Here is a 72,089-nt window from a genome sequence, read left to right as displayed (position 1 = left end):
GAAAAAATATTCTTTAAAAAATCCACGCCTTGTATAGGTCCTTGAAAAAATATTCTTTACAAAATCCACGCCTTTATAGGTCCTTGAAAAAATATTCTTTACAAAATCCACGCCTTGTATAGGTCCTTGAAAAAATATTCTTTACAAAATCCACGCCTTGTATAGGTCCTTGAAAAAATATTCTTTACAAAATCCACGCCTTGTATAGGTCCTTGAAAAAATATTCTTTAAAAAATCCACGCCTTGTATAGGTCCTTGAAAAAATATTCTTTAAAAAATCCACGCCTTGTATAGGTCCTTGAAAAAATATTCTTTACAAAATCCACGCCTTTATAGGTCCTTGAAAAAATATTCTTTACAAAATCCACGCCTTGTATAGGTCCTTGAAAAAATATTCTTTACAAAATCCACGCCTTTATAGGTCCTTGAAAAAATATTCTTTACAAAATCCACGCCTTGTATAGGTCCTTGAAAAAATATTCTTTACAAAATCCACGCCTTGTATAGGTCCTTGAAAAAATATTCTTTACAAAATCCACGCCTTGTATAGGTCCTTGAAAAAATATTCTTTACAAAATCCACGCCTTGTATAGGTCCTTGAAAAAATATTCTTTACAAAATCCACGCCTTGTATAGGTCCTTGAAAAAATATTCTTTACAAAATCCACGCCTTTATAGGTCCTTGAAAAAATATTCTTTACAAAATCCACGCCTTGTATAGGTCCTTGAAAAAATATTCTTTACAAAATCCACGCCTTTATAGGTCCTTGAAAAAATATTCTTTACAAAATCCACGCCTTGTATAGGTCATTGAAAAAATATTCTTTAAAAAATCCACGCCTTGTATAGGTCATTGAAAAAATATTCTTTAAAAAATCCACGCCTTGTAAAGGTCATTGAAAAAAATATTCTTGTATAGGTCCCTGAAAAAGTATTCCTTAAAAAATTCGCGCCGTGTATAGATCCCTGAAAAATATTCCTTAAAAAATCCACTCCTTGTGTAGGTCCCTGAAAAATATTCCTTTAAAAAATCATGTCTTGTATAGGTCCCTGAAAAAATATTCCTTAAAAAATTCGGGTCCTGTATAGATCCCTGATAAATATTCTTTAACAAATCCACGCCTTGTATAGGTCCCTTTAAAAAAATCCACGTCTAGTACTTTTAAAAAATCGATGCCTTGTATAGATCCCTGAAAAAATGTTTTCCCGTTTTATTCCAACATTCTCTCCCCATGAATTTCTTTTTGTGATTGTTGTTATTTTTCCCATTTTTTTTTTTTAGTTTTCCACAAAATCCATTGAGAATTTGCACATTGTTTATTTTCATGTTTTCTTTGAATTATTTTTTTGCTTTCTTTAACAAAAGGTCGAGTGGTGGTGTAGGTGGGGGTAGTAGAAACACTCACATACACATTCATTTGCTTTGTAACAGTTTTTTCCAAATAGTGGATTCTGTTTTTGGGTCTGTCCAGCCAACAAAAAGTGTCCTTTATTATTCACATGTGTATGAGGTCACACACGCATGTAATTTCATGCATTTCATGCCATTACAATTTAAAATAACAATTCACATCTCCCACCCCCTAACCATCCTTCTCACTACATGATTTCCTTTTGTTCTGCGCTGAAACAGTTCGTTTGTCCCTTTTGTCGTCCAGACATACTCGTGTGTATAACTTTTCAACTTTGTCCCACCCTCCAAACAAAAAACACACACATAATCAAAAAAATTTTAAATTTATGAGTTTTACAGCACATCAGAGAGACATTTATTTTGCAAAATCAAGTTAATCAAAAACTGAAATATTTTTTTTGGGGAAAAAATTGTATTTTTTAAATAAATGAAGGCATATTTTTAATAGAGTTGCAAAACGTATACTTCGTTAAAAAAATAAATGAGAATTTATGTTTATTATTTGTGGGTCACTAGGGGGTTGTGAATTTTGAAATATTGTGAAAGCCATTAACATGGAAAAGAGAAATTTAGTAGTACCTTAAAAAATATTCCTTAAAAATCCAGGCCTTGTGTAGGTCCCTGAAAAAATAGTCCGTAAAAATCCAGGCCTTGTGTAGGTACCTGAAAAAATAGTCCTTAAAAGTCCAGGCCTTGTGTAGGTCCCTGAAAAAGTAATCTTTAAAAATCCACGCTTTCTAAAGGTCCCTGAAAAAATAGTCCTTAAAAATCCACGCCTTGTGTAGGTCCCCGACAAAATCGTCCCTAAAACCACACGCTTTGTATAGGTCCCTGAAAAAATAGTCCTTAAAATCTATGCCTTGTATAGGTCCCTGAAAAACTAATCTTTAAAAATCCACGCCTTGTATAGGTCCCTGAAAAACTAATCTTTAAAAATCCACGCCTTTTAAAGGTCCTTGAAAAAATAGTCCTTAAAAATCCAGGCCTTGTATAGGTCCCCGACAAAATCGTCCTTAAAAACCAACGCTTTGTATTGGTCCCTGAAAGAGTAGTCTTTAAAAATCCACGCCTTTTAAAGGTCCCTGAAAAAATAGTCCTTAAAAATCCACGCCTTGTGTAGGTCATCGACAAAATCGTCCTTAAAAACCCACGCTTTGTATAGGCCCCTGAAAAAGTAGTCCTTAAAATCCACGCCTTGTATAGGTCCCTGAAAAATTAGTCTTTAAAACTCCACGCCTTTTAAAGGTCCTTGAAAAAGTAGTCATTAAAAAATTCACGCTTTGTATGGGTCCTTTAAAAAATAGTCATTAAAAATCCAGCGTCGTAAAGGTCCATGAAAAATAGTCATTAAAAATCCACGCCTAGGATGGCCCTGAAAAAAATATTCTTTAATAAATCCACGCCTAGGATGGCCCTGAAAAAAATATTCTTTAAAAAAAACGCCTTATTCTTTAATAAATCCACGCCTAGGATGGCCCTGAAAAAAATATTCTTTAATAAATCCACGCCTAGGATGGCCCTGAAAAAAATATTCTTTAATAAATCCACGCCTAGGATGGCCCTGAAAAAAATATTCTTTAATAAATCCACGCCTAGGATGGCCCTGAAAAAAATATTCTTTAATAAATCCACGCCTAGGATGGCCCTGAAAAAAATATTCTTTAATAAATCCACGCCTAGGATCGCCCTGAAAAAATATTCTTTAATAAATCCACGCCTAGGATGGCCCTGAAAAAAACATTCTTTAATAAATCCACGCCTAGGATGGCCCTGAAAAAAATATTCTTTAATAAATCCACGCCTAGGATGGCCCTGAAAAAAATATTCTTTAATAAATCCACGCCTAGGATGGCCCTGAAAAAAATATTCTTTAATAAATCCACGCCTAGGATGGCCCTGAAAAAAATATTCTTTAATAAATCCACGCCTAGGATGGCCCTGAAAAAAATATTCTTTAATAAATCCACGCCTAGGATGGCCCTGAAAAAAATATTCTTTAATAAATCCACGCCTAGGATGGCCCTGAAAAAAATATTATTTAAAAAAATCCACGCCTATCGTGGCCCTGAAAAAATATTCTTTAAAAAATCCACGCCTACCATGGCCCTGAAAAAAATATTCTTTAATAAATCCACGCCTATCATGGCCCTGAAAAAATATTCTTTAATAAATCCACGCCTAGGATGGCCCTGAAAAAAATATTCTTTAATAAATCCACGCCTAGGATGGCCCTGAAAAAAATATTCTTTAATAAATCCACGCCTAGGATGGCCCTGAAAAAAATATTCTTTAATAAATCCACGCCTAGGATGGCCCTGAAAAAAATATTCTTTAATAAATCCACGCCTAGGATGGCCCAAAAAAAAATATTCTTTAATAAATCCACGCCTAGGGTGGCCCAAAAAAAAATATTCTTTAATAAATCCACGCCTAGGATGGCCCTGAAAAAAATATTCTTTAATAAATCCACGCCTAGGATGGCTCTGAAAAAATATTCTTTAATAAATTCACGCCTAGAATGGCCCTGGAAAAATATTCATTAATAAATCCACGCCTGGAAAGGCCCTGGAAAAATATTCTTTAACAATTCCACGCCTAGAATGGCCCTGAAAAAATATTCTTTAATAATTCCACGCCTCGTATAGGTCGCTGAAAAATAGTCCTTAAAAATCCACGCCTTGTATAGGTCCCCCAGAAAATAGTCCTTACAAACCCACGCCTTGCATAGGTCCCCGAGAAAATAGTCCTTAAAATCAACTCCTTATATAGGTCCCTAAAAATTCACGCTTTGTATAGGTCTCTGAAAAAATATTCTCTTAAAATCCACCCTCTGAAAAAAAAATATTCTCTAAAAAATTCACTCTTGGTATAGGTCCCTGACAAAATTATTCTTTTATATATCTACGCCTTTTGTATGTCCCTGAAAAAATATTCTTTTTAAAAAAAGCATGCCTTGTAGTTGTCCTTGAAAAAATATCCTTAAACATCCAGCCTTTAGGAATATCCTTTTATGTTCCCATCCTTTATTGCCAATTTGATCAGATAATCCGCTGAAATTCATTCTTAATATTTCCAATTTATATGAATACCAAATGACAATCTATTAATATTCATCGATATTTGGATATTTTTTGTTACTTCGTCATAACCATCAGCATTTGCTCATAAAAACAAACCATTCAAATTTTCCTCCCTTCAATAAAATGTCCTTTTTATGTCGAACATCAAATATTCTCTGATTATAATATTCAAGTACATCACAGTATCGGATATTGACATCCGACAACAGCAACAAAAAAAGGAGTGGTAATAAAAGTCGTAAATTATTCAAACCTATTTCACTGTCGATTCTAACAATAAAGGACGATTGGTTTAGAACAATCACATTGGATCGTAAAAATTTTTTACATATCCAAATGTAACGACACTAGTCGTCCCGACAATGATGATGATGAGGATAACAAGAGCACCATGCCATGAAATTCATATTCATTGTTGCAATTGTCCTGTTTGCAAATGAAAATAAAAAATACAACTTCCACTCAATTGTCCTTGCTGGCCAGGACGCTCTCCCACATATCATGAATTCAATACCCCCCAAAAAAAGAAAAAATTAATGTCCTCATCCTTGATGTCGTCAAACCAATGATGATTATGATGACGATTTCGATGGCACTGCTAAAAATGCTAAACAGCAAGACCAGACGCACACCATGATAATGTCGATGAAGACCACTCAGCCAGCCAGTCACACATTTGTCTATCGAACCAGTAAAAAACGAGCGAAGCAACTAAAATTTATATGACTTCCCTTGGCTTTTTTATGAACGAGGAATCATAAAATATTCTTCTGCTGCTTCTTCTTCCAGTTTTTTTATTCAATCTAATGCAAAATACCAAACCAACATTAGATAGCCCTGCAATCTTGCTATTTTTTATTGCGATTCCTCTCCATTGCTACTCGCTTCGTTTCGGGGTTTTTTTTGTTCCTCTGTCGAATTTTATAGGTTTTATTGATATGGACGTATATTTTATTACACTTTATTCCTAACGTTCGTTCGTTTCGTTTCTATTCTGCTTTGTTTACTTAGCAATTTCAATATATTATCATGAAGGCGCACTCACACAGCCACGCACACACACACGCTCCACATGTATTTATGGTCAAACATCAATACAGCCATACAATTGAATGTCCTTTTTACATATGCACAACAATGAATATTTGCCAGGAAGTAAAAGGATACATTACTGTTCAATAAAACGTTCTTGTTTTTTTTTTATTTCGTACTGGTGTGTGTGTATGTGTACTTGTGTATGTATTGCTTTTTACCATACTAAAAAACGCATAACATCTTAGGTTGTACCATGTACACATGTATTGTATGAATCTGAATTCATTTCCCTTCAAAAGTGAAGTCCAGCGGTATGCACAGTGGGTAGAATGCAATTTTTTTTTTTTTGCATCCACGCCATTCTCGAAAAAAATATTTTTTTAAAAAATCCACCTCTTGTGATGCTCGAAAAAATATATTTACAAAAAAATACTCTCCACGCCTTGTTGTAGGTCCTTAAAAAATATTTACTCAAAATACCAAGTGGTATTGTGCGCATCTCATCCAATTTGAAAGGCCATTTTCCGAGATGTTGTATTCTACTCGATTTTTCCATCGGATTCGCGGCCTTACCCTTCTGCGTGAACCATCCCATGCCTTTTGAGCTGGGCCATCTGCATCCATTGTCACAGCATGCCGAGCAAATGTAGTCACAGCAGCTCGATACGTCCGACTATGTCGATGTCCGAGAATAGATTGTATAGCTGCTGATTTATACGACGGCGGTATTCACCGTCGACGCAGATTGGCACATAGATCTTGCGGAGAATTTTTCTCTCAAACACTCCAACATCTGCCTCATTTGCTTGCTCAAGTACCCATGCTTCAGATCCATACAACAGCACGGGTAATATCAGAGTCTTGTAGAGTGTGAGTTTGGTCTGGCGAGAGGTGACCTTGTGTCTGAATTGCTTACTCGCATCTTACTACTATCTGTTGGTCAACACTATTCTCCTCCGGATTTCAAAGCTGATGTTATTAGTTTTGTTTATTGCGGTACCGAGATATATAACATCGTTCACTACCTCGAAGCTATAGATTTCAAGTTCCACAGTTGGTCCGAGTCTACTGGACGTTTTGTGCGTTGAAACCATCAGCTTGGTTTTTTCCCCATTTACTGCCATTCCCACTTTGGCAGACTCCTTCTCAATTCGTTCAAATGTGGCTGTTACCGATAGCAATATTCGACCCATTATGTCGTTGTCATCGGCGTAGGCGAGTAACATGTGTTATTTGGCACTCTGCATTTCCGTTCACCTTTGCCTCTCGTATGACCTTTTACAGCAGGATGTTAAAAAGATCACACAATAAACTGTCACCTTGTCTGAATCCTCGTTTGGTGTTGAAGGGCTCTGAGAGGCCCTTTAAGATTTTAAATGCTGATATTGTGCCAGTGTCAAGTTATTCTGCATAGTCGAATTAATTTTTCAGGAATGCCAAACGTAGACATGGCTGTAAACACCTCTGAACGGATAGGGCTGCCGAATGCGACTTTATAGTTGATGAATAGGTGGAATGTGTCAATATGTTTTTCGTGGGTATTTTCCAGGATTTGGCGCAAAGTTAAAATCTGCACAATGGTGTATTTGCCAGGCCTGAAGCCGCATTGGTATGGTGCAATAATGTCATTGACCATTGGCTTCGTCCACACAGCACGCTGAATAACACTTTATATGCGATGGGAAAGATACTTATTCATGCTTCCATATCTTATTGTCTCAGTTTTTGTGCACGGGACACAAGATGCTGAAGTTCCAATCATTGGGCATGCATTCTTCTAACCCAGTTGTACTAATCAGGTGGTGCATGCTCCTTACCAGCATCCGACCACCAGTCTTGAATAGTTCGGCTGGTAAACCATCTGCGCCAGCTGCTTTATTGTTCTTCAGCCGATTAATTGGTACTCTGACCACATTTTGGCTAGGTGGTATACACTCTATACCATCTCTTATTGGTTCTGGGGTATCTTCTTCACCATCACTATTTGATACCAGAAGTTTTTCAAAATGCTCCTTCCAGATCCTCAGCACGCTATCTATATCTGTCACCAGGCTTCCTTCTTCATCTCTACAGGAGGATGTGCCTGCACCAAAGCCTTCGGTTTGGCGTTCTACTGGTTGGTAAAATTTCCGGACTTCATGCAAACTCCTGTAAATCTCGATTTCCTCACGCTCACGTTTTCCTTGTTATTTCTTCTTTTTTCTGAAAACACGTTTCTCCTCTCTCCTTTTCTCCCGATAATTCTCCATCACAATACGCGTTGCTACTGTATGCAGGGTTGCCATATACGCTGCGTTTTTCAACTCAGTAGCATTACGACACTCCTGATCGTACCATGGGTTTCTTGATGGTGGTCTTTGGTTCCCAATTGTTGCTTTTGCTGCAGTTTCTAGGGAGTGGGCAATTCTTTGCCATTTTGCTTCTCGAATCTTGTATTGGTCCTTGAAAAAATATTCTTTAAAAAATCCACGCCTTGATTTGGTCCTTGAAAAAATATTCTTAAAAAAATGCACGCCTTGATTTGGTCCTTGAAAAAATATTCTTAAAAACCCCCTCGCCTTGATTTTGTCCTTGAAAAAATATTCTTAAAAAACCCCTCGCCTTGATTTTGTCCTTGAAAAAATATTCTTTAAAAATCCACGCCTTGTTGTAGGTCCTTAGAAAAATATTCTTTAAAAAATCCACGCCTTGTTGTAGGTCCTTAGAAAAATATTCCTTAAAAATCCACGCCTTGTTGTAGGTCCTTAGAAAAATATTCTTTAAAAATCCACGCCTTGGTGTTGGTCCTTGAAAAAATATTCTTTAAAAAATCCACGCTTTCTTGTTGTAGGTCCTTAGAAAAATATTCCTTAAAAATCCACGCCTTGTTGTAGGTCCTTAGAAAAATTTTCTTTACAAAACCCACGCCTGTAATGGTCCTTGAAAAAATATTTAAAATATCCGCGCCTGTAATGTCCCTTAAAAATATGCAGCTACCAAACACTGTGCCTATTTCAATGGACTTCGATGCGTATTGAAATTATGGCTTTCGATAGCATGTTCAGTTTTTTACCATATTGTGTCCCCAAAAAGACAGGCAAATTTATTTGGCATCCACGAATATGATGCTGAGTGATCGTAAATTCAATACCAGCAACGAAATACCAGTAAGCCATCAATACAAGTCACTCATACCGGCATGTATGAATGTATGCACTTCTTTTATGGTCATTACAAATATACAATATTCTTCTAAGGGTGGATGGGTCGAAGACAAGGCAGGAAAATATTTTTTACATGTTTGCATTTTTTCAACCTGATACTGTTGCAAGATTTCGTTTAATATGATTTGAAGCTGACATTTCGATTTGAATATCTTTCCAACCCCCCAAAAAATGGTGGTCTGTCAAGGACTATGTCGACTTTCTTTGTTATATTTTTATTATATTTGGGAAAAAATGTTTTGCATATTTTTTAAGAATGTTTTTAAGGGGCCAAAAACAATGCGAAGATATTTCAAGAAAAAATTTGGGGACCAATATTTAGCGGGACTTTTTATAGAATATTTTTCAGGGACCAATATAAGGTCTGGATTTTTAACGAAAATTTCTTCAAGCTCCTCAAGTTACAGAATTGTAACATAAGGTGTAATAAAATGCCTTTCAAATTATGAGCAGGGTTTTTTTATATTGTATCATGATTTTATTGCCTTATCTGAGCACCAGTACTTTTAGGCAAATTGGCTCCTTAGAAAAACACACTCATACACATATTTCGACACATAAAAATATAATACATAAATATATCACTATCTTCACGAAAATCAGCAATATTGGTACATCTTCATAAAAAACAATAAACAGAGGAAAAAGAGCCTTGCAGGGCCGCCACACTGAAATCATCAGAAACATGCCAAAAAACTAACATTATTTTTATTATTATTACAAGCACCAAACACACGTCCCTCTCACACACACACACACACACACACACACAGAACATCATAACAATTCCTGTAAAAAAAGAATCGCATAAAAAAACTCACAAACACAGTCATGAAAAATAGATGTAAATGGTTGCTGGACGCCGATGTGAGCATTTATTACAACTATACGCTAATAATTCCACATGTACATACAACCATGATGATGAGGCAAATGATGATGCCACCCGCTGCCAAGCACACCCTCAACCACCATCGCACACAATCATCACCCGCCATCGTAATGGAACAGCCAAAATGCTTAGCACTGGATAATGGAATTAGAATGGAATTGATTTTAAATGTTAATTTTATGGAAATCACCGTTAGTGAAATCGGTTGACCAGGGGAGGGCGCAGGAGATGTAATCGAAAAAACGCTAAATTAGAAATTTTTATGGTTTTGTTTGTTTTTTCGTGGTCGGCCATTGGTCCAGCTAGGATTTATGATCGTACGCGGTCAGCAGATTTTTTATGATAATCATTACTTTTTTAGGGTTTAAATGGTAATGACGGCCATTGCTTTAATTGAACATTATTTTGTTGGTTGTTGTTTTTATTTTATTATATCATTGCTGATAAAATTGGAGTCAAGATTCTGAGGATATTCTATCGGTTTCAATAAATTTTATTTTGGAATTTTTTTATCTTCGATATTTTATGGAGGGGTAGGAGATACGTAATTTCATATATGGATTTTTAAAGAAACAAATTACTCCCATCATCATATATGATAAATAATTTAATAAAATAAATAATTAATTGCAAAAAAATATTTCAAACAATCCGCGCCTGTAAAAGTCCTTGAAAAATTAATTTAACAAATCCCCACCTATACTAGACCTTGAAAAAATAATTTTAAAAAATCCGCGCCTGTAAAAGTCCTTGAAAAATTAATTTAACAAATCCCCACCTATACTAGACCTTGAAAAAATAATTTTAAAAAATCCACGCCTTGTTTAGACCTTGAAAAAATAATTTTAAAAAATCCCCGCCTTGTTTAGACCTTGAAAAAAAAATATTTTAAAAATCCACGCCTTGTATAGTCCTTAGCTGGCTTGTGACAGAACTTTCGTTCCATAAGCCGAGATTAGAAAAGATTTCCAGGCGCGTCGGTCTTTTGCGCAATTTTTTTCCATTTTGAAATATCATATTAGGCAATGTTGTCTTCCACTTGATCTTTCCATCTTATTCGTGTCCTTTCCCTTCTGCGTGAGCCATCAGCTGGTTCGCTTTTATATGCCTTCTGGGCTGGGGCATCTTCATCCATTCTCACAACATGACCTAGCCAACGTAGTCGCTGCAGCTCAATACGTCTAACAATGTCGATGTCCGAGAATAGCTGGTACAACTCATGGTTCATTCAACGACGATATTCACCGTCGACGTCAGATCGGCCCATAGATCTTTCGGAGAATTTTTCTCTGAAACACTCCAAGAGCTGCCTCATCTGCTTGCGCAAGTAACCATGCTTCAGATCCATGTAACAGCACGGGTAGTATCAGCGTCTTGTAGACTGTAAGTTTGGTCTGGCGGGAGGTGGCCTTGCTTTTGAGTTGTTTGCTCAGACCATAGTAGCATCGGTTGGCCATCACTATCCTTCTCCGAATTTCAAAACAGATGTTATTCATTTTATTTATGGCGGTACCAGGTATATAAGGTATATAAAATCTTGACTACCTCGAAGCTGTAGTTGTAATGTTCCACAGTTGGTCCGAGTCTACTGGACGTCTTGCCTGTTAATACCATCAGCTTGGTCTTCTCGCCGTTTACTGCCAGACCCACTTCGGTAGACTCCTTCTTGATTTGTTCAAAGCTGACTGTTACCGCTTTCAGTGTTCGACACATTATGTCGGTGTCGTCGGCGTAGACGAGTAAATTGTCTTATTTGATGTACAGAGTGCCATTTCTGTTTACCTTTGCGTCTTGTATGACCTTTGCCAGCAGGATGTTAAAAAGATCACACGACAAACTGTCACCTTATCTGAATCCTCGTGCGGTATTGAAGGGCTCCGATAGGTCCTTTCCAACTTTAACTGCTGACCTTGTCCCACTTAAAGTTATCCTGCATAGCCGTATTAATTTTGCAGGAATGCCAAACGCAGACATGGCTTTATACACCTCTGAACGGATAGGGCTGTCGAATGCGTCTTTATAGACGATGAATAATTGAAATGTGTCGATGTGTTTTTCGTGGGTTTTTTTCCCAGGATTTGGCGCAGAGTCAAAATCTGGTCAATGGTGGCTTTGCCAGGTCTGAAGCCACATTGGCATGGTCCAATAATGTCATTGAACATTGGCTTCAGTCGTTCACACAGTACGCTGGATAGCACCTTATATGCGATGGGAAGAATACTTATTGCTCTATACTTGGCACATATCGTCTTGTCTCCTTTTTTGTGCACGGACACAGGGTGCTGAGGTTCCAATCATTAGGAATGCAGTTTTCTAGCCAAATTGTCTGTCTTGAATAGGTTGGCTTGTAATCCATCGGCACCTGCTGCTTTATTATTCTTCAGCCGATTGATTGATATTCTGACTTCATCTTGGCTTCACTCTATACCGTCATCTATTATTGGTTCTGGGGTATCCTCTTCAACGCTACTATTTAATACCAGAAGTTTTTCTTCTGCTATCTGTTGTGTTTGCAGCTTTTCGACGTCAAAATTCCGTGTTACAGTAGATCACACCTTTGCTGCTACATTGAAACGGGTGCGTACCTTGGCTGCCACAAGGTAATGGTCCGAATCGATCGGACGTCTAAAACACTGGGTGAATGCCTTCCGTCTATCACAACATGATCGATTTGATTTCTCGTTGTTCGATCGGGAGAAATCCAATTGACCTTGTGTATATCGAGATGCTTGAATCTGGTGCTGCTAACTACCATGTTTTTTGCTGCCGCGAAGTCAATCAACCACATGCCGTTGTCTGATATTTCTTCATGGAGGCTGAATTTTACGACGATGGGGCCAAAGATATTTTCCCTTCCAATTTTTGTATTAAAATCTCCTAGCAGAATTTTAATGTCATGGTTACAAATGTTTTTGTGGCAACAAAGCCCACGCACACATACATGCACACTGATAGGCAAAACAGTTAGTAGTCAGTTGTGAATACCCCCTACAGAATCCTTGGGGTATAATTTTCTTCATGGAGGCTGAATTTTACGACGATGGGGCCAAAGATATTTTCCCTTCCAATTTTTGTATTAAAATCTCCTAGCAGAATTTTAATGTCATGGCCAGGGTAACGGTCATATGCTGTTTCTAGGCGCTCGTAAAATATGTCTTTGGTCTGTTTATCTTCGGTCGGAGCATTGGCGCAAATGAGACTGATGTAGAAGAACTTCGCTGTTATACAGATTATAGCAATTCGCTTCTCTACTGGAGTGAATCTTTAGACCAGGTCTTTTATTCTCCTGTTAAACATAAATCTGCTGCCAAATTTATGTCTCGTTTCATGGCAGCTATAATACAGGGCGTAATCATCTGATTTACCTACGCCTGTCCCTTTGCATCGCATTTCCTGTATGGCAATAATATCGGCTTTGTACTTCTTGAGTACATCCGCCAAAGCGAACACTGCGCCTGTTCTGTACAACGTGCGCACATTCCAAGAGCAGATTCGAAGATTGTGGTAATTTCTACGTTTGCCGGGACGTCAACATTAGGGTGTTTGGTTTTCTTTTTCATTGCTTTTTCATGGTAGGTTGGGTTTTCCGAGAGTGGGCAACTAACCCGAAGCCTCAACCCCATTTTTTTTATAGTTCTTATGGGTGAATTCGAGCACATATCAGCTCACAATTTCATCGGGTGATGAAAATAGCTAGCCCAGGAGGCTTCGCGGAGAGTTCAGTGTCCACAATTGAGATGAAAGCCTGGACTTCGCCATGTTAAAGCCAATCCCCTACGCCAGCCCCACGCTTTGTATAGTCCTTGAAAAAATAATTTAAAAAATTATCCCTTGTATAGTTCTTAAGAAAATATTTAAAAAAAAAATCCACGCCTTATGTAGTCCTTGTAAAAAACATTATTTTTAAAACCATATTTCTTCTTCCTTTGTGAAGTTGTGTATCCTTATTCCTGTCCCTTAAGATTACACCACAAATAAATAACCTACACCTCCATTAGCATCCTCAGCACATTACCATGCAAAATAGATTTGCCAAAAAAGAAATAAATATTTATTTTTTTGCTATTCCTTGCGAAATAAATCCCCACGATGACATAAATCATGACCATAAAACATCAACACTAAATCCATAATGGGATATGTCCAAATGCACAGAACAAGTGATACACGGGAAGGGACCACATAGTAACTATCAACAACCTAGCCAAAAACCCATTATATTCCTTAAGAAAATAATCGAAAAAATGTCACATTAAAAAGAAAAATTATGACCATAACACACGGATGAGAACTATCCCTCCTCACACTCCCACTCTCACCCACACACACACCAAGCAACCCCTCAATGTGAAACAGGCCTAACAAAAAAATAATATCTCTGAAATCCAGTCCTGCCACACAAAATTTGTATCTCCTTCCCTTAGCCATGCACTCCAAACCACTTCTCCCTGGCTGTGGATGAAAACGAAATAGAAAATAGATTTAGCATAATAATGGCCAAAATATTACACTTGTGAATAGTCGCTTAGCAGCGGATCATGGTTGGAATGAATATCTACTTCATGCATGCATGCCAACTCGAGTCTCCATAAGGAAGAGGGAAGATATTTCTATCCACTTTTTTATCATTTTAATGTTGGCCAAACGCAACCCCTCCTCCTCCACCCACTCTCGCAGTGGTCATAACAATGGCATCTAAATCTTTTGCGGCCTATGATTTTAATGCGTTACAAATGTTTTTGTGGCAACAAAGCCCACGCACACATACATGCACACTGATAGGCAAAACAGTTAGTAGTCAGTTGTGAATACCCCCTACAGAATCCTTGGGGTATAATTTTAATGGTCAATTGGTATTAGAGTAGTGTTTTTTTTTGTTCTCCATGTTTGTGTGTACCTGTGAGTGTCCGAATAGTTCATATGGAATATTTGGAGTGTGTGCGTATGTGTGTTCTTCGGTTATGTATAGAAATGTTCACCTTTTCTTTTATACATGAATTATGGTTAAGCATAAGAATACCTAAGGACAGTGGGGGATTTTTGGAAACCATTTTTTCAAGGACCAACAATAAGGCGTGGTAATTTAAAGAAGATTTTTGGAAAACATTTTTTCAAGGACCAACACCAAGGCGTGGATTTTTAAAATAATATTTTTTCAAGGACCAACACCAAGGCGTGGATTTTTAAAAGAATATTTTTTCAAGGACCATCACCAAGGCGTGGATTTTTAAAAGAATATTTTTTCAAAAACCAACACCAAGGCGTGGATTTTTAAAAGAATATTTTTTCAAAAACCAACACCAAGGCGTGGATTTTTAAAAGAATATTTTTTCAAGGACATTGGTTTTGGTTGGTTTTTAAAAGAATATTTTTTCAAGGACCAACACTAAGGCGTGGATTTTTAAAAGAATATTTTTTCAAGGACCAACATCAAGGCGTGGATTTTTAAAAGAATATTTCTTCAAGAACCAACATCAAGGTGTGGATTTTTAAAAGAATATTTTTTCAAGGACTAACATCAAGGCGTGGATTTTTAAAAGAATATTCTTTTCAAGGACCAACACCAAGGCGTGTATTTTTAAAAGAATATTTTTTCAAGGACCAACACCAAGGCATGGATTTTTAAAAGAATATTTTTTCAAGGACCAACACCAAGGCGTGGATTTTTAAAAGAATATTTTTTCAAGAACCAACACCAAGGCGTGGATTTTTAAAAGAATATTTTTTCAAGGACCAACACCAAGGCGTGGATTTTTAAAAGAATATTTTTTCAAGGACCAACACCAAGGCGTGGATTTTTTAAAGAATATTTTTTCAAGGACCAACACCAAGGCGTGGATTTTTTAAAGAATATTTTTTCAAGGACCAACACCAAGGCTTTGATTTTAAAAAGAATATTTTTTCAAGGACAAAAATGCAAGGCGTGGATTTTTTAAAGAATATTTTTTCAAGGACCAACACCAAGGCGTGGATTTTTAAAAGAATATTTTTTCAAGGACCACCACCAAGGCGTGGATTTTTAAAAGAATATTTTTTCAAGGACCAACACCAAGGCGTTGATTTTTAAAAGAATATTTTTTCAAGGACAAAAATGCAAGGCGTGGATTTTTTAAAGAATATTTTTTCAAGGACCAACACCAAGGCGTGGATTTTTAAAAGAATATTTTTTCAAGGACCAACACCAAGTCGTGGATTTTTAAAAGAATATTTTTTCAAGGACCAACACCAAGGCGTGGATTTTTAAAAGAATATTTTTTCAAGGACCAACACCAAGGCGTAAATTTTTAAAAGAATATTTTTTCAAGGACCACCACCAAGGCGTGGATTTTTAAAAGAATATTTTTTCAAGGACCAACACCAAGGCGTGGATTTTTAAAAGAATATTTTTTCAAGGACCAACACCAAGGCGTGGATTTTTAAACGAATATTTTTTCAAGGACCAACACCAAGGCGTGGATTTTTAAAAGAATATTTTTTCAAGACCAACACCAAGGCGTGGATTTTTAAAAGAATATTTTTTCAAGGACCAACACCAAGGCGTGGATTTTTAAAAGAATATTTTTTCAAGGACCAACACCAAGGCATGGATTTTTAAAAGAATATTTTTTCAAGGACCAACACCAAGGCGTGGATTTTTTAAAGAATATTTTTTCAAGGACCAACACCAAGGCGTGGATTTTTTAAAGAATATTTTTTCAAGGACCAACCACCAAGGCGTGGATTTTTAAAAGAATATTTTTTCAAGGACCAACCACCAAGGCGTGGATTTTTAAAAGAATATTTTTTCAAGGACCAACCACCAAGGCGTGGATTTTTAAAAGAATATTTTTTCAAGGACCAACCACCAAGGCGTGGATTTTTAAAAGAATATTTTTTCAAGGACCAACACCAAGGCGTGGATTTTTAAAAGAATATTTTTTCAAGGACCAACACCAAGGCGTGGATTTTTAAAAGAATATTTTTTCAAGGACCAACACCAAGGCGTGGATTTTTAAAAGTATATTTTTTCAAGGACCAACACCAAGGCGTGGATTTTTTAAAGAATATTTTTTCAAGGACCAACACCAAGGCGTGGATTTTTTAAAGAATATTTTTTCAAGGAATACTTTTTGAATCCAGAGAATATTCCCCCACTGTTTCCTCCTTGGAAATTCTCCTTTTACACATTGAAAATGTTAATAGCTTTAGAGCCCATTTCACTCGTGTGTTATTCTCTAAAAAAAACAACAACAAAAAGTAGGAAAAACCATTACCATGCTTGTATGTAGATATACGATAGAATTATTTCTGCTAAATTGGATTTCGAGTGTGTCTGTGAGTGTGTGTATTTGATTGTATGCGTTTCATTTTTTCGCACAAAGTGTTGTTATCTTTTTCCAATGTATAACCATAATGATGGCAATGTTCAACCATAGGTCAAACTAAACTGAAAGTGGCCATGGGAGAGGGAGGGCGGTTGAACAACTGTGTCCGAACTGATAAAAAATGAATTTGCAAAAATTGTCCTATTGGGAATTGTTTTCTTTTGTTTGTGTGGTCGTGTGTAGTGGACTATATGGCAATTTCGTTTTCAATGGCATTCATATGCCAAAATAGGATTTCGAAAAAGTAGATTGCTCATTTTTAATGTGTGTGTGTTTTTTTTTTTTTTTTTTTTTTTGACATAGGACATGGGAATAGGAAATAGGGATTGGAAAATAGTGGTAAAAAGTGAAAGAAACTAAAAATGTAAAAAGTGAGTAAAAATATTTTTTAGAGAATTCACGAAGTAAATATTTTTCAAAAAATTTTGACTGAAGCCTGACTTGTTGGTCGAAAAAAAAATTCCATTCCTATGGTTGGTATAGTGATTGAAAATAATATTCTTTTACGTTTCCTCTACCTTTTAAATGTTTTTCGAGCTTCCCCTCTAATCAAATATCGGCACATTGTTTGCATTATGCAATTACAATTTGGTAACTATTTTATTCATTTGAGTTTCTGTTTTGTTTGTTTGATTGCTTCGTATTTTTATTTTAAAGCATTCATTCCCTTTGTCAATGTCCATCAATGCTGCTAAATATTTACCTCTGAGGTATTTTCTAATCAACATTTCATTTCATTGCTAACAAAAAAGCTCATCAAAAAGCAATTCTTTGCTGATTTTTTTATTATTCTAAAGAATTCTACAATTCTATATCAAATGGAAGTAAATAGCCGAAAGACACAATTTTCAGTTCTAATTTGAAAACAAAAAACAACAAATTCACAGGGAGACAGCATATACATATATGTGTGACAGTGGCGCCCAACAGTAAACCAATGGAAGTTATTAAAACCAATTATAGGCCTTTAGAAAAATATTTTTAAACCAGTGAGCGGAGCAGTATAGTCGGACGGGGCCGACCATACGATACCCTACACAACTACCACGGAACTCAAATTTTCTGCGGATGTTTATTCCGAGCCTGGGCAATATTTTGTGATATTTGCATCCTCTTGCCCGATTAGAGGTAAACAGCACCTCTTCCTCACACTGACATATTTTCCGAATATTACGAGTATTCACTACAGCTATTGTCCAGATTCCCTTCACCGTGGGTTGTGTTGTGATGTTCGGCTTTCATTTGTGGTCTATAGATCTACTCGAAAATAACACAAAAAATTAAGTTTTCGGTCCACTTCATTCCAAAATTTTTATCTGATCATCACTGAAAATTATAGGCGTTGTCCTTGACCATAACTGGAACCACATTGAACATTTCAAAGCGATCAGCGCGATAGTTCCGCTCTCCAGAGTGATAATGGGTTACTAAATAATATACGAATACGGAGATACCTGTAAATATTTAGGTGTAACTCCCACATCCGAGCACATACAACAATATAATTGGTCTTAATTTGAAGGTCAACCACTCCTCTTGGATATAATATCAACTTCTCGGCTCTATGTTCATCAGGAGTAAATATATACGCTATAGAATACAAATTTTGTCATTTTTCACACAAAAGTCAGAGTCCATTTGACCCGCTAAATATTGACCGATCTTTATCAAAACTTATTCTTTGGCCCGATCCCCTTCTCCATGCAAAATTTCACAAAATTATTGCGGTCTCTGGAGCGACCAGAAAAACCGACAAAAATTTAATATTTGGTCCATTTCATCCCCTAAATATTAACCGATCTTTCCCAAGTCTTCATTGGCCAGAACCCATCCTACACCCAAAATTTCGTGAAGGTTGGTCCATAACAGTGGCCTGTATCGTGTTTACAAATTATAATGGACAGACGGACGGACACACATGTCTATATCGACTCAGCTAGCAAAATTTCGCGGCGTTACAAATTCTTGGGGCTGCACAAAGCTATAATACCCTGACAAAATAGTTGTGTTGAGTATAAAAATCCACGCCTTGTATAGAACTTTAGAAAACTATTTTTAAACCAGTGAGCGGAGCAGTATAGTCGGACGGGGCCGACCATATGATAAACTACACAACTACCACGAAAAGCACACTTTCGGCGGTTCTATCTTCTGAGCCTGGGCAATATTTCCTGATAATTGCACCCTTTTTACAGTTTATAGATCAACAACTCCTATTTCTAAGTCTTGCATATTTTCCAAAATGTTTTTTTCTTGAAGAGAATTTTTACGCCATACAATAAAAAATTGGTCACTAGGTTTTGCATGATTTGACCCTCGGAATATTGACCGATCATCATCTAAACAGCCGCTCTAAGTATTTGGTCAGATCCCCTTAACCTTGTAAAATATATGATGTTCTGTATATAATAATTGCCTCTAAAGCGACTAGAAAATCTGATAAAATTAAAGTTTTCGGTTTATTGCACCCCCTGAATGAAATCTCAACTTCACCGAAAACTATAAGCGTCGTCCTTGATCATAGTCGGAACTTCATGTACAATTTCAAAGCGATCAGCGCGACATTTCCGTCCTCTAATGGAGTAAAAGTAATAATATGCACATAGTCAGCTTTACATAATTACGTAAAACTCCCGCATCGGAGTACATACAGCCATATAATTGGTATCAATTTGAAGGTCAACAACTCATGTTGGACATACTATCAACATCTCGAGTATATGTCCTTCAGGAGCAAGTATATACGTGCCACAATAAAAATTTTGTAATTTTTCACACAAAAGTCAGGGTCCATTTGACCCGCTAAATATTGACCGATCTTTAACAAAACAGGTATGCTTATTCTTAGTCCCGATCCCCTTCTCCATGTAAAATTTCACGATTTTCAGACCATAACTGCGGCCTCTGGAGCGATCAGAAAAACCGACAAAAATTAAGTATTTGGTCCATTTCATCCCCTAAATATTCACCGATCTTTCCCAAAAGGGGTCTTCATTGGCCCGAACCCATTCTACATGCAAAATTTCGTGAATATTGGTCCATAACTGTGGGCGGTATCGTGTTTACACATTATAATGGACAGACGGACGGACGGACACACATGTCTAAATCGACTCAGCTAGTCGAGATATGACGATCGGTATACTTAAAGGTGGGTCTAGGACCAATATTTCGCGGCGTTACAAACTCTTAGGGGCTGCACAAAGCTATAATACCCTGTCAACATAGTTGTGTTGGGTATAAAAATCCACGCCTTGTATAGAACTTTAGAAAACTATTTTTAAAAAATCCACACCAGTTCAACCCACTGTATCGCTTCATGGCCCACTGCATAAATGTATGACAGAACAGCAAAGGCTGGGTTTGGTTCAAAAGACGAATAAAAGTCAATTCAATTTAATTTTAATTCCTATCAAAAAGTCACACAGACTGACACAGGCATCCAGGCACACACACTCACACCTACACATATGTATGTTGTTGTGTGTGTATGTATGTATATCAAATGTCCAAGAAAATTCGTTTCCATTTGAAATAAATTAAGGTGTGTTTCACGATAGATAAGGCTAATACAAACGCATTTTTTTGCACACCCGACATACATACATCATTTCTTGCAAATATACACACACACGACTGACACACTCAAATCATTTACACACACACCCATTCCTCATCTTATTGACTCAAATATTTGAAATACCAAGGCATTAAGCTTAAAATCGGACGCACACTCACAATACCTCACACCTAAGTTCCTTCCTTTAATTCTCACACACACTCACTGATGTGTCCTGTTAATCCTACATCTACATTCTTGTCTATTGCCACAACCACTTTAAAATTCCTTGTTGGATTCGTTGCCTTTGTTTTGTCCATCAACTCGTGGACACATTCGCCGAAACCCAAAATGTCATTCAAAAGTCCTTAAATAAAATATCCCCTAAAAAACGTAGACATTGTTGTTGGTGTTGTTGTTCTTGTCATAGAAAATGGAGACTGAAAACAAGTTTTCATTTTTTTTAGATTTTACAAAAGTTTATTTTCAACGGAAAAGAGAATGGGGAATGGGAGGGGTTGTGTGTTTGTGATTCGCATAGGCTGGGGTTGTTGTGTGCTTTGCTTTCAATTTTTTTGTTGCTTTAGAGTGAGGGTAGATTTTAGATTTTTTTAAACAAAATGAAAATTTTATTTGACGTGTGTTCGATTCAGGCGTAACATTTCCCCCTCACTCCGCAAAAGTCTTAATATATGTTTTAGGTTTTATTTGTTCAGTTTGAATGTCGATGTCATGTTTATACACACTTCAACATATTTGTGAACAGCAGAGGGCAGACCTGGTATTATTTGGGGTATGAATAATGTAATCGTTAGCATCAGAAATTTATGTAATGGACGGAGAATTTAAAATGAAATCCACGCCTCTGATATACCTTAAGGAAATATTTTTAAAAAATCCTCACCTCTGATAGGCCTTACAAAAATATTTAACCAGTAAGGAAAGTAGTAAAGTCGGACTGGACCAACTATATGATACCCTTTACCACTTTGGGTATATTGTACATATGTATCCTTACAATTGAATATCAATGTGCACTCGAAGGAACATACTCATGCCTTTCTGCTACTTATGCTAAATTTAATTTCATTCGGGCAGATTTAGAGTCGCCTGCGTGCCATGGGAAAATTTATGGAAAACGGTACGTCGCACTGTTAAAATTTAATCTCAATCAGACACCCGTTCGAAATGCATATGGAGGCTATGGCTGCATCTTCACCAATTTCAACAAAACGCAATACGTCATTCAAGTCTCAATTTCATACGTTGTGCAAAATTTCGTGTTAATCGGAGAAACATTAGGAGTTTGGGGCACCATTAATGTAAAATCGGAGCTATATATAAATCTGAACCGATTTTTACGAATTTTAACACTCATCGTTCTAAACTTAATTTGGAACGCTATGCAAACTGTCGTGCAAATCTAAAGAAATATAGGAGCTTTGGCACGCTTTTTAAATTAGATCGGACGAAAATATATATGGGAGCTAAATCTAAACGGATTTTCCCGAAACGTAACACAAAACATTCTAGACGTAATTCAGTACGCTATGCCAAATTTCGTGCAAATCGAAGGATATATAGGGACTTTTGTGCACCATTTACATAAAATCCGACGAAAATATATATGGGAGCTATATCTAAATCTGAACCGATATTCACGAATCTTAACACACATCGTTCTAGACTTAATTCAGTACCTATGCCAAATTTCGTGCAAATCCAAGGATTCAAAAGAACTTTTGTGCACCATTTACATAAAATCGGGCAAAAATATATATGGGAGCTATATCAAAATCTGAACCGATATTCACAAATCTTAGCACACAACATTCTAGACTCATTTCAGTACACTATGCCAAATTTCGTGCAAATCAAAAGATGTATTGGGCCTTTAGTGCACCATTTACATAAAATCGGACGAATATATGTATGGGAGATATATCTAAATCTGAAACGATTTTTCTAACTTTCAATAGGGTTTGTCCTTGAGCCAAATAAGTGTGCTGTGCCAAAGTTCATCCAAATCGGATCATACGCTACAGAATACAAATTTTGTAATTTTTCACACAAAAGTCCCGCTAAATATTGACCGATCTCTCAAAACTGGCATGCTTATTCATTGACCCGATGCCCTTTTCCATGTAAAAATTCGCGATGTTTGGGCCATAATCGAGGGCTCTGGAGCGACCAGAAAAAACGACCAAATTTAAAGTTTTGGTCCATTTCACCCCCTAAATATTAACCGATCTTACCTTTAGGGGTCTTCATTGGCCAGAACACATTCTACATGCAAAATTTCGTGAAGATTGGTCCATAACTGTAGCCTGTATCGTGTTTACAAATTATAATGGATTGACGGACGGACACCCATGTCTAGATCGACTCAGCTAGTAGAGATATGACGATCGGTTTACTTAATGATGGCTCTAGAACCAATATTTCGCGGCGTTACAAACTCTTGGGACTGCACAAAGCTATAATACCCTGATAACATAGTTGTGTAGGGTATAGATACTCACCTCTGATAGGCTTTAAGATTTTTTTTCAATTCACGCCTCTCATAGGCCTTAAAAATTATTTTTAAAAAATCCACACCTGGTATAGTCCAAAATAAAAGCGTTTTTTTTTTAAATCCTCGTTACTGAGAGTCATTGGATGTGTTGGTATGACTCTATGCTTGTGTATTTGTATTGCAGTGTCATAATTTAATGTTAAGACAGCATCATTATTCTTAAAATAAATTAGATTTTTAATACATAAAAAAACGAATAAACTTTCGAAGCGACAAATACAAAAAAATCCTTCAATGGTATTCCTGCAAATGAAATGGTCCTAAGGATTCTCTTTTCAATTCCATGAAATTACCGAATATGACCATAAAAAGGATCTATTAATATGCTGTTAAAATACGATACCTTATGCTTGGCCGTAAATATCCAACAAACATTCATTGGAGTTTTAGGCCTACGAACAAAGCTGGTGCTGGACATTTTCGCAAGGCTTAAAAAGTCACATTTATCAAATTGATGGTCACTTTATTATTGTCACCCCATTATTGGAATCTATCGGCCATCTCCAACACCCCTAGCATTGCAACAAAAATTTTTCGCGTTATTTGAAATACATTTCTATTTCGTGGAGCTAATTCCCCACCGCCCCCCAACATGGCATTTGCGATTGCAGATGCTGTTTTTTATCCTTAACTCGAGCTGAGATAAATCACCATTATAGCAGAAAATTCAGTTTTAGTGGAAATTATGGCTTAGCTCAGGAAATCTTATGGCTCATATGTTATACCAAAAATGACCAAAAACAAAAAAAACGCTAAGGCCATAAAATAAAATTAACTCTTAAACTGAAATAAAACAAAAATTTCGTTTTTCGGGACATGTTTATGCCTATTTCGTAACAGCTTGGTTTTTTTCGTCAGGGTGGAGGTCATATTTTATCATTTTAATCCTTTAAATAGGCAATAATTTCTTTTTGCGTCCATGAGTTGGGGATGTTGTTTATAATCCAAGTATTGGGGACTAGATAGTTGTTGTTGGGGTTCTGGTTGTTGTTGTTTATTTTCTCCAGATGACAACATCATTATCATTAAAATCAAATTTATGACAATAAATCTCAATATATTCAATATGATCATGAAATATTTATCGTTCGTGGATTACAGCAAATGGTTTGTTGTTACATTTTAATGGGCAGCAAAAGTTAGGATATGGCTAAATGGCATACTTTTTAAGCAATGAGCTTAGCAGGCAGGACTTACATTAAATGCTTAGTTTCGATATTACTTGAAAAAGAAAAGAAAAAATCCATGCCTTGTATAATCTTAAAAAAAAATAATTTTTTTAAATCCATATTGTTCTTCAAAAATCCACGCCTTATATAGTCCTTAAGAAAGATGTAGTTTTTGTTAAATCCATATTGTTCCAAATTGTTCTTTAAAAATAGACGCTTTATTAAGTCCTTAAGAAAAATATTTTATACTAGCCTTTGCCCGCTACTTCGTTAGCGAAAGGGGGAAATATTTAAAAATGTATTAATATATTATTTTATTATCCCTGAAAACTGTATATGTCAGAAAAACGAAGCAATCTACACATTATTATCGAACATAAATTAAATTTGAGTACCATTTAGTACCAAATTTCATGATTCAAGCTCAAATGGTTCACCAAAATTCAAATTTTACCAAATTTAGTTTCATTTAGTACACATTATTTGCATAAGTACCCACCTCAACCATCCAACAAAACTTCCTGCATACCCCGATCCTACACGCTCACAATGATTTCATATTCAAGTTTCAGAATTCCAACTCTATCGATTCATCCACAATTCAATTTGTACCAAATTTAGTACACAGTTGTACTTATTTCCAAAACCTCCTTCCTACCCCAATCCTACACCCCCACAGTGACCCTAAATACAAGATTTAAGATTCCAACTCTATCGGTTCACCTACAATTCAAATTGTACCACATTTTGTATACAGTAGTACGAATTTCCAAAACTTCCTACTTAACCCAACCCTACACCTCCACAGTAATCCTAAATCCAAGTTCCAGGATTCCAATTATATCGCTTCACCAACAATTTAAATTGTACCAAATTAAGTACACAGTAGTACCAATTTCCAAAACTTCCTACTTAACCCAACCCTACACCCACACAGTGATCTTAAATCCAAGTTTCAGGATTACAATTCCCCAATCCCATACCCTTACAGTGATCCTGATTCCAAATTTCATTGTTCCCGCTCTATCGGTTCTCACAAATCCAAACTGTGCCGATTATAGTACGATTTAGTACTTTTCATACACATAAATAACAAATGTCCAAAACTACTTTCATATCCCAATCCTACACTCCGACGGTAATTTTAATTTCAAATTCTAGGATTCCAGCTCGATTTGTATCTCCATATTAAATTTTTACCACATATAGTACCATATAGTACTTTTCGTACACATGAGTACACGCTTTCAAAACCTTCTCCTTAAATGGACCCTACTTATCAACCTTAATGCTACAGAATTGTACCAAATGAATTCCAAAAACCCTTTGGTAAATCTATCCAACACTCCATCAACGACCACCAAACCAAATTTCAGAGTTCTAGCTCCACCGGTTCACCAAATACAAATGGTATCACATATAGTACTTTTCGTACCGTTCTAATATGAATTTCCAAAAACCCAGCCTTATATGTGACATTTGAACCAAGATCGACGCTCACCCAAAATTTCAAGATTCTAGGTTCAGCCGTTACGTCTGGGCGTTGTTGAATCGTTAAAAAAGTCAGTCAATGACTTTACTCTTTTATTAGTATAGATGATAAATCCACGCCTTGTATAAGGACTATAAAGAAAAATAAAAATAGTCCTTTATAAATTTTTTTTTTAAATATATTAAAACCAGTGACCCTACACAACTTCCACGAAAATCTAACTTTGCGTTATTTGCATCCTCTTGAAACCCGACTAAAGGTCAACAAATATTACTAATATTCAGTAGACGAGGGTTGTACTTGTCCAGATTCTCTTTACCGTGGGTTATGTTGTGATGTTGGGCTTTCAATTGTGGCCTATAGATCGACTCAAAAAAAAAACATAAATAAATAACACAAAAAGTTAACTTTTCGGTCCACTTCATCCTTGTCCTTGACCATAAGAGGAATCTCATGGAAATTTTCAAAGCGATCAGCGCTATATTTCCGCCCTCTAGTGTGGTTTTGGGTTACTAAATAATATATGAATACGTAAGCACCTGTAAATATTTAAGTGTGACTCCCACATCCGAGTATATAGTACAATATAATTGGTATCAATTTAAAGGTCAACCACTCCTCTTGAACATACTATCAACTTTTTGGGTCTAGGTCCTTCAGGGGCAAATATATACGCCATAGAATACACATTTCGTTATTTTTCACACAAAAGTCAGGGCCCATTTAACCCGATAAATATTGACCGATCTTTATTAAAACAGGCATGCTTATTTTTTGGCTCGATCCCCTTCCCATGCATAAATTCGCGGTGTTTGGGCCATAATTGCGGAGCGACCAGAAAATCAGACAAAAATAAAGTTTTTGGTCCATTTCATCCCCTAAATATTAATCGATCTTTTCCAAAACTAGGGGTCTTCATTGGCCAGAACCCATTCTACATGCAAAATGTCGTGAAGATTGGTCCATAACTGTTTCCTGTATCGTGTTTACAAATTATAATGGACAGACGGACGGACGGACACACATGTCTAGATCGACTCAGCTAGTCGAGATATGACGATCGGTATACTTAAAGGTGGGTCTAGGACCAATATTTCGCGGCGTTACAAACTCTTGGGGCTGCACAAAGCTATAATACCCTGACAACATAGTCGTGTAGGGTATAAACACTTTATAAAAACCCCAAGCCTTTAATAGTCTTTGAAAAAAATATATTTAAATAATCCACGACACTAATAGTCCAGTTTTAAGTTCATATCACTTTAGGTTTTGGTTGATTTGACCCTCGGAATATTGACCGATCATCATGTAAACAGCCGTTCGTTGGTCAGGTTCCCTTCACCGTGTAAAATATGTGATGTTCTGCATATAAGGATGGTCTCTAGAGTGTTTAGAAGTTTTAAGTTAATTGCACCCCTTAAAAATCACTTCAACATCACCGAAAATTGTAGCCGTCGTCCTTGACCATAACCGGAACTTCATGTAATATTTCAAAACGATCACCTCGACATTTTCGTCTCTAGGGGGCAAACGTAATACTCAACAATGTCAGAATACATAGGCACCTTTAGATATTTACTTATAACACCCACAACCGAGTACATACAACAATATAATTGGTAGCAATTCAAAGGTCAACCACTCCTCATGGATATACTATCAACTTCTCAGGTCTCAGAAAACAAATTTTGGCATTTTTCCCAAAAGTCTTGGTCCATTTAACTCGCTAAATATTGATCGATTTTCATCAAAACAGTCATGCTTATTGTATGGTCAGACCCCTTTCTCTGCGTAAAAATTCGTGATGTTCGGGTCATAATTGTGTCCTCTAGAGCGACCAGAAAAACAGACTAAATTAACGTTTTTGGTCCTTTTCATGCCCTGAATATTAACGGATCATTACGGGTTCCCATCCAACATGGACAGACGGACGGACACATATCGGTGGTCTAGGACCAATATTTCGCAGCGTTGGGGCTGTACAAAGCTATAATACCCTGACAACATAGTGGTGTAGGATATAAAAAATCACGCCATTGATAGATCTTGAAAAAAATATATTTTTAAAAATTCACGCTTTTAATAGACCTTGACAAATTATTTTAAAAAATCCTGTGCTTGTCCTTGAAAAAGTATATTTAAAATCCACATTAAAAAAAATAATCTCCTGTGGTAGTACATTAAAAAACCAGTGAGCGGAGCAGTATAGTCGGACGGGGCCGACCATACAATACCCTACACAACTACCACGGAACTCAAATTTTCTGCGGATATTTATTCCGAGTCTGGGCAATATTTCGTGATATTTGCATCCTCTTGCCCGATTAGAGGTAAACATCACCTCTTCCTCACACTGACATATTTTCCGAATATTACGAGTATTCAGTACAGCTATTGTACAGATTCCTTTCGCCGTGGGTTGTGTTATAATGTTCGGCTTTCATTTGTGGTCTATAGGTCGACTCGAAAATAACACAAAAAATTAAGTTTTCGGTCCAATTCATCCCAAAATTATTATCTGATCATCACCGAAATTTAGAGGCGTTGTCCTTGACCATACCCGGAACCTCATGGAACATTTCAAATCGATCAGCGCTATTGTTCCGCTCTCTAGAGTGATAATGGGTTACTAAATAATATACGAATACGGAGATAACTGTAAATATTTAGGTGTAACTCCAACTCCCGAGCACATACAACAATATAATTGGTATTAATTTAAAGATCAACCACTCCTCTGGATATAATATCAACTTCTCGGGTCTATGTCCTTCAGGGGTAAATATATACGCTATAGAATACAAATTTTGTCATTTTTCACACAAAAGTCAGGGTCCATTTGACCCGCTAAATATTGACCGATCTTTATCAAAACAGGCATGCTTATTCTTTGGCCCGATCCCCTTCTCCGTGCAAAATTTCACGATGTTCGGAGCATAATTGCGGCCTCCGGAGCGACCAGAAAAACCGATAAAAATTTAGTATTTGGTCCATTTCATCCCCTAAATATTAACCAATCTTTCCCAAAAACAATAGGGGTCTTCATTGGCCAGAACCCATCCTACATGCAAAATTTCGTGAAAATTGGTCCTTAACTGTGGCCTGTATCGTGTTTACCAGTTAATGGACTGACTGACGGACGGACACACATGTCTAGATCGACTCAGCCAGTCGAGATATGACGATCGGTATACTTAAAGGTGGGTCTAGGACCAATATTTCGCGGCGTTACAAACTCTTGGGGCTGCACAAAACTATAATACCCTGACAACATAGTTGTGTAGGGTATAAATATTTTTATAAATTTATAAAAAAAATATTTTGAACAAATCCATGTTTCTGATCGTCCTTAGTCTTCACTATTTCGAAAAAGCTTTACTCGAATTTCTGTAGACAAAAATCTTCCTATTGTATTAAGATTATGTTTGAAAATCTTCTTGTTTTTCCAATAGACTTTATATTCCGAATAAAATTATTCTTAATGACATCTTAAGTTTCGTTTGTACGCAATAAGGCGATTTTATGCCTCAAGGATTCCAATGGCCATTATCGGCATAAAATAAAACTTGTTCAAAATTCTAAATAATCATTTAGAATGTTTGTTAAAACGTAATTCTAAACTTTAGACACTAAATGTATTTATATCCTTAGGACAGGACAAACAGGATGTGTTACCTCAAGTAACAAAAAAAAGAAAAGAAAAAAATGAAACAAATGAAAAAAAGGCAAGTCAGCTATGTGTGTAAGGGGCTTAAAATCTAAACAATGATGCTGTGGGCTGGCAGAGGTCATACATAAATGTTGGCCCTAACACATAGTTACCCACACCCTTGGCTTAATAAGGTTTAAAATGGTTATTGCTGTTGTTGGTTTTTTTCTTAACATAACGTAATATTATAAAAACATTTACAGTAAAAGTACGTCCTGTGATGGACAAAGGCAAGCAACCCTCGTTTGCAATATTTTTTTTGGCGAACAAAAAAAAACATTTTTTTTGACGAATAATGCTTTACTAATGACAGTGATAAAAAAAAGTAATAGAACACAAACAGTGAGTGCCAGAAGTCTACGAACAAAATATATTGTCTAACAAACCCACGCATGTAGATCCTAAGAAATATTCTTCCAAAAATGCACTGTAATTGGTCTAAAGGCCATTTAACGCTTGTAGATCTGATAGACCTTCAAGGATAAAAATACCATGCCTTTAGGTCTGTTAGACCCTTGAAAACTTTCTTTAAAATATCCACGCTTTAAGGTCTAATAAATCCTTAATAATATTTTCCTAATCCTCTCTTTCACAAATATATTCTTTAAAAAATCCACACCTATTTTTGTAATTTCTTTATCTTAGGCTTGGCTGTACTCATACTTCTTACACCTATTGTATATTTGTCACATATGTATATGTGTGTGATTTTTGTTATTGTAAACAATTTGATACACTTCTACTTCATCAGATTTTGTGTTATTTTTTCTAAAAAAAAAACGAAAAAACTTGACATAAACCCCTCCAAGCAAAATGGAATCAAATCATTTTTCAGAACAATTTAACAATAATTTTCATTCATTTTTCGTATATTTGTTAGTTGCGGTTTGGATTTTTCCCACCCCTCTTGTCATTCGTCATTGTTGGGCTTTTGTTAAAATGTTCGTTGAAATTCAATTTTGTTGAATTTGCCAAAACAAAAAAGCTTTAAAAAATAACTGGGGTGAGCACGCAATTGAATTTCATTCATATTTTCATTTTTGTATTGAACCGTTACTGATGAGGGGAAATGTCAAATGTGTTTTTACTGTTTTTTTTTTACAGTAGATTATTATTGCAATTGTTTGGTATCCCACATCGAAATTATGTTACTATGGAATTTTTGAGGAAATTTTGTGAGAGAACAATTTGTTATGGGGTTCGTCACTAGATTAATTGATTGAAAACTGTATAATTTGATTTGATATTTTTCTTAAGGACTATACAAGGCGTGGATTTTTATACCCTTCACCACACTGTGGTACAGGGTATTATCTCTTTGTACATATGTTTGTTGCAGGCAAAAATAATCGAGATAGACCCATGGTTCCTTTTGAGAATATGCATAGAATCACTTTCTGAGCCGATTTATGCATGTCCGTCCGTCCGTCTGTCCGTCTACCTATCTATCCATGTTAAATTGTAAACAAAGTACAGGTCACAATTGGATGAAATTTGGCACAGCTCATTAATTTGGCCCAAGGACGAACCCTATTGAAATTGATTTGCACGAAATTTGGCACAGCGTCTGAATTAAGTCTGGAACAATGTTTGTTAAATTTCGTAAAAATCGGTTCAGATATAGCTCCCATATATATTTTCGTCCGATTTAAGACAAATGGTGCACCATAGTCCCTATAAAACTTTCGATTTGCACGAAATTTGGATTTATAAGTAAATCAAGAACTCAAAATTTGGCCGAATGCACAAAACTTACTGAAATAAGTGTAACCTAACATGGGACAAGTTTCGATGAAATCGGTTTAGATTTCGATATTTTGCTTTAAATTTATTTACATAATTTTGTCCCATTGTATCTGACCAACATTTAGTATAGGTTGCAGAATGACATGTTTCATTTCATGTTAATGGTCCTTCAAAAATGCAGCGTCTGTTAGGATTCCATCTGTTGAATATACCCAAAGTCGACCCCGTCCGACTTTACTACTTTCCTTATTGGTTAAATAATATTTTTCTTAAGGACTATACAAGGCAAAATGACTGAAGCTGGAATTTTGATATTTTGGGTAATTGTCACTCTTGGTCCAAAGGAAACAGATAAGGATGGGTTTTTGGAAATTCGTACTAGAACGGTACGAAAAGTACTAAATGTGATACCATTTGTATTTGGCCAACCGGTAGAGCAAAAACTCTTAAATGTTATATGGGGGTCACTGATGGACTGTAGAATATATATAGCAAAGGATTTTTTGGATATTCGAAAAGTACTAAAATTTTTACAATTTCGTATCGTGTAAGTGGATAGAGCTAAAAACTTGAAATTTGGAATGCGAATTAAGGCTGAGAAGTAGGGTCGATATAAGGAGATGGTTTTGAAATCGTGTACTCATGTATACAAAAAGTACTATATGGTAATATATTTGGTACAATTTTACCCTACATAACAATGTTGTCAGGGCTTTGTGCAGCCCCAAGAGTTTGTAACGCAGCGAAATATTGGTCCTAGACCCACCTTTAAGTATACCGATTGTCATATCTCGACCAGCTGAATCGATCTAGACATGTGTGCCCATCCGTCCGTCCGTCTGTCCATTATAATTTGTAAACAAGATACAGTCCACAGTTATGAACGAAGATTGGTTCATAAACAATAGGCGTCATTGAAGACCCCTATTGTTTTTGGTAAAGATCGGTTAATATTTAGGGGATATATGGACAAAAAACCTTATTTTTTCGATTTTTTCTGATCGCTCAATAGGCCGCAATTATAGCCCAAACATCGCGATTTTTAACATGGAGAAGGAGATTGGGACAAAGAACAACCATGGCTGTTTTGATAAAGATCGGTCAATATGCGCAAATATGCGAAATATTGCCCAAGCTCAGAATATAGAACCACACAAAGTTAGACTTTCGTGGATGTTGTGTAGCGTATCATATGGTTGGCCCCGTCCGACTGTACTGCTCCGCTCACTGGGTTTTAATTGAAGCTGGAATTCTAAAATTTAAATTATCGCCGGATAGTAGGATTAGAATATGTACGTAGTTTTGGAAATTCTGTACTTATAAGTACTAAATCGTACTATAATTGATACAATTTGGATTTGATTGAACCAAACCAAATTTTCAAATTTCGGGACCCCAGGTCCTGAAATTTTAAGTTAGGATCACTGTAGAGGTGTAGTATTGGGGTCAGGATTTAGTTTAAGAAATGAATACTCATGGGTACTAAATGGTACTAAATCTGGTACAATTGGAATTTTAGGTGAACCAATTGTGCTAAAATCATGAAATTTGGAGTCGGGGTCACTGTTGTGGTGTAAGATTAAAATATATTAGAAGTTTTAGAAAGTTGTACTAAATTAGGTGTAATTGAAATTGTAGTGAAGCGGTAGAGTTGGAATCGTGAAATTTTAATTTAGGATCACTGAGGATGTGTAGGATTGGGGTATGTGTGAAGTTTTGGAAATTGGTTCTACTATGTACTAAATTTGGTACAATTTGATTTATGGGTGAACCGATAGAGTTGGAATCCTGAAATAGGAATTTGGAATCATTGTGGGGGTGTAAGATCGGGGTATGCAGGAAGTTTTGTTGGATGGTTGAGGTGGGTACTTATGCAAATAATGTGTACTAAATGAAACTAAATTTTGGTAAAATTTGGATTTTGGTGAACCATTTGAGCTTGAATCATGAAATTTGGTACTAAAGGGTACTCAAATTTAATTTATGTTCGATAATAATGTGTGGATTGCTTAGTTTTTCTGACATATGCAGTTTTCAGGGAAAATAAAATAATATGTTAATACATTTTTAAATATTTCCCACTTTCGCTAACGAAGGGATTATTCAAGGCGTGGATTTTATATTTCTGTTTTTTCCAAAGAATATCATATGAGTAAATTTAAAATTATAATTTTTAGCAACTATATCTTTATGTGCTCCCTTAAAATCCCCACATATATAACCTCATCCCTCTACCTTCCTTAACTAATCTGCATTTACACATACATACTCTCGAATATATCATTAATATTCTTGACACACCATCAACTTCTACAGTTGCTTTTACCCCTCCCACCATGTTTACCAGAGTAGAGTTGCTATCACTGCAGCAACAGTAACACTTCTTTCAATTTCTTTACCATTTTCAAACAGATTTTCTTATATCCTTCAACAAACACAAAGAGATTTTTATGCATATGTGTCCAGTTATCCTCTCACATATATTTGTTGTTGCTATAGCATGCTGATGATATTAAAAACGATGGAAAGGGGAATTACTTTGTAAGCGATGAAGAGGCGAAATGGGGGGAAGTTTAGTTTCACAAAAAAAGTGTTCCAAGGATATTCATCATGAAAAATGAATAATGTCTTTAGTTAATGTTGCTCTATCACAAGTTGAACATTCACGTACATATATAATAAGAAATGGAAGGATGGATGTGTCTGAGGTATATGCGATAGATTGAAGAATCTAAGTTTGTCAGGGATGGAAAATCGGAATCCGAAAAAAATATGTAATAAGCATTTTAAGAAATCTGAAATTATTTGTTACATTCTGTTAAAAAATGCCAGGTTATAATCAAGAGATATTTACGAATTTTTTGTTAAAATTTCCTTAATTATAATAATGAGAATCATTTTGGAATCGGTCCTTATAATTGTTAGAGGATCCTTTTGATATACCCCTCACCACACTGTGGTACAGGGAATTATGTCTTTGTGCATATGTTTGTAACAGGCAACAGTAATCGAGATAGACCCATGGTTCATTTTGAGAATATGCAAAGAATCACTTTCTGAGTCGATTTATGCATAGAGATGGGCGGTGGGTAAATGCATAGAGATGGCGGTGGGTACCTAATTTGTGGGTATTTACTATATTGAATCCATAATACTACATCTTAGACCCTATTTCCGGGTTTCTGTTATCAAATCGATGTAGATGGATAGTTTTACGACACTTTTAAGACGTGGGTAAATAAATACCCGAGTATTTACCAAAAAAATTGGGTATAAACTCATTAACTGCCGAACCACTTGACATAGGAGGCCAAAATTTTGCTAACATGTTTTTAATGTCAAAGCAAATATTGAAATGCGAAATGGGGCCCTGGGTCCAAGTTTTGATATAGCCCCCATATAACCGTATCTCCCGATTTAAGGTATTTTGTCTATTAGAGACATTTTACGACCAAATTGCCTGTAATTTGGCACAGAGTGTTCTCTTTGGGTGTAAAATGTCTATGCAAAAACTTATGTATGTAAGTCCACGTTTACTGGTAGCCCCCATACAAAGGTACCCCTATTTTGAGTATTTACCCAAAAATTTGATATTTACCCACCCCTTGGGTGTTTACCCGGTAAATACCACCTCTAATTTATGTATGTCAGTTCGTCCATGTATTTTTGTGAACAAACTACAGATCGCATTTATGATCCGATTTTTGGCCCAAGGACGAACGCTATTGAAATTGGATTTAGATATGGCTCCTGTATATAGTTTTGTCCGATTTTATGTAAATAGAGCACCATACTGTTAATATTAGTCCGATTGAGACAAAATTTTGCACAGAGTACTGAATTTGGTCTAGATTGATATATGCCAAGTTTTGTTGAAATCGGTTCAGATTCAGATATAGCTCCTATATATATATAATAGTTTCGTCCGATTTTATGTAAATGGAGCACCATACTGTCAATATTGGTCCGATTGAGACAAAATTTTGCACAGAGTACTGAATTATGTCCAGATTGATGTATACGACTTTTTTTGGAAACGGTTCAGATTTAGACATAGCTCCCATATACAGTTCCGTACGATTTTATGTAAATGGAGCACCAACGAGTCAAATTTAGGCCGTTTGGCAATAAATGTTGCACAGTGTACTGAATTAGGTCCAGATTGATGTATGTGAAGTTTTGTTGAAATCGGTCTAGATTTAGATATAGCTCCCATTGAATTTGGAGAAAATCGGCTCAGATTTAGATATAGCTCCCATATATATTTTCGTACGATTTTATGTAAATGGTGCCCCAAACTCCCAATATGGATCGGATTTAGACAAAATTTTGCACAGCGTACTGAATTCGGTCCAGTTTGACATCTGTAAAGTTTTTGTTGAAATTGGTCCAGATTTAGATATAGCTCCCATATATAGTTTCGTCCGATTTTAGGTAAATTATGCATAAAACTTCCAATATTTGTCAGATTTAGACAAAATTGTGCAGTTTGATGTGTGTGAAGTTTTGTTGAAATCGATTCAGATTTGCATATATCTCCCATATACAATTTTGTCAGATTTCATGCAAATATTACACCAAAAATTCATGTCTGCCCGATTTTTATAGATTTCAGAATGTTATGTGTATGGTTTGTTATTGGTTCAAATATTTATGTAGATCACATTTGTTTTTCACCCAATTCCATGTCAATGGTCATCCAAAGATGCTATGTTTCTTCTATCAACCGGATATTGTACACATTATCATCTCTTGTATGTATGTAAAATGGTGAAGTCGACCCGTCCGACCTTTCAACTTTTCATAATGTTTTTTTTTTTCTTAAAAAAAACACTAATAATCCTGAGAGTTCTTTTCGATTTTGTTCCTTTTAAAAACCATGTCTAATGTTCTGTAAGTCTTTTCTTTATAAACTACAGTTATAATCCTAAAAACCCTTCAAGAGTTTTGATACAAAATATAGACAATTTTAGTCCTGAGGTTCCTTTGTGATTTTTTTTAATCCACAATTATTATCCTCAGACTCCTTTAGAATAGTCCCGATAGTCATTTAGGATTTATAGGATTTATTCTATGAAAATATCCCACATATAGTCTGAAAGTCCTACTTAAGTTTTTCTTTAAAAATACACTCTTAATGTTCTCAGATACTTTTAAAAAATCCGTGCCTGGTGGTCCTTTGAAAATGATTTTTTATTTTTTCTTCTGAAAATACTTTTAAAAATATCCACTCCTGTTGGTCCTTTGAAAATATTGCTGATCCTTTGCAAAATATCGTTCCACGACTGTTATTAATTTGTAAACATATTCATTTAAAAAATCAACGCCTTTTGGTCTTGTGAAAAATATTTTTTATAAGATTTAAGTCTTCATGTTCCTTTAAAAAATATTTTTTAATATTTTTAAATTCACTAATTGGTGGTCTTTTAAAAAATATTACAAAAACCTGCCTATTTGGTCCTTTGAATAATATTTAAAAAAGCCGCCTAATTGGTCTCTTCGAAACTACTTATTTAAAAAAGCTACGCCTTATTGGTCCTTTGAAAATGAAATGAAAATATTTCATTTAATAAATTCCACGCCTTATTTGGTCAATTGAAAACATACTTTTTTAAACTCAGGCCTTTTGAGGTCCATAAAAGGATATTCTTAAAAAAATCAGTTTTTGTATTGCTCAAGGAAAAAAAATATCCATCCCTGATGTATGCAGAGATGCGCATAACAGCATACAGTTGTTTGCCACATAAACTATATATAATATTTTAAGACACAATTCATTTTTATCGTATAATGTCTGCGAACGAATACAGTGGTTTCATAGAAATAATTGCACATTGGATTTTTTTACATTTTAGACTTAGTCTCCTTTGCAACTATAACACCAATTCGAACCACAGTTCATTTGCCTTCTACTAACAAAATGAATTTTCTTGTTGGTTTCATTAATTGTGTTTGTATGAATAAACCTACTCACACTATCATTAATCTCATATATATGTAGATGTGTACCTTGTTTTGCAAATGTATATATGTATGTATTTGTTGTATTTTGCACCCCATTATAATAAAAGGCGTGAATCTCAAAACGTGAGTAGTTTACAATTAGATCGGCTGCAGGATGAGACTCGACAGCAGTGTCAAGAAGACAGTCAGGATTTGGGATTCCATATTCAAAAATACGAGGGGTTGATTGTTGCACAAAACATGTACATACACACACTCATATGTATGTACATGTGTACGTGTAACAAGACATGGTTCATTCATTTGCTACAGTCACTGGGATGTGGATGTGAGGATTTTTTCTGTCATGTCTAAGAATTTTTTGTCTGTATATATGTTTTTTTTTCATTCTCAGTGTTTTACATACAAATTTACTTAACATGTTGCATTCGTGTATTCCAGGAAGGGATATTAAATACGAAGCGTGATTAAAACCAATATTCAGAAGCCATTCATAAAATCGTATTATTGACTTAAAAATTGAGGGATAAACTTTTCGAATTAAACTCTCATTTTTTATATTAAAATTTATCTAAGGACATCTTATAACTAAAATTGTCTATTTTATTTTTCGTATGCAGTAGTAATTTTTTAAAATCTCCTCCTTCCGAATTGTTAGATTTTATAATATCTCTGACATGTAATTTCTCTATAAATGTCAACTTCATTTTGAATTCAGAACACAAACACACGCTTCAGTGTGTGAGCGTGTTTTTTTCAACACACCCAAAATAAACAAAATTGAAACTTTTTTGTCAAATTAAAATGTCCATTTTATCAGAAACAGAAAACAAAAGCAAATATAAACTACCAAAAAAGTGAATTACAAAACACAAAATGAAGGATAATGAAAAATGACAATGTCAACCAAAATCAAATGTTAGGGATGACCACGTGGAAAAAAATTAATCCTCCACGCCTATATTTTGTCCTTAGAAAAAATATTCTTTAAAAATCCACGCCTATATTTTGTCCTTAGAGAAAATATCCTTTAAAAATCCACGCCTATATTTTGTCCTTAAATAAAATATTCTTTAATAATCCACGCCTATATTTTGTCCTACAAAACATAGTCCTTAAAAATCCACGCCTATATTTTGTCCTTAGAAAAAATATTCTTTGAAAATCCACGCCTATATTTTGTCCGCAGAAAAAATATTCTTTGAAAATCCACGCCTATTGAAGGTCCTTAGAAAAAATATTCTTTAAATATCCCAGCCTTGTTGTAGGTCCTTAGAAAAAATATTCTTTAAATATCCCAGCCTTGTTGTAGGTCCTTAGAAAAAATATTCTTTAAATATCCCAGCCTTGTTGTAGGTCCTTAGAAAAAATATTCTTTAAAAATCCACGCCTTGTTGTAGGCCCTTAGAAAAAATATTCTTTAAAAATCCACGCCTTGTTGTAGGTCCTTAGAAAAAAAATTTTTTAAAAATCCACGCCTATATTTTGTCCTTAGAAAAAATATTCTTTAAAAATCCACGCCTTGTTGTAGGTCCTTAGAAAAAAAATTTTTTACAAATCCACGCCTATATTTTGTCCTTAGAAAAATTATTCTTTAAAAATCCACGCCTATATTTTGTCCTTAGAAAAAATATTTTTTAAAAATCCACGCCTATATTTTGTCCTTAGAAAAAATATTCTTTAAAAATCCACGCCTATATTTTGTCCTTAGAAAAAATATTCATTAAAGATCCACGCCTATATTTTGCCCTTAAAAAATATTCTTTAAAAATCCACGCCTATATTTTGTCCTTAGAAAAATATTCTTTAAAAATCCACGCCTGTTTTGTTGTCCTACAAAAAATATTCTTTAAAAATCCACGCCTATATTTTGTCCTTAGAAAAAATATTTTTTAAAAATCCACGCCTATATTTTGTCCTTAGAAAAAATATTCTTTAAAAATCCACGCCTATATTTTGTCCTTAGAAAAAATATTCATTAAAGATCCACGCCTATATTTTGCCCTTAAAAAATATTCTTTAAAAATCCACGCCTATATTTTGTCCTTAGAAAAATATTCTTTAAAAATCCACGCCTGTTTTGTTGTCCTACAAAAAATATTCTTTAAAAATCCACGCCTATATTTTGTCCTTAGAAAAAATATTCTTTAAAAATCCACGCCTGTTTTGTTGTCCTACAAAAAATATTCTTTAAAAATCCACGCCTGTTTTGTTGTCCTACAAAAAATATTCTTTAAAAATCCACGCCTATATTTTGTCCTTAGAAAAAATATTCTTTAAAAATCCACGCCTATATTTTGCCCTTAAAAAAATATTCTTTAAAAATCCACGCCTATATTTTGCCCTTAGAAAAATATTCTTTAAAAATCCACGCCTGTTTTGTTGTCCTACAAAAAATATTCTTTAAAAATCCACGCCTGTTTTGTTGTCCTACAAAAAATATTCTTTAAAAATCCACGCCTATATTTTGTCCTTAGAAAAAATATTCTTTAAAGATCCACGCCTATATTTTGCCCTTTTAAAAATATTCTTTAAAAATCCACGCCTATTTTGTTGTCCTACAAAAAATATTCTTTAAAAATCCACGCCTATTTTGTTGTCCTACCACGCCTTTTTAGGAAAATTCCCAAAATCCCCATTATTATTTTTCCAATTCGTCCCCGCATATCCTTTAGTGTGCGAAAGGAAGAGCCAAGTAATTTTGCAACATGTCCATCAACAGTGACAGAGGACGAATACACAAACAAGCAAACAAACAAAAAACGGATACAAGTTTCTTAGTCAATATTTGCTTACTGTGGCGGCCACACACACACACGAACAGGACAAATGTTATAAATTCTAATAAAAAATGAATTGAATTGCTAAAATTGCAACAACAACAACAAATAGCTAAGATAGTAGCAAAAAAAATTGAAACTCAATCCACGGATCGAAGGATAAAAAACAATGGCATCGAAAATGAAAATGAAAAAACAACGACAACAAAATAAACAAAATATCCTGCTCGTGTGTTTTTCATTTCCAACTGACCAAGGAATGGAACGGTCCGTCCATTCCTTGAAAGGCAAATAGGAACGAAGCAACAAAGTTGATATTTTATGCAATTTTAGTTCAAACTTTGGATTTGTATTTACTTAATAAGGGGCGACATATGAAAACAGGGTGGGGAGGTCCTCCATTGAAGGGTGAGGTGGTATGGAAGCGTGTGTCTGTGTGTGTATGTTTTTAGTTGATATTTGAGTTTAATGTTTCCGTCTTCGTCACATCAAACAGGGGAGCGTACACAAGGCCATACAAGGAAACATTAGTTCGGAGGACGTCAATTTTTTAACCCTTTTTCGGGTCCGATTAAATGGTTTCTTTTTCACAAACAAAAATAATCATAAATGTTCGTGGATTTTTAAACACATATTTTTTCTAAGGACAACAAAATAGGCGTGGATTTTTAAAGAATATTTTTTCTAAGGACAACAAAATAGGCGTGGATTTTTAAAGAATATTTTTTCTAAGGACAACAAAATAGGCGTGGATTTTTAAAGAATATTTTTTCTAAGGACAACAAAATAGGCGTGGATTTTTAAAGAATATTTTTTCTAAGGACAACAAAATAGGCGTGGATTTTTAAAGAATATTTTTTCTAAGGACAACAAAATAGGCGTGGATTTTTAAAGAATATTTTTTCTAAGGACAACAAAATAGGCGTGGATTTTTAAAGAATATTTTTTCTAAGGACAACAAAATAGGCGTGGATTTTTAAAGAATATTTTTTCTAAGGACAACAAAATAGGCGTGGATTTTTAAAGAATATTTTTTCTAAGGACAACAAAATAGGCGTGGATTTTTACAGACCAGTTTTTGGGGCTACACAATAGGCGTGGATTTTTAAAGAATATTTTTTCTAAGGACAACAAAATAGGCGTGGATTTTTAAAGAATATTTTTTCTAAGGACAACAAAATAGGCGTGGATTTTTAAAGAATATTTTTTCTAAGGACAACAAAATAGGCGTGGATTTTTAAAGAATATTTTTTCTAAGGACAACAAAATAGGCGTGGATTTTTAAAGAATATTTTTTCTAAGGACAACAAAATAGGCGTGGATTTTTAAAAAATTTTTTCTAGGCGTGGATTTTTAAAGAATATTTTTTCTGAAGACAACAAAATAGGCGTGGATTTTTAAAGAATATTTTTTCTAAGGACAACAAAATAGGCGTGGATTTTTAAAGAATATTTTTTCTAAGGACAACAAAATAGGCGTGGATTTTTAAAGAATATTTTTTCTAAGGACAACAAAATAGGCGTGGATTTTTAAAGAATATTTTTTCTAAGGACAACAAAATAGGCGTGGATTTTTAAAGAATATTTTTTTCTAAGGACAACAAAATAGGCGTGGATTTTTAAGGAGATTTTTATATTTTTTCTAAGGACAACAAAATAGGCGTGGATTTTTAAAGAATATTTTTTCTAAGGACAACAAAATAGGCGTGGATTTTTAAAGAATATTTTTTCTAAGGACAACAAAATAGGCGTGGATTTTTAAAGAATATTTTTTAGGCTAAGGACAACAAAATAGGCGTGGATTTTTAAAGAATATTTTTTCTAAGGACAACAAAATAGGCGTGGATTTTTAAAGAATATTTTTTCTAAGGACAACAAAATAGGCGTGGATTTTTAAAGAATATTTTTTCTAAGGACAACAAAATAGGCGTGGATTTTTAAAGAATATTTTTTCTAAGGACAACAAAATAGGCGTGGATTTTTAAAGAATATTTTTTTTAAAGAATATTTTTTCTAAGGACAACAAAATAGGCGTGGATTTTTAAAGAATATTTTTTAATAGGCGTGGATTTTTAAAGGACAACAAAATAGGCGTGGATTTTTAAAGAATATTTTTTCTAAGGACAACAAAATAGGCGTGGATTTTTAAAGAATATTTTTTGAAGGGGAACAAAATAGGCGTGGATTTTTAAAGAATATTTTTTCTAAGGACAACAAAATAGGCGTTTGAGACCCCAAAAGAGGCGTGGATTTTTTAAGGGATATTTTTTGAGACCCCAAAAGAGGCGTGGATTTTTTAAGGAATATTTTTTGAGAGACCAAAAGAGGCGTGGATTTTTTAAGGAATATTTTTTGGGACCCCAAAAGAGGCGTGGATTTTTTAAGGAATATTTTTTGGGACCCCAAAAGAGGCGTGGATTTTTTAAGGAATATTTTTTGAGACCCCAAAAGAGGCGTGGATTTTTTAAGGAATATTTTTTGAGACCCCAAAAGAGGCGTGGATTTTTTAAGGAATATTTTTTGAGACCCCAAAAGAGGCGTGGATTTTTTAAGGAATATTTTTTGAGACCCCAAAAGAGGCGTGGATTTTTTAAGGAATATTTTTTGAGACCCCAAAAGAGGCGTGGATTTTTTAAGGAATATTTTTTGAGACCCCAAAAGAGGCGTGGATTTTTTAAGGAATATTTTTTTACATGGATTTTTTGGGGAATATTTTTGAGACCCCAAAAGAGATTTTTTAAATTTGTGTTTTTTATACTTTTCTCATCGACTTGTAGACCAAATAAAATAAAATATATATTTTCAAATTGTTTTTGTTTTTCACAAACCCTTTGCCGAGTTCGTGATAAGCATTTAACAAAAAAATGAAAAATATTTTTAACTTCATATTCAAATTGTATTTTAACTCAATGTTTGGTATGATGAGGTGTAAATTGAAATGCGTGCAAGCATTTGTCGGGTAATGTAATAAACAAAAGTAATACAAAATACGAGTACGGTCCATGAAATATACAAAGATTTTGGTAAAAGCTTTTCACGATGGTCTTTACTGCCTCTTCATATTATGACAGACAAAAAAATATATGAATTCACAATATTAAATATGGATTTCATGTGTGAACATTAGGGTGTCACGAAATATTGTTGTTATTCAAATATTCTAAGTTTATTTCCTTATATAATTAGTATTACAGATCCTCTATATTTTTTCTAATAAACTTCCATGTTAGTTCCATCCTAATAACTCTCACCCTCCAATCAATGACATTTAATGTGGATCAACAGATAGCCTTCATTGCTGCTTTCAACGAAACCATTTTTTAATTTCAAATGTTAACCTGGAGAGATTGTTATTTTTTGAAAAAAATCTTTTTATTATTAAATAATATTCTTTCATTTATATTCGGATTGTGTTTGTCCGATATCTGTTCCGTTTTAATATTTTAGCATATTTTTTGGTTGTTGTTGGTGTTTATTCCCGTGTACGTGTTTTCTTTGTCTACCAATATTTTTATGCATATTAACAGCCTGTTACCCTGTGTTTTGGGTATTTGGTGCTGCCATCTATCCACCATCACCCAACACTCAGATACGCAGTTTGACCATCATCATCAAACCAAGGCTACTACTTCATTTGCCTTTGCTGCTACGTTTTTCGGCAGCCATATATGAAAGAGTTGACCGGTATATGGTTTGTTGTGTGGCAGTTCGGAATTTTTAAATTTCACTTGGCATATTTTCGGGCATTCGTATAATATTAACGTTACTGTTTTTTTGGTTTGAACAAAAATACAAAACGTGAGTGGAAATGCCAAAAACAGAGAGGTAACACACACACATACATACGAAGTCATAAACATACAATTGCGTTTATTTGTTAAACTGAGTTTAAGCTTTTTTTAAACAATATTTTTTAAAAACACACTCAATAAAGAAGGATGTAATAATTATTTTTACGCAAACCCCAGAGATTTTTTAAAAAATATACAATTTATAAATTTTTGGTACTTTTTTCGATTTATTCTATCACGTATTTCAATTGATTTTTCCTCGCCTTCTCCATATGCTCCATCAGGCGATCGTTAACCAATTTCTTCAACTCCGATGATATATAGAAATCATAATGATTGAATTTCTCCGCATCAATACGATAAACGCCCTTGACGTTATCCAACATATGGGCATAAATGGAATGAACACCTGCGGGCGTAGCTATGGCATCGGTATCACCAAAATATAACAACATTGGAACTGTGACTTGTGACAAATTATAACTAGGTGGCGATACACTTCTGTACTGTAATAAATTGCCTTGTGGTTCGTAGTCGAACCAAATGAAATCACCTGATTTCCATATTTGGCGTAGATGGGTTACTTCTTTCACTGAACCACCCTGCAGCAGCTGACCATAGAGTAGGGTGTTCATGGCCTGCAATTAGGTGTCCTGTATTAGAAAATAGCTTATAGGTGTGAACGAGAGCCATACCCCATCATACTGGCCATTACCAGCAAGAAGATGAAACCATTTTTCACATTCCGATCGTTGAGAAGATCTGAGGCATTTGTCACGCATAAAACTTTTGGGGAGCAGTTCAAAATCATCGGCATTAGCTTTCTTCTGTAAGGAATCATGGCATATTAGCATATTATTATTAAAACACTTTGCGCCTATATGGACCTTGAAATTTGCACAATCCACCCTAGTATGACGCTTGGAAAGAAGTAGTTGCAAATATACGAGCTAATTGGTGGGTCGGATGGTCATTAAAAATAGTCGTTAAAACGATTCTTAAAAAATATTCTTTACATATTTCACTCTCATTAGTCGAAAGGACCTTGAAAAAATATTCTTTAAAAAAATCCACCCTATTGTGAAAATATTCTTTAATAAATACACCCAGTTGTGATCCTCGAATATGGTGATCCCAAAAAAATATTCTTTAACATATGCACCCTGTTGTGATCTTCGAATATGGTGGTCCTAAAAAATATTCTTTAACAAATACACCCTGTTGCGATCCTCGAATATGGTGGTCCTAAACAGTCCTCCAAAAAACATTCTTTAAAAAATCCACGCTTCCTATAGCCCTCCAAAAAACATTCTTTAAAAAATCCACGCCTCCTATAGCCCTCCAAAAAACATTCTTTAAAAAATCCACGCTTCCTATAGCCCTCCAAAAAACATTCTTTAAAAAATCCACGCCTCCTATAGCCCTCCAAAAAACATTCTTTAAAAAATCCACGCCTCCTATAGCCCTCCAAAAAACATTCTTTAAAAAATCCACGCCTCCTATAGCCCTCCAAAAAACATTCTTTAAAAAATCCACGCCTCCTATAGCCCTCCAAAAAACATTCTTTAAAAAATCCACGCCTCCTATAGCCCTCCAAAAAACATTCTTTAAAAAATCCACGCCTCCTATAGTCCTCCAAAAAACATTCTTTAAAAAATCCACGCATCCTATAGCCTTCCAAAAAACATTCTTTAAAAAATCCACGCCTCCTATAGCCCTCCAAAAAAAATTCTTTAAAAAATCCACGCCTCCTATAGCCCTCCAAAAAACATTCTTTAAAAAATCCACGCCTCCTATAGCCCTCCAAAAAACATTCTTTAAAAAATCCACGCCTCCTATAGCCCTCCAAAAAAAATTCTTTAAAAAATCCACGCCTCCAAAAAACATTCTTTAAAAAATCCACGCCTCCAAAAAACATTCTTTAAAAAATCCACGCCTCCTATAGCCCTCCAAAAAACATTCTTTAAAAAATCCACGCATCCTATAGCCCTCCAAAAAACATTCTTTAAAAAATCCACGCCTCCTATAGCCCTCCAAAAAACATTCTTTAAAAAATCCACGCCTCCTATAGCCCTCCAAAAAATATTCTTTAATAAATACACCCTGTTGTGATCCTCGAATATGATGGTCCTAAAATATTATTTAACAAATATGCCCTGTTGTGATCCTCGAATATGGTGGTTCTAAAAAGTATTCTTTAACAAACACACCCTGTTGTGATGCTCGAATATAGTAGTCCTAAAAAATGTTCTTTAAAAATACACCCTGTTGTGATCATCGAATATGGTGATCCTGATCCTATAGCCCTCCAAAAACACATGCTTAAAAAATCCTCGCCTCCCATCGCTCTCAAAAATATTCTTTAAAAAATCCTCGCCTCCCATCGCTCTCAAAAATATTCTTTAAAAAATCCACGCCTCTTATCGCTCTCAAAAAATATTTTTTAAGAATTCCACCCCTCCTATCGCTCTCAAAAAATATTCTTTAAGAAATCCACGTCTCCCATCGCTCTTTTATGGCCGTCACCAAAAAATCCTTAAAGTCTCTCCAACTTACCTTAACAAATCGAAAGATTTTCCTCACATCATCATTCGTGAATTTAACCTGATTCCGCAAGGAGACAATTGGTGCTAAAGCCTGTACAAATTGTAAACGCTCATTATACTGTGGCAGCAGGGAGCACAATACCAAAATGGCATTAAAAGCCTAAAAATGGAAAATTGGGAACAGACAAAAACGCAAACAATCAAAATGAGGGGTAGCATCAATTTTTTGGGGCGGAGGAAAGGAAAATATTTGCATAAGTGTGTGTGTGAGTGTGCCCGGACTCACCTGGGAGTGGGCAATTAACCAAACTTGATGAAATGATGTTTCATTGCGAATGTGGTCAACAATGGCTGGCAGATCGTAACGACCCCATTCGTGGAAGCTGAAACTCCAAAATTCGGCATCCTTGATGGTGAAGCGGGAATGATTGCGGCCATAAGCTGAGCCTCGTAAATTGGCCAACCAAACATCATGTTTATTGTTAAACAACTGAAAGGCTACAAAGGATGTCAAAGGAAGTGGGTTTTCCAGGAACAACAATAACAACAAAAGAATGGAGGATGGACGACACGTCAAAAAATGAAATGATAAACACTTGAATTTAATTAGTTCTTTCATTTGTGTTGAATGTAGCTTACCCAAACTTTTCCCCGGTCCCATTATAACCCAGGCCAGGGAAGAGCTCAGCAAACCATGCAGCAGTAATATGGGACTTGAACCCGGTCTTGGCAGGCGATGTAGAGTTAGATTATAACCATCTTCGGTTACCACGTAATGTATTTCCAATGAATAGTTGTGTTTGCGAATCCAATCGCTCTAAAATTTAACACTGGCCTTTTAATTGAATTTTCCAAATTAAATTACAAAATATCTACCCACCGTTGTCCACTTAAGTTTTTCATATTTTCCTGAATTTTCATCAATTTCTCGAGAATTCTCATCGATTTCATTGGTATGACCATTTCCTCTGTTCGATTTGCCAAAAATATTCCAAAATAATGGACCATCCCTCGAATTGGAATGGAATCGAGGCCAACATGCTGTCGTCTGGCAATTTCCAATAACTTCACAAATCGCCAGCAAAAATAGAAGTATCGACTGTCGTGTTTTACTTTGTTTAGACATTTAAAACTGTTTCTAGATATTTTTGTGTTGGTTTCCAAATGGCCATGGTAATTTTGATCGTATGTGTTGGAAAATTTCATGGTAGAATGCGAGCTAATTGTTAACGTATCGTTTGTCGTAATCAGGGATTTGATAATCACAAACATTTTCGGAATATGCCACTTGTACTAATATATTACTATTTATATATTAGTACAAGTGGCTCAATGGTGGGTTGGTGTTTTAGAGGAGGCTTATGCTTCACTATGCGTGTGTACGCATGTATTCTATTTTTGGGTTTTCAATGAATTACGCAATGGAACAAAATTGAACTCATATTTTTTATTAATTTTACGTCTTTTAAATTTTAAAAATCAAGGAGTATTGCGACCCTGGAAAACGTTACTTACTTACTTAGCTGGCTTGTGACAGAACTTTTGCGCAGTTTTTCCAATTTGAAATACCATATTCGGCAATGTTGTCTTCCACTTGGTCTTTGCAGCTTATTCGCGGCCTTCCCCATCTTCGTGAACCATCAGCTGGTTCGCTTTTATATGCCTTCTGGGCTGGGGCATCTTCATCCAGTCTCACAACATGACATAGCCAATGTAGTCGCTGCAGCTCAATACGTCTAACAATGTCGATGTCCGAGAATAGCGAATGAACCATGGACGTCACCGTCAACGCAGATTGGCCCAGTAAATCTTTCGGAGAATTTTTCTCTCAAACACTCCAATAGCCGCCTCATCTGCTTGCGCATGTACCCATGCATCAGATCCATATAACAGCACGGGTAGTATCAGCGTCTTGTAGAGTGTGAGTTTAGCCTGGCGGGAGGTGGCCTTGCTTTTGTGTTGTTTGCTCAGACCATAGTAGCGCCGGTTGGCTTCACTATCCTTCTCCGAATTTCAAAACTGATGACATTCGTATCATACCATCAGCTTGGTCTTCTCGCCGTTTACTGCCAGACACACTTCGGCAGACTCCTTCTCAATTTGTTCAAAGGTGGATGTTACCGCTCTCAATGTTCAATCCATTATGTCGATGTCATAGGTGTAGGCGAGTAACATGTGTTGTTTGCTGTAAAGAGTGCCATTTCTGTTCACTTTTGCATCTTGTATGACGTTTTCCAACAGGATGTTAAAAAGTCACACGACAAACTGTGACCTTGTCTGAATCCTCGTTCGATATTAATGGGCTCCGAGAGGCCCTTTCCGACTTTAACTGCTGATCTTGTGCCAGTTAAAGGTATCCTGCATAGCCGTACTAATTTTGCAGTAATGCCAAACGTAGACATGAAGTAGACTTTAAACACCTCTGAACGGATAGGACTGTCAAATGCGGCTTTATAGTCGACGAATAGGTGAAATGTGTCAATGTGTTTTTCGTGGATTTTTTCCAGGATTTGACTCACAGTGAAAATCTGGTCAATGGTGGATTTGCCAGGTCTGAAGCCGCATTGGTATGGTCCAATATTGTCATTGACCATGGGCTTCAGTCGTTCACATAGTACACTGGATAGCACTTTATATGCGATGGGAAGGAGACTTATTCCTTTATAGTTGGCACATATCGTCTTGTCACCTTTTTTTGTGCACGGGACACAGGATGTTGAGGTTCCAATCATTGGGCATACATCCTCTAACCAAATTGTTCTAATCAGCTGGTGCATGCTCCTTGCCAGCATCTGACCACCAGATAGTTCGGCATGTAACTCATAGGCACATGCTGCTTTATTATTCTTCAGCCTATTGATGGCTATCCTGACTTCATCTTGGCTAGGTGGTATACACTCTATACCGCAATCTATTATTGGTTCTGGAGTATCCTCTACACCGGTACTTTTTGATACCAGAATATTTTCAAAATGCTCCTTCCAGATCCTCAGCACGCTGTCTGTATCAGTCACCAGATTTCCTTCTTCATCTCTACAGGAGGATGTGCCTGCACCAATGCCTTCGGTTTGGTGTTTTACCCGTTGGTAGAATTTTCGGACTTCATTCTGACTCCTGTACATCTCGATTTGCTCACGCTCACGTTTTTCTTGTTCTTTCTTTTTTTTCTGAAAATACGTTTCTCCTCTCTCCTTTTCTCCCGATTGTTCTCCATCGCATTACGTGTTGGTAATGTCCGCAGGGTTGCCCTATACGCTGCGTTTTATATATCGGTAGCATTACGATACTCCTGATCGTACTACGGATATCTTGATTGTGGCCTTTGGTACCCAAGTGTTGCTTTTGCTGCAGTTTGTAGGGAGTGGGCAATTCTCTGCCATTGTGCTTCTATATTATTATCGGGACAAGGGGTGCTTTCGTCAAGCTGTTGGGTAAGTTGAGCGGAGTAGGCTTCTGCTATCTGTTGTGTTTGCAGCTTTTCGACGCCAAATTCGCTCCTAGGATCGATCGAACGTCTAATACACTAGATGAATGCCTTCCGTCGATCACAACATGGTCAATTTAATTTCTCGCTTCTTGTTCAGGAGAAATCCAGATGGCCTTGTGTATATCGAGATGCTTGAATCTGGTGCTGCTAACTACCATCTTTTTTGCTGCCGCGAAGTCAATCAACCTCATACCGTTGTCGGATGTTTCTTCATGGAGGCTGAATTTTCCGAAGGTGGGGCCAAAAATATTTTCCCTTCCGATGCATTAAATTCATCTAGGAGAATTTTAATGTCATGGCCAGGGCAGCGGTCATGCTGTTTCTAGGATCTCGTAAAATATGTCTTTGGTCTGCTCATCTTTGTCTTCGGTCGGAGCATGGGTGCAAATGAGACTGATGTAGAAGAACTTCGCTTTTATACGGATTACAGCGATTCGCTCATCTACTGGAGTGAATCTGGAGACGAGGTCTTTTATTCTCCTGTTAATTATAAATCCGCAGCCAAATTCACGTGTCGTTCCATGGCAGCTATAATAGAGGGAGTAATCATCTGATTTACTTACGCCAGTCCCTTTCCATCGCATTTCCTGTAAGGCAATAATATCGGTTTTGTACTTCTTGAGTGCATCCGCCAAAGCGAACAGTACGCCTGTTCTGTACAACGTGCGCACATTCCAAGTGCAGATTCGGAGATGGTGGTCATTTATACGTTTACGGGGGTCGTCAACATTAGGTTTTCCGAGTGTGGACAACTAACCCAACCCATTTTATTATAGTTATTATGTGTTAACTCGCGGCATATATTAGCTCACTATTTCATCGGGTGATGAAAATAACTACCCCACGTGGCACCACGGGGAGGTCAGTGTCCACAATTGAGATGAAAGGTGGACCAAGAAAGCCTGGACTTCGCCATGTTAAAGCCAATCAGTGCCGTTGCTTTGTATCTATCATCTCCTACGCCACCCCTCTGGACAAAAATAGTTGTTTTTAAATCTACGCCTTTTAGTGGTTCGTGAAAATATATATTTTAAAAATCAAGGAGTATTGCGACTCTGGAAAAATATTTGGGTCTTTAAAAAAAATTATTTTTAATATACACGCCTATTGATGGTCTGTCCTTGAAAAAAATATTTTAAAAATCCACGCCTATTGATGGTCTGTCCTTGAAAAAATTATTTTAAAAATCCACGCCTATTGATGGTCTGTCCTTGAAAAAAATATTTTAAAAATCCACGCCTATTGATGGTCTGTCCTTGAAAAAATTATTTTAAAAATCCACGCCTATTGATGGTCTGTCCTTGAAAAAATTATTTTAAAAATCCACGCCTATTGATGGTCTGTCCTTGAAAAAATTATTTTAAAAATCCACGCCTATTGATGGTCTGTCCTTGAAAAAATTATTTTAAAAATCCACGCCTATTGATGGTCTGTCCTTGAAAAAATTATTTTAAAAATCCACGCCTATTGATGGTCTGTCCTTGAAAAAATTATTTTAAAAATCCACGCCTATTGATGGTCTGTCCTTGAAAAAATTATTTTAAAAATCCACGCCTATTGATGGTCTGTCCTTGAAAAAATTATTTTAAAAATCCACGCCTATTGATGGTCTGTCCTTGAAAAAATTATTTTAAAAATCCACGCCTATTGATGGTCGGTCCTTGAAAAAAAATTATTTTAAAAATCCACGCCTATTGATGGTCGGTCCTCGAAAAAAAAAATATTTTAAAAAACCACACCCATTGATGGTCGGTCCTTGAAAAAATTATTTTAAAAATCCACGCCTATTGATGGTCGGTCCTTGAAAAAATTATTTTAAAAATCCACGCCTATTGATGGTAGGTCCTTAAAAAATTATTTTAAAAATCCACGCCTATTGATGGTCGGTCCTTGAAAAAAAATTATTTTAAAAATCCACGCCTATTGATGGTCGGTCCTCGAAAAAAAAAATATTTTAAAAAACCACACCCATTGATGGTCGGTCCTTGAAAAAATTATTTTAAAAATCCACGCCTATTGATGGTCGGTCCTTGAATAAATTATTTTCAAAATCCACGCCTATTGATGGTCGGTCCTTGAAAAAAAAAATATTTTAAAAATTCACGCCTATTGATGGTCGGTCCTTGAAAAAAAAATATTTTAAAAAACCACACCCATTGATGGTCGGTCCTTGAAAAAATTATTTTAAAAATCCAAGCCTATTGATGGTCGGCCCTTGACAAAAAAATATTGAGGTCCTTGGAAAAAAATATTTTAAAAAATCCACCCCTTTGTTAATTCACAATTTTTTTTTCTAATTCCATCACTCCACTTATAACACCCTTTTCTTCCAATTCGAAATAAACCAAATAATTAATTAGCACTTTGTAGTTTAAATATTTTTTGCTTGTATATTTCATCTTCACCCGCTATGCGGGTTGGATGTAATATCTCCCGTATCTTGACATTATGGTGTCAAACATGTTTCACAAAATGACCGCAATACACACCCATACACACAAACACACACACACACTTAGTCACATAAATTATGTAATCTCCGGGATGACATCTTTTGATCCGACATCAAGATTTACAAATGTGTGGTGGAAAAAGTTAAAGGAAACGAAAGCAAAGCAAAGAAAACCAAAACAAAATACCGACAAAGCATCACTTTTACTTTTCATGAATATTCATGACCAACAAACGATCGATCGGTCGGTCGCTCGGTCAATATGTTAATTGAAATCATTGGAAATGGAATTTGGATTATTGAGCGAGCTTGAGAGCTGATGTTGTCAGTGGTCAGTATTGTTTGGATTATCTGATGGGTTTTTTTTTTCCTTGTGTCGACCGTAAATAAGTTGCAGATGATAATCATCCACACATCGCCATGGACAGACGACCAGTGGCCGGTCTGTGTTCCAGTCAAGTCGTAGTGTGACTTACTGACATATTAACCAAAAATAAAACAAAAAACAATAAGAGATGCACATTATTCGTGGAAAGTAGTAGTGTATCTCTCAAGTATGTGTTTATCTTGGCCAACATCAACAACACTAACAAAAACATCCGCAGCAGCAACAACAATAACAACATCGAACCACGGTAGCAGATAAATTAATTTCTTTGTTATTCGATGTCAATGGTTTGGTTCGGTCGGCCGGTTGGTTGGTGGGGTTGTAGGTAGTTTGGGTCTGTTGGCTATGTTACCGTTTCGTATCTGGGATTTGGGTCAGTTTTATTTACATCATTTCATTTTCTTGTTGTTGTTGGTGGTGTTGTATATTTTTTGGACCTGTTCGTAAGGTGGTTTCGAGAAACTATTATTATGCTGTAACAGAGTAAAAGCCACCCATCACAAGAAGCGAAAGAAACAAAACTTTCCATTGAAACGGTTGAAGTTTTGTTGCGGACTTGATAAAGAAATTGCATAAATAATTAAATATTCATTTTAATTGCATTGCTCCATTCTCTTTGTTGGCCAAATAAATACAAAAAAAAAAAAAAAATGGAGAAGAGTCCTTGTAAATGAGAGGACCTACAACAATATTAAATGTTAAATAATGTGTTTTAAAGGCCTTTAAATGCCAAGCAATTTGAATTATTATTAAGAAAGATCGTCTTTGAATTCTTTAGAAAGACCCATTACGTTGTCTATGAGGAGTCTATGGGATATTCTTTGGGGAAACTCAAGGTCTACTATAGTAGGGTGACCATTCTTCCTTGAAAAAATCTATCTCCACGACGGTGCTGCTCCTTGAAGAAATGCATTCTAAAAAATCAACGCCATTTGTAGTCCTTGAAAAAATTATTTGAGAAATCGAGGCCAATATGTGTCTTTGAAAAAAAAAATTAATAAAAAATCTACAACGATTAAGGCCTGCAAAAAAAATATTTTTAAGATCTTCACGCCTGTTGTGGTTATTAAAAAATGTATTACTCCAATTTGCAACGCCTGTTCTAACTTAAATGATCTGTGAATACTCATATCAGAACACCTATGAAATATTCTCCCTTATAATAGAGACATATGAGGTCTCCTATAAGAAGGGAACATATGAAGTCTCCTATAGGAGGGGAACCTATAAGGTCTTCTATATAACCAGTCTTGAAAAAAATTAAATTTAAAAATCAACCGTTATTGTAGTTTTTGAAAAAAATAGTTTAAAATCGGAGCCTATTGTCTTTGAAAAAAATCTATTTTAAAATCCACGCCGATGTTGGTCTTTGAGAGAATATATATTTGAAAACGCATATTGTAGTCATTGAAAAAATTATTTGAAAAATCCATGTATATTGCAGTCTTTGAAAAATAATATTTAAAAAATATACGCTGATTTGGTCTTTGAAAAAATTATTTAAAAAACATCACATTTGTAGTCGTTGGATCTTAAAAAGTAGTCTTTAAAAAATCCACGCCTGTTCTGGTCCCTGAAATGTTGGATCTTAAAAAGTAGTCTTTAAAAAATCCACGCCTGTTCTGGTCCCTGAAATGTTGGATCTTAAAAAGTAGTCTTTAAAAAATCCACGCCTGTTCTGGTCCCTGAAATGTTGGATCTTAAAAAGTAGTCTTTAAAAAATCCACGCCTGTTCTGGTCCCTGAAATGTTGGATCTTAAAAAGTAGTCTTTAAAAAATCCACGCCTGTTCTGGTCCCTGAAATGTTGGATCTTAAAAAGTAGTCTTTAAAAAATCCACGCCTGTTCTGGTCCCTGAGGGTTTCTCTTAGTTCGAAGATGTCAAATAAGGCTGTCTTTTTGGAAATTCGTACTGGAACGTCACGAAAAGTACTAAATATGGTACGATACGATGTATTTAACGGACCTGTGGATCTAGAACTCTTAAATTTGGAATGGGCATCTCTGACAGAGATGGTCCGTCAGAAACAGTGACGTATAATACATACGTCAGAAACGTCAAAAACCCACCCAAAACCATTAGGTTTTCGACAAAATAGCTATTTGATACGATTTCGATTTAGGTGAAGCGATCGAGCTTGAACCTTGAAATTTGTAATTAAAGAAGTTTTGGAAATTCGTACACATGTGTACTAAAGTGTTCCAAATACGGTAAAATTTTGATTTGGATGAATCGATCGGAAATTTGTATTAATTATTCTTAAAGATGAGTAGTGGGTAAATACCCAAAGTGCAAATAACCGGTAAATTGGATAAGTACCCATTTGTGGTTATTCATTTGGGTATTTACTACATTGAATCGGCAATACAATATCTTGCACCTTATTTCCGGGTTTTTCTTATCAAATTGATTTAAAATGGAAATTTTTACAATACTTAAAAAACGTGACTCAAATGTTTTTAATGCCAAAGCGAACATTGATATGGAAAATGGAGTGCATGGGTCCAAGATTTTATATAGCCCCCATATAACCGTACTTCCCGATATAAGGTATTTTTGTCTATTAGACGCATTTTATAATCACATTGGTTGTAATTTGACACAGAAAGTTCTCCAAACCAAATATCCATGCAAAAATGTATCGATGTAGTTCCACGTTTTCTAGTACCCCCCCCCCCCCCCATACAAAGATACCCATCATTTTTGAGTAATTATCCAAAAAATGGGTATAAACTCATTAACTGCCGAACCACTTGATGAAGGCTGTCAACATTTGGGTCGGATGGTTTTTATTGTCAAAGCAAACCGTACCTCCCGATTTAAGGTATTTCTTATCGCTTAGACACATTTTAAGATCAAATTGGCACAGAGAGTTATCTATGGGTATCAAATATCAGTAGTGTTGGCGGGTTATATGGGATACCATTTGTATTTTGTTTTTGCAAAATAGTCAGGCTTAATCCCAGTTTGTTGTTTTTATAAAAAACAACTATTTATTAGTGGGGAATGTATGGCATTGTCCGCCGAGGGGTAAGGCAGGGAAGACTATAGTTTCGGATCTCGCCACTGATCCTCATCAGTTCCCTCAGTTTTTTGTTGGGATATTCTCCCCAGAAGCTATTAATAGCTTCTTTACAAAAAACCTTTCAAACCCAAATGTCTCTTGTGACAATTCGAAGTTCTTACGTTACCAGCGATACGACCCCAATGAGAAGTTCGTTTCGTTGGCGCCTGACTTCGTGGTCAACAAGGCATTTACAGACAACTACAATACATTTCCCACTGCTAACGAACTTCTTCCAACGAAACGAACTTCTCATTGGGGTCGTATCGCTGGTAACGTAAGAACTTCGAATTGTCACAAGAGACATTTGGGTTTGAAAGGTTTTTTGTAAAGAAGCTATTAATAGCTTCTGGGGAGAATATCCCAGCAAAAAACTGGAACTGATGAGGATCAGTGGCGAGATCCGAAACTATAGTCTTCCCTGCCTTACCCCTCGGCGGACAATGCCATACATTCCCCACTAATAAATAGTTGTTTTTTTATAAAAACAACAAACTGGGATTAAGCCTGACTATTTTGCAAAAACAAAAAGGTATCAAATATCCATAAAAAATCTAGATGTTGTTCCACGTTTTCTGGTAGCCCCCATACAAAGGTACCCCTATGTTGAGTATTTATCCAAAAATTGGGTATAAACTCATTAAGTGCGAAACCACTTGGCATAGGTGGCCAAAATTTGCTAGTATAATATATAATATGCTATACAAAATACTATTGTGACACCTTTTTTTGGTACTTTAAAACTTATCCTTTAAGCAATCCTCGCCTGTTGTGGTCCTCGAAAAATATTCTTACAAAAATACAACAAATCTTCTGATCTAGTAAAAATAATGTTTAAATCAATAAAGTGTTTTAAAAGAAATCACTTATTTCCCAGCTCTTATTTTATATTTTCAATTTTAAGTAAGGTGATTAGGAATTCATAGCACATATGTTGCATATCGTTTCAAACTATAATTTATGATAGCGTATTCCAATAAATTGTATAAAAAAAAATTGGCTGACAGATAACCATTCAGCAGCTGGAATTTTACCAATATACGCTACGCAGTTTTCTAAGAAAAAGTTTCACTTGTTATACCCTTCACTACACTGTGGTACAGGGTATTATGTCTTTGTGCATATGTTTGTAACAGGCAAAAAGAAAACCAGATAGACACATGGTTCCTTTTGAGAATATGCATAGAATCACTTTCTGAGTCGATTTATGCATGTCCGTCCGTCTGTCTGTCGATGTTAAATTGTAAATAAAGTACAGGTCGCATTTATAATCCGAATTGGATGAAATTTGGCATAGGTCACTTATTTGGCCCAAGGACGAACCCTATTGAAATTAGGAAAAATCGGTTCAGATTTAGATATATTTTTCGTCCGATTTAATGTAAACGGTCCCTATATATCTTTCGATTTGCACGAAATTTAGTGCAGCGTAATGAATTAGGTCTGGAATGATGTGTGTCAAGTTTCCTGAAAATCGGTTCAGATTTGGATATACCTCCCAAATATATGTTCGCCCGATTTGATGTAAATGGTGTACCAAAGTCCCTATATATCTTTCGATTTGCACGAAATTTGGCATAGCGTACTGAATTAAGTTAGAACGATGTGTGTTAAATTTCGTGGAAATCGCTTCAGATTTAGATATAGTTCCCATATATATTTTCGTCCGATTTTCGGTAAATAGTGCACCAAAGTCCCTTGTATCCTTCGATTTGCGCGAAATTTCGCATAGCGTGCTGAATTAAGTCTAGAACGATGTGTGTTAAATTTCGTGAAAATCGGTTACGCAGACGGCTCTAAATCTGCTCGAATGAAATTAAAGTTAGGATAGGATGGAGATAGAGGGAACGTAGACATGCAATTGTTAGGATACATATGTACAATATACCTAAAGTGGCGAAGGGTATTATATAGTCGGCCCAGTCCGACTTTACTACTTGCCTTACTGGTTAAAATTAAGTTTATTATTTAATCAGCTGCCATTATACAGAATGTGTGATTCTTTTAATCATAAAGTCATCCTTGTAAAAATATATAAGAGTACGAACAATATGTAGAACTCAAGCATGATTACAATATAACCCATACTGAGATTATATTAGTTTTACAGTCTGTGAGAGGAGCATGATTAAATTTGTTCACAATTTTAGACCGGTGAATATTCTACAAATGTTTAGATCTCCGAAAAATATCTATCTATATATAACGGTAAGCTATTGCACTATTTTAAACCTTCACCATATTCCGAGAAAAAAAAAACAAATAACCAAATAAATCATAGAGAACACGTCAAAGAAATGCATTTATTTAAATCGAGTTTGTTTTATTACGCTGGCAGAAGAGACGCCAAACAAAAAAAAAATAAAAACACAAGCGGCACTATGTGGTAATGGCTTAAAATTAATGAGCCAGCGAAAAGAGCGATAACGCGATATTGAAAAAAAAAACATGATCAATGTCCAAAGCCAAAATACAAAACAAATTACATAGACAAACAAAACAGACTGACTGAGTGACAAAACGGCAGACCGTACGACAGATACAAAACATTTGAATGAGTTAATTTAAATGTTTTGTTTGCAACAACACCAATAAACAAAGACCCATCGTCATATATTTTGTAGGTATCATCCATCGGTCACTTAGCCAATTACAGATGGCAACAAAAACAATAACAAATCATTTCATTTCTTTTTTATTGGACTCTTTCCTCGGTTTTTGGTCAATAATCGCACCACGCATTACGCACCCCGGACGGACAAACGACCGAGCGTTCGATCCATCGATCGACCGACCAAACGACCGTTGGCATTGAAGTACATAAACGACCCGCTCTGTTTTGACCAGCGACACAATCCAAAATACAACAAATACAACGACGACAACAACAACAACCGAAAAAACACAACAACGTTAATTTGTTGGCCTTAACGTCGTAACGTAATAACTTACTTCAATGGCTTAGCAGTCTGCATTCAGCTCGGTCAGCAGTCTTGACAAAATCACCACACTAACCAAATACCGCCCGAACCGTGCGAACGGACAAAACCAATCAACCGCCCGCCAAGTAAAGAAATAAAAATAAAAGCTCAAAAATAAAATACAAACGAAAGAAAAAAATTAAATAATTTCACTTTTCAACAATTGAATAATCGTTGTAACGAAACCTTAAAACCAAACAAAAATTTAAATACAGCTCAAGGAAAGTGCAGTGTTGTTGTGATTCGAAACCGAATTTGAATATTTAAGAATATAATTTTTTGGAAAATTAGTTAAACAGAATTTGAAAATAGTTCTGAGTTTCTGTGTCAAATGTTGTTGTTTAAAGAATGCAATCCGAAAACATTGTTGTTATTATGTGTAGTGCTGAATTTGGTACTTACCTTTGTGAATGGCCAATTTATCATCGACGAAGATGAGGATGACAGCAACGAGGATGAAACACCCGAAGAGAAGGCTGAAAGAAAAAGCATCGAAGAGGATTCTTATTTAACTGTGGTAAGGTGAAAGTTTTGTGAATAAAAATGAGGATATACAAATAAATATAAATATCAAAATAACGTGTGTTGACCACATTTTTGGCAAGCATTTAAGGTGGACTAGGCTTGCATGACAAAAAAAATCGCCATGCTTTTACGTATGTTCCATCAAAAGAAGACAAAATATTAGCATGGGGAAAAAGAAATCCATTATTATTTCGGCAGATGGCTGTACTGCTAGATTTCTCGTAAAGTATCGTTCAAACAATTTCGGATTTAGCCTGGTTGGAGGGGTGACATTTCGTAGTAAAAAACCAGTGAGCGGAGCAGTATAGTAGGGCGGGGCCGACCATACGATACCCTACACAACTACTACGGAACTCTAACTTTCTGCCGACATTTATTCTGAGCGTGGGCAATATTTCCTGATAGTTGCACCCTCTTGCCCGATTAAAGATTGACAGAACCTCTTCCTTACACTGACATATTTTCCGAATATTCCCAGATTCCCTTCACCGTGGATTGTGTTGTGATGTTCGGATTATAATTGTGGCCTATAGATCGTCTCGAAAAAACATAAAAAATAAGTTTTCGGTCCACTTCATCCTAACATTTTTATCTGATCTTCATCAAAAATTATAGCCGATATCCCTGGATCCTCATTGAATATTTCAAAGCGATCAGCGCTATATTTCCGCCCTCTAGTGTGGTAATGGATTACTAAATAATATCTCAGTACGTAAGCACCTTTAAATATTTAAGTGTAACTCCCACATCTGAGTACATACGACCATATAACTAGTATCAATTTCAAGGTCTACCACTCCTCTCGGATATGCTATCAACTTCTGGGGCCTTTGTTATTCAGGGGTAAATATATACGCTATAGAATACAAATTTTGTCATTTTTCACACAAAAGTCAGGGTCCATTTGACCTGCTAAATATTGACCGATTTTTATCAAAACAAGCATGCCTATTCTATGGCCCGATCCCCCTCTCCATGCAAAAATTCGCGGTGTTTGGGCCATAATTCCGACTTGTGGAGCGACCAAAAAAAACCGACAAAAATAAAGTTTTTGGTCCATTTCATCCCCTAAATATTAACCGATCTTTTCCAAAAACAATAGGGGTCTTCATTGGCCAGAACCTATCCTACAGGCAACATTTCGTGAAGATTGGTCCATAACTGTAGCCTGTATCGTGTTTACAAATTACAATAGACAGACGGACGGACACACATGTCTAGATCGACTCAGCTAGTCGAGATATGACGATCGTTATACTTAAAGGTTGGTGTAGGACCAATATTTCGCGGCGTTGCAAACTTTTGGGGCTACACAAAGCTATAATACCCTGACAACATTGTTGTGTAGGGTATAAATATTTAAAATCAGTCGGACGAATTATATTGTTTTTTCTGTCAGAAGGATCAGTATCAGGAAGCGAAATACAAAAATACAGACTACTAGGTGGGGGAAATGCGACTTCAAAATATCAACTTATAGCCAATCTGGCTAGTGCCTAATATTTTCAAAATACCAAACATTGTGCTATGTGAATATTTTAAAACTTGGGCGCATATATTCAATACCAAACATTCAATGAGCAATGGGCAAGCGATCTAAATTAAAAAAAAAACTGCAACTTAAATATAGTGAGCTGTATCGAGGTATCAATAGACGCACTTGGCTAAATCAGCATAAAATCTTACTCTTATCGAAAATATTTTTTTATTTCAATTCCAAAACATGGTTAGGTTCGGTCATGCCGAATTTCATTTACATGGAGGCTGGACACTTATATGGGGGCTGGCTATGCCATGGTAAATTTTAGTAGGAAGTTTTGACGCCTAAATAAAAACCTTAAATTGTGTCGGAAATTTCACAGGGAGCTACGCCAAATCATAAACCGATATTATAAATTGTGTATCAGATAGTTTTAAATCCTCTGACAAAATAAGAAGAAAACTAAACGAGTAAAATACCTAAAGAAGGCCGAACCAAATACGGAACATATGTCACAATATGGTTCTACTACCCTAAACTCCACTAATGGTTCGTACCCATGTTAAAATATTAAAATTCAATTTTCGAATCTCTCTTACTCCCACAAAAATGGTGCAAATTGAACCAAACTAAATTTTTTGTAAGGTAATTCTGTTGGTTTTAATGAAACCACGACGATTTTCCCACGGCTGGCAAATGAGCATACATTATGATACGAACTTTCAATTTCGAAGATTTAAAGAAGAAAATAAATTTACGTGTGTAATCAAATTATTAGTAATTATTTTCGACGGCGTACATGATTTCCAATCACTGGAACATCCGAATTTCAAATCAATTAGAAGAGTACATATATAGCGTAGGTATGAAATAGGATTATAGACTTCGCTCGGAAATTAGCAAAATGACGGACATAGGAAAATTATTTTTTGGAAAATAAGGAAGATATTGATCGGATTACATTTATCCTCGCTAAAATTTAAAACCGATTAGATTAATAGTTTTTGTATTTATCGCGTCCAACAATCGTAAAAACATTGTTTCGAGAAAAGCTCAACGGTGTTAAGAAACGATCCCGCTGTCACGTGTTGAAATTTTTTATAAGATATTCTTGACAAGTTATAGGTTCATAGTGAATAAAAAAGAAATCGATTTTTTGGAATCGATAATGGGGGTCCTTTTAAAAACTAACCAGTAATAGCCGCAAACAATAATATCTTCTTCATGAAGAAAACTGAGGTACCAGCAAAAAATTCATCACGCCATAACTCAAAAACTTGACCTATGGTGAATTCCCTCTTCTGACTTCTGGACGTACTCACTATAATATTATAATTCTCAAAGAGAGTTTTTAACATCCCTGGCAATAACATCGATTTTGTGCCTAGTGTAATTAATTATGTAGGGATATGTTAATATAGTGAGATGAATCTGTTAAGAGATATTTTATTTACATTGGATATGCAAAATGATATCCACTTCAGTTTTTATTGAGACTTGGATAAAAGGCTCTGACAAAACATGGACCTATCTTGAAAATGCTCTGGCATAATGTTTGTATCCTTTCAGTAACATACAAATACCAATGCAAGTATTATGAGCATCACTGGTAAAGACAGACAGATACAACTACATCGACACAGAATACTCTGATCCAGAATGTACGTTATACCGCCTACGACGAATATTTCCAGATGTTAAAAATGGAATGATCATTCAATAAAACGAATACCAAGCAAGGGCTAGGGATTGAAGTCAGTCAATTTTCCATTTTTATAATATACGGGCCGTCATATCTCGTCTAGTTGAGTCGATCTTGATATATGTGTCCGTCCGTTTATCTATTAACATTTTGTAAACGGTCACAGCTCTGGAACAAACCTCACGAAATTTTGCACATCCGGTTCTGGCTGAAGAAGACAAATATAATGTTTTGTAAAATCGGTCAATATTTAGCTGTTGAAGTCGACCAAAAGTATTTTTATTTGGTTTTCTGGTCGCTCTTGGGGTCTAGAGCATAATAAGAAGTTCAAATAGACCATGACTTTTGTGTGAAAATTACAAAATCTGCATTCTATGCCGTACACATTTATTCCAGAAGGATAAAGGCTGGATACGGGTCTAAGTATATTAATAGACATGCTGATAGATATGCAATTTTAAATACACTTCCTGTTGTTTGGTGTTGTTTTTGTCAGTTATTCTCGTCGCTTTAGAGGCCAAATTTATGACCCGAACAGCAATATATGCGGGGAAGGGAATCTAGTCAACGAAAAATCATGACTGTTTTGATAATGATCGGTCAATTTATTTCTAATCAAATGAACCAAAAAATTTGCAAAACAAACTATAAAAAGTCATCCCGTGGATTTTTTTGCCAAGAGAAGTATAGTTGATCTTTAAATTATATTGATTTATATACACGCATATAGGAATTACCCTAAAATGTTCATAGGGTTTTCATATTCTGATATAGTTTAGTAGTATTAATATTACACCAGGAGGTGTACATCTCGGTAATTTTTTCACAGAAAATTAAAGTCCAGAGGATGTTACGTAGGGTATCATAGGGATGGCCCTGTACGACTATACTGCTGCGCTCACTGATTAAATCAAATGCATTGTATGAAACATACGGAAACTTCTGCGTGTCAATGTGAAATCGAAAAACAAGCATTTATTGGAATGATACAAAAAATTGAAAAAAATCCTGGAACAGATTAAAAATGCAAAAAAAAAGTGCTAGGTGATAGATAACTTTTTTGGTGCTAAATGAGTTTAAAAGGGCTAAAGCTAGCACTAAAACTGCTAAATTGGCAATGCTGTTGACGACCCCGACTTTTCAAATTTAAATTCGGGATGAAAAAAGGCCAAATTAGGACAAAAAGTCCAACTGACATTTATTGTGTACCCCGTCGCTGGACGATTTCCAGATTGTCCAGAAATTGTTTCACCTCCAAAGCCTAGGCCTTGATAAAAGAGATAACTGTTCGGTTACTAGAAAATGTATTTGCCTTTATGGACCGAAGTTATCCCAAATCCGAAGTTTTTAATTTGTTTGTAAAATCTTCAACCATAGGAGGAAGAGTGGGCTGTCAATTTCCAGGCTCCTAAACTGAATAACGAATAGCTCTGTTTTGTAAAGCAGTATTTAATGTCATGGAGAGTTATAGAAAATACATGGAGTTAAATAAGAAAACAAATAATTGTCATCGATATTGAGGGTGTACGCTTGTACAGGAGGTACAGACTTTTCATGCTAATGCTATCTGACCAGCAGCAAATGGGGTTTGCATTTTTATACCCTTCACCACACTGTGGTACAGGGTATTATGTCTTTGTGCATATGTTTGTAACAGGCACAAATAATCGAGATAGACCCATGGTTCCTTTTGAGAATATACATAGAATCACTTTCTAAGTCGATTTATGCATGTCCGTCCGTCCGTCCGTCCGTCTGTCTGTCTGTCCATGTTAAATTGTAAACAAAGTACAGGTCGCATTTATGATCCGAATTGGATGAAATTTGGCATAGGTCACTTATTCGGCCCAAGGACGAACCCTATTGAAATTGGGAAAAATCGGTTCAGATTTAGATATAGCTCCCATATATATATTTAACCGATTTAATGTAAACGGTCCCTATATATCTTTCGATTTGCACGAAATTTGGTATAGCCTAATCATTTAGGTCTAGAATGATGTCTGCCAAGTTTCGTAAAAATCGGCCCAGATTTAGATATAGCTCCCATATATAGTTTCGTCCGATTTCATGTAAATGGTGCCCCAAAGTCCCTATATATCTTTTGATTTGCACGAAATTTGGCATAACGTACTGAATTAAGCCTACAGTGATGTCTGCCAAGTTTCGAAAAAATCGGTCCAGATTTAGATATAGCTCCCATATATAGTTTCGTCCGATTTCATGTAAATGGTGCCCCAAAGTCCCTATATATCTTTCGATTTGCACGAAATTTAGCATAACGTACTGAATTAAGCCTAAAGTGATGTCTGCCAAGTTTCGAGAAAATCGGTCCAGATTTAGATATAGCTCCCATATATAGTTTCGTCCGATTTCATGTAAATGGTGCCCCAAAGTCCCTATATATCTTTCGATTTGCACGAAATTTGGCATATCGTACTGTATTAAGCCTAAAATGATGTCTGCCAAGTTTCGAGAAAATCGGTCCAGATTTAGATATAGCTCATATATATAGTTTCGTCCGATTTCATGTAAATTGTGCCCCAAAGTCCCTATATATCTTTCGATTTGCACGAAATTTGGCATAACGCACTGAACTGAGCCTAAAATGATGTCTGCCAAGTTTCGTGAAAATCGGTTCTGATTTAGGTATAGCTCCCATATATAGTTTCGTCCGATTTCATATAAAGTGTGCACCAAAGTCCGTATATGTCCTTCGATTTGCATGAAATTTGGCATAACGTACTGAATTGAGCCTAGAGTGATGTCTGCCAAGTTTCAAGAAAATCGGTCCAGATTTCTATATAGCTCCCATATATAGTTTCGTCTGATTTCATGTAAATGGTGCAACAATGTCGCTATATATCTTTCGATTTGCACGAAATTTGGGACAATGTACTGAATTGAGCCTAGAGTGATGTCTGCCTTGTTTCGTGAAAATCGGTACAGATTTAGATATAGCTCCCTTTTATTATAGATTGATTTTAAGTAATTGACGCACCAATGAACCAATAGGCACCAATGAACCAATAGTATAACCTGACCTGTGACAAGTTTTTTGCAATCGCTTAATATTTGGATAGAGCTTCCATATATATTTTCGCCCGATTTTATGTAAATTGGGCATCAAACTCCTCATGTTAGTCAGATTGGCATCAAATTTTGCACAACTTACAAAATTGAGCATAGAATTACGTAGTTGCGTTTTGTAGAAGTACAGATATAGCCCAACGGATGGCCTATTTATATTTGATTGATTCACATTTAGATAAATATCACATATTTTATTTCATCCAATTTCATGTTAATAGTCCTGTTTAATATACCCATAGTGGTGAAGGGTATCATATAGTCGGCCACGTCCGACTTTACTACTTTCCTTACTGGTTTATATTTTATTATGTTATTTGTATCCCTATGTCAGAGATGAATACCTGGACTGATACCATAATGAACTCGATTATGCATAGCTTGCCAGCTTTTCTAAGGAGTGGCCAAGGGAATTCACTCTAAATGTATATCTGCCGTTTTTTTAGGATAGGCGGGAGATATAAATTGATGGAGAATACGTATTCTAGATCAATAACACATTGATTATTATTGAAAACCCTTACATGTGAATTGGTGATCCAAAATTATCCAATTTCTTTGGGCCGTTTTTAGCATAGGCGAGTGTTATGAGCACCTCTGGTATAGAAATATTTAGCTCTATGATGTTCTGACTACTCTTACAATGTTGGTGAAATATGATTTCGGATATTGCAAATAGCCAAGGGTTAAGTTAAGTTCCGTCTGGTCGAAATGTTAAAATCATTCACATTACGGTACTGGCCGTTCTTCGAACCCCAAATTTTAAATTTCGGTTGACCAAAAATTCTTTAAACTACGGAAAATTAGGATTCTTAAAATATACCGAAAGAAAGAAATCTAACTTCTGACCCATCATGACGAGTAAACAAAAATTCTAATGGGACGTGGTAAAAATACTCCACATCCCAGCTATAAAACATAGAAAAGAAATTGAAAAACCCTAACTAAAGCATTAAATTAATGAAGAAAAATGTTCCTTATCGAAGATTTTTTTACATACAAACAACCATCAGTAATTTCTTAATGGAATACATACTCCCACACATCTTCATTTAAATATAACTGAAACATTTACAAAACAAAAATAAAACCCCCCACATCAGCATTTCGTTTCATCATCAATACAATACGTAAATAAATATTCATGAAATGTTGCATCCCTTACCGAAAATGTTGCCCAGTAACAGTTAACAAATATTCCGCAGACATGCCATATTTTATTATTTTCATTTTTTATTTTGCATTATTTTTACTTATTTAAATATTTTTGTTTTTGTTCTCTTTTCTTTTCATTTCATATTTCATGCATTCGCCACAACGTTCAACACCAATCACAACATTTGCCTTTTTCCAACCACCAACGACAACGCCACCTCCACCCTCAACCCCTACCAACAACAAGGATAAATTAATTGCTAAATATGGGTATCCTGCCGAAGTGCATCAAGTTACCACCGAAGATGGTTACATTCTGACAATGCATCGGATTCGTGGCAAAAAAGGTGCCCAGCCATTCTTTTTACAGCATGGGCTTGTTGACAGTTCGGCGGGTTATGTTATAATGGGTCCGAATGTGAGTTTGGGTAAGTAAATTGTCTTCTTGTCTTCATTGTTTGTCTCTGTGTGCCTTTCGAAAGGAGCGTGTTCTTTATTACAATGCCCCCTCGTCTTGAATCTCTCTCTCCTACATTTATTGGCTTAATTTAATGGTTATTTGGAGGAAAATTTTAAAACTCCTTTATAGACTTACTACCCAACAAAAATATTCCCCATAGAATTTCGTATTACAATACTCAAATTTTACTTTCGAAATCCTTTCAAATGTTTTACTGGGTTGCATGCATCCTCCATTGAATATTTTTCGCCTGCACTTAATCTGTGTCTGTGTTTGAATAGCGTCAGTGGCGCCCAACATCGTTAACAACACCGCACTATAGATCTGGCCACAACAGTTTTACCTCATCTCATCGATAGATAGGGTGGCGGCATTACAATACCCCGTTGGAGCAGTATCATCACCAAGTTTAAGTCTCTTCTGGCTGAATGTCTATCCGCCTGTCGGCTGCCTTTCGTTCATTCATCCGTTCATTCATTCATTCAGAATCATTTTATAATTTGATGTTGAGTAATTCCTAAGATAAACATAGATTAATTACTTCCACGCATAATGGAGAATGAATGAAACGAATGAGCGAACGACGGAAGGAAGCAGCGAACGCCTGAATGATGCTGCGGTAAGGGCAACAACAGACGGCTTCGTGGTGTTTGCTGATGTCTGCAACAAATTGCAAGGATTAAAAATGTATAGTTTGGAGAGTGTGTGTAGTTTATGGCTTTCAATTAAACGTCAAGTAGTTGTTATAGTTTTTGGCTGTGCATCGGTTTGTGTGTACTTGTGTGTGTGGGTGAGCGAACGAGTGCAAGTGTTTGGTAGTATTCGATTTTTTGGGCAAAAAGTTCCCTTGGGATCCGCAACACTATTCTCTCAAGGGCTGGAAGTTTGAATATTTTCAAAAGGACTTAAAGCGTGGAATAAAACTAATGAAGGACATAATCCTGGAATTTTTTTTATAGCATAGGGTTTCGAGGTACCTGGAAGTTGTGGATTTTTAACAAATATTCTTTCAAATAACCCTTTGAGCCCCGATTTTTTCCGCAATTTTAGAAAAAAATTCTGTTCACAGATTTAAAGCAACTATCCTAAATAGGATATGAACAAAATTTGACATCGGGAGGTACAGTACATTCTTTCTAAAAAATAAAAGTTCTTACTTACATACTTAGCTGGCTTGTTACAGAACAGTTGTTCCATAAGCCGAGCTTAAAAAAGATTTCCAAGCCCATCGGTCTTGTGCGCATCTCCTCCAATTTGAAATACCACGTTCAAAGATGTTGTTTTCTACTTGGTCTTTCCATCTAATTCGTGGCCTTCCCTTTCTACGGGAAGCATCAGTAGGCTCGTTTTTATATGCCTTTTGAGCTGGGGTATTCTCATTCATCCGCACAACATGGCCTAGCAACCGTAGTCGCTGCAACTCAATACGACTGACTATGTCGATGTCCGCGTATAAATTGTAGAGCTCGTTATGAATTATTCTTTCAAACATCCCAAAAGCTGTCTCATCTGCTTGCGCAAGTACTCATGCTTCTGATCCATATAATAGCACGGGTAGTATCAGCGTCTTGTAAAATGTGAGTTTGGTCTGGCGGGAGGTGGCCTTGGGGATTTGCCAGGTCTGAAGCCGCATTGGTATGGTCCAATGATGTCATTGACCATTGGCTTCAGTCGTTCACACAGCACACTGTATATCACTTTATATGCGATGGGAAGGAGACTTATTCCTCTATAGTGTGCACATATTGTCTTGTCTCCTTTTTTGTACAGCGGACACAGGATGCTGAGGTTCCAATCATTGGTCATGCATTCCTCTAGCCAAATTGTACTAATCAGCTGGTGCATGCTCCTGACCAGCATCTGGCCACCAATCTTGAATAGTTCGGCTGGTAACCCATCGGCTACTGCTACTTTATTTTTCCTCAGCCGATTAATTGATTTTATAACTTCATCTTGGCTAGGTGGTATACACTCTATACCATCATCTTTTATTGGTTCTGGGGTATCTTCTTCAACGCCACTATTTGATACCAGAAGCTTTTCAAAATGCTCCTTCTAGATCCTCAACACGCTGTCTGTATCTGTCACCAGGTTTTCTTCTTCATCTCTACAGGAGGATGGAAGCCTTCCGTTTAGTGTTTTACTCGTTGGTAAAATTTTCGGACTTCATTCTGACTCCTGTACATCTCGATTTGATCACACTCACGATTTTCTTGTTCTTTCTTCTTTTTTCTGAAAACACGTTTCTCCTCTCTCCTTGTTTGTATGTTCACGATTTAAAGTGACTGTATTCTGGCATTCCGAGTTCTGGGTGATTAAAATGCTTCTCAGAATAGTTATTGACAAATTAAAGGGTAGCATTTTTGTTGTCGACCTAATCTGTTGTCTGCTTACTGGTCTTAATTGAAGTTCCGAACAATAGATGTATTGAAGAACTGCATTGAATTTTAGAAACGACTATTACTAAACTTTATGAAGTTAGCCCTGTAGCATTGGACGAATATGGAACTTGATTCAAGAATAATTTCATTTACCAGATAAGAATGAAGGATCGACGAATTGTGTGGCGCAATCTCCCTTCCTACTCTCCATTCCTCCCCTGCAATATATATTTACCTTCGGTGACAAAAAGAAGGCCACTGATTCTTGACAGGAGGCTAGAGGCGCACTAGTCTATGTGTGGAAAGAATACTCTCCTTAGATCACGAAAATTGTTTAGGAAGTTCCTGGGTGGTGGATGTCTATCGATAAGGTGCATAGATGTGTGAGGAGACGTGTGTATGCAGCATAGAGTTGTTCTAACTAGTTCAGTTAGCTGATCGCTCTTTTTAGTTCAGCTCTTTAGACTGAACTAGTTCGGTCATCTAGTTCAGTAGTTCAATCGTTCACAATTAAGCTCTTTTATTCAGCTGTCGTTTTACTTCGGTCGTTCTTTTAATAGTTCATGGCTATCCGAATCGTTTGTGTTCTTGGTAGATTGTGATGTGTGAATAAAAACAATTTTACAGGATTCTGTTATGTTGATGAAGAGGATGGATCTTTGCAAGCAATTGATTGAAGCTATGTGTAGACACCATGTAGCTGTTAGCGGAACATTCTGTCAGAATTTATGTTCATCAATTACGTTACCACAGACCTCCATTCGATTTATAGTTTCATTTATATATCCCTCAAGTGCTAGATCGTAATATTCCATGGAAACTTAGAAGTATTCGTATATTGAAAATTTATACATCGATGATGGGATGTATAAGCCCACTTCTACTATCCTCCAACAAAAAATTAATTTCTAAATCCCATACGAAGCGAACGGAATATCAACGGAATCAATCAAATAGATTATTCGATTTACAGTAAATCTTGCACATCGTTCTAGGTTTACCGAATCTAGATCGAGTTATAAAATGGACCGGGGTTTTGTAAGAATCTCGACCCTATACCACACAATTGTTTTGACATATTCATAGTTCAAATTTACAGAATCTGGCGAGAACACAGCAAATTTACATTTTGGTATATTTGTTTAATTTTAGCCTACCTCCTGGCCGACAATAACTACGATGTTTGGCTAGGCAATGCCCGTGGTAATCGTTATTCCCGCAATCACACCACCTTGGATCCGGATGGTAAGAAATTCTGGGAATTCAGTTGGCATGAAATTGGAATGTATGATTTGCCGGCTATGATTGATTATGTGCTGAAGAATACCGGGTTCAAGAGGATACAATATGCTGGGCATTCGCAGGTGAGTCAGAGGAACATAATCAAATCAAAAATTAGAAGTTAATTATTAAATAATTATTTCTTCTGCAGGGTTGTACAGCATTCTTTGTCATGTGCTCGATGAGACCGGAATACAATAAGAAAATCATTATGATGCAGGCATTGGCCCCAGCAGTTTATGCCAAGGAGACCGAGGAGCATCCTTATATTAGAGCTATTAGTTTGTATTTTAATGTAAGTTAAGGGGAGGGCCATAGAAACCGATTTTTTGATTAATAATTGAAATATGTTTTCCAGACCCTGGTTGGCAGTTCCATAACGGAAATGTTCAATAACGAATTTAGGTTTTTGTGTCGCATGACTGAGGAAACGGAACGTTTGTGTATTGAGGCTGTGTTCGGAATTGTGGGCAGAAATTGGAATGAATTTAATAGGGTAAGGAGAAACCGAGAATCTTTAATTCCATAAATTAATAATACAAATTTACGTTTGTAGAAAATGTTCCCGGTAATCTTGGGCCACTATCCGGCCGGTGTGGCAGCCAAGCAGGTTAAACATTTCATACAGGTCATTAAGACGGGGAAATTTGCCCCCTATAGTTATAGCACCAATAAAAATATGCTGCTGTACAAGGAGCGAGAACCACCACGTTATAATTTAACGGCGGTGACGGTACCCACCTATGTTTATTATTCGAAAAATGATTTACTCTGCCATATTTTTTGAGGGCTATTAGAGGCGTGGATTTTTTAAAGAATATTTTTTGAGGGCTATTAGAGGCGTGGATTTTTTAAAGAATATTTTTTGAGGGCTATTAGAGGCGTGGATTTTTTAAAGAATATTTTTTGAGGGCTATTAGAGGCGTGGATTTTTTAAAGAATATTTTTTGAGGGCTATTAGAGGCGTGGATTTTTTAAAGAATATTTTTTGAGGGCTATTAGAGGCGTGGATTTTTTAAAGAATATTTTTTGAGGGCTATTAGAGGCGTGGATTTTTTAAAGAATATTTTTTGAGGGCTATTAGAGGCGTGGATTTTTTAAAGAATATTTTTTGAGGGCTATTAGAGGCGTGGATTTTTTAAAGAATATTTTTTGAGGGCTATTAGAGGCGTGGATTTTTTAAAGAATATTTTTTGAGGGCTATTAGAGGCGTGGATTTTTTAAAGAATATTTTTTGAGGGCTATTAGAGGCGTGGATTTTTTAAAGAATATTTTTTGAGGGCTATTAGAGGCGTGGATTTTTTAAAGAATATTTTTTGAGGGCT

General features: G+C 35.8%; 2 protein-coding genes across 2 annotated transcripts; one reads left to right on the top strand and one right to left on the bottom strand.

The window, feature by feature from the left end:
* Window positions 1-43,999: 43,999 nt before the first annotated feature.
* On the bottom strand, window positions 44,000-47,281 carry LOC133335330 (lipase 1-like). Its single transcript, XM_061543615.1, has 6 exons — window positions 47,195-47,281; window positions 46,958-47,135; window positions 46,605-46,816; window positions 46,329-46,478; window positions 44,468-44,599; window positions 44,000-44,410 (listed from the first exon to the last, which is right to left on the bottom strand). Exons 1-6 carry the CDS (start codon window positions 47,279-47,281, stop codon window positions 44,000-44,002), a joined length of 1,170 nt encoding a protein of 389 aa, XP_061399599.1.
* An 8,086-nt stretch (window positions 47,282-55,367) lies between these two features.
* Window positions 55,368-71,551, top strand: LOC133335329 (lipase 1). The gene is made up of 7 exons (XM_061543614.1): window positions 55,368-55,371; window positions 59,074-59,207; window positions 66,890-67,070; window positions 70,636-70,847; window positions 70,916-71,059; window positions 71,123-71,260; window positions 71,321-71,551. The coding sequence occupies exons 1-7, from the start codon at window positions 55,368-55,370 to the stop codon at window positions 71,549-71,551; spliced, it is 1,044 nt and encodes a 347-aa protein (XP_061399598.1).
* The last annotated feature ends 538 nt before the right edge of the window (window positions 71,552-72,089 follow it).

This window comes from Musca vetustissima, unplaced genomic scaffold, assembly GCF_032173495.1.
Source record: "Musca vetustissima isolate MV318-11 ecotype Yass unplaced genomic scaffold, APGP_CSIRO_Mvet_v1 utg46358, whole genome shotgun sequence".
NCBI lineage: Eukaryota > Metazoa > Arthropoda > Insecta > Diptera > Muscidae > Musca > Musca vetustissima.
Note: the sequence above shows the minus strand (reverse complement) of the source record. Positions and strands in the feature narration are given on the sequence as shown.

Coding starts and splice junctions, on each gene's coding strand:
- LOC133335330 (XM_061543615.1), bottom strand. CDS start 47,281: ATGGTCATACCAATGAAATCGATGAGAATTCTCGAGAAATTGATGAAA. Junction 46,479..46,604: donor GGTTAATTGCCCACTCCCAG/GTGAGTCCGGGC, acceptor TTCCATTTTTAG/GCTTTTAATGCCATTTTGGT. Junction 44,411..44,467: donor GTAATGGCCAGTATGATGGG/GTATGGCTCTCG, acceptor ACCTAATTGCAG/GCCATGAACACCCTACTCTA.
- LOC133335329 (XM_061543614.1), top strand. Junction 70,848..70,915: donor AATATGCTGGGCATTCGCAG/GTGAGTCAGAGG, acceptor TTTCTTCTGCAG/GGTTGTACAGCATTCTTTGT. Junction 71,261..71,320: donor ATTGGAATGAATTTAATAGG/GTAAGGAGAAAC, acceptor TTACGTTTGTAG/AAAATGTTCCCGGTAATCTT.